The sequence below is a fragment of the Hyalella azteca genome, unplaced genomic scaffold (assembly GCF_000764305.2).
Source record: "Hyalella azteca isolate HAZT.00-mixed unplaced genomic scaffold, Hazt_2.0.2 contig853, whole genome shotgun sequence".
In the NCBI taxonomy this organism is placed as follows: Eukaryota; Metazoa; Arthropoda; class Malacostraca; order Amphipoda; family Hyalellidae; genus Hyalella; species Hyalella azteca.
Window position 1 is genome coordinate 2,794 of NW_025931188.1, and position 72,089 is coordinate 74,882.

Genomic DNA, 72,089 nt, shown 5'->3' on the forward strand with positions numbered 1-72,089 from the left:
GACAGACAGAAACGAACCTCCATGGAAAGATCACGGGATAAAATGATGAGTAAAGCGCCCTTCTACTGGAGGTCACAGCTAAATTAAGTGAAAATTTCAAACAAAAATCCTAGAACTTTATATTTAGCAACTTGGTAATTATACATATTAAACCTATTTTCTTTACATTACGAATAAAAGTCAATATGACATTCCATCATGCATGTTACATTTTTTATTAATTAAATCTTCAGCTCACAGATAATAATGGGAAAATGTTTGTGTTTCTGCTGATGGAAAAAAGACGATCAAAAACCTTTTTCCAGCTGCACAAATATAAGATAATTTTAAACAAGCGATAGCTTCGACTTCTCTTTCATTGCCTGCATTCGGCAACAAAAATGGTAGTTAAAAATATTATTGAAGACAATATCTTCAATGTAGATTCCGAAGTGCTTTTAAGTGAAATGTCATTATGCTGAGATCTATTACCAATAATTTAATCTGTATACCAAGCTTTTCAAAACTTTTCAGAAGCTCTCTTGTTTTAATTTTCACTCCATTGCATGCACGAGTTTCAAACCTCAGTCATTTAAAGCCTTAGCAATAAAAAAAACAAGCAAAAATTGACAAGTATCCTTTATTGTTTTTTAAAAATATAGATGAATCCTTCAACGATAACTAATTAAAAAAAGAATACAATCTTGATAACAAATTTCGAAAGTTTCTTACGTCAACCACGACGCCTTTAGGTGCTGTCATTCTTTTATGGGCAATGACCACGCGATCGCATCGAGCCTGGAGCTACAGTGCGTTCATACAATGACAGCTGTGCTCGTATCAAGGCTATTTACAATGCGGATCAAATAGCCCAGGCATAACGGGCAACATAGATATGATTATGGGTATATTATCATTACCATTCTGAAAAGGCTATTTTTGAGAACAATTCATCCAGCATGTAAATTCACAATTGTTTTGAGGAGACAAGAATAAACGTGATTAAATGAATGCCATGTTTGGAAAAAAACACGTTCATTAATAGCTAATCTGAACTTTACTACACTTTTTAAAAATACATTCTATTCTGAGCTATACTCTGTCCTTAGGTCAGCGTTGGCGCTGTTTGAATTTCGGTACATTCAGAGAACAACAATCGCTTTTCGTCACGCTATTTGCGCAGGATCAAAGGTATGATACGATGACCAAGGTCATCTCAGATGCAGCTATTGATATGTCTTCATTCACATCAATGTTGACAGCCCTGGCCCTTGTATACCTTGAACATACTCCGGCTCATACGGACCATGAATTTACGATAGTGATAAGTGAGGCTGTATTTACAGTGTGTATCGCCCATCACTCGTTGTACGTGGAGTCATTGCGGAGCTGAACATTGACATCAAATCTTGTATCTGGTTCAGATGTAGATGTCATTTCGAATGAAGCTTCGTCATGTTGTAGCATGATATGGTTAAATTTTTAAAATAATTTATTCAATAGAGAGTTTTTTTGCATGAAATTTGAATAGGTAACTAACATCACAATTAATCGAACTGACTGGTAAAAGAGTAACTTTTTCACGGTAATCATTGAAATGCGTATGAAATAAATTCAAGGTCCTTAATGCGAATGTAATCTTTTGGACCATTATACAAAGTATATGGTCCATATCGAAAATTTATCTCAGAATAAAATTCGCACATCCGCGTCGGTGAAATTCCCCATTGCTCACGGAATTGATGAAATTGGCCAAACTGCGACGTATTTGGGACAAAAAAAAAATATTTGTGCATAACTGAGATTCTTATTAATTTATACGAATGGATTCTCTATTCAATTTATTTGAATTCAATTTTTCAGCAAGGAATAAATAAATTATTACTAATACTCATTGATTTTTCTACATTTTTGTAATAAGCGTCCCGTACGTGAATGCCTTGTAGCACGTGTGGGTAGATAAGTGGAACGCATTGCACGCCAAACTTCCCCGTTTTAAAAGTCCCATTTATCTGCACACTTGCTACGTAGATGATATCATGGCTCCTCATCAACACGCATACATTGAAGGAGGAAATGACTCTATCTGTTCGAGTACCAAATTAAGTGTGCTGGGGCTCTTGATTCTCCAAGTTGAGACCGTTACTTGGTACCCTGTTAAAATTTTGTGCCAACATACCTCGCGACTTAATGAAGGTTTGTAGTCCCTTAGAGAACATGTTTGCTGGAGCTGCAACTCGAGGAGGCGGTGTTTCCAACGTTCTGGCTTTATTCTGAAATTCAACGGGTGGTTTGTTGATAGTTTGGTTATTTGTGACATATTTATGCTATAAGCCGGCAAAAACGCGCAACTCACTAGGTTAATCATAAGTTTGATTTTATCGGTTCGATAAACTCCTATTGGCGAGTGGCGTTGTGCGCATATACCTCCCGCGTTTGTAGATAGTCGATACTCATAAAACTGACTGCGCTGTTAAACTATTGTGAATTAATAGCAAAGCGTTTGCATACAAGGAATTATTAGATAACTTAAATGATAAACTAAATTTTCATTTGGCATATCCGTTGTATTTACTCCGAAGATAGCGACCGCAACACGCATGATCTGCGTTTGCCACAGACTGCCTCAAACAATGGATCGTAGCCGCATTGACTTTCAAATAATGGATGCGAATGAAGTAATCAGAAGGCTTGCTATTGTAAGTCCAAGTCAACAAGGCACTAAGCTAATCAGTCACGAGCACGGCAGTCCGACATTTTGATCGCGTGCATTAAAGTTGGAAAATGTTCGATACCTTCACCAACTGTTCAAATTATTTATCATAAATTATGCATGCAGTGGGAATTGCTCAGCACTTTGCAAGGGACAATTTTCAGAATATTTATTTATTTTTCCAAAAATTTTGACATTCCCATAAATTGGAAATGTATTGTTTAAGCCATCCAGTAGAAACGAATGTCTGGCACAGAAAATATAACATCGAGCGTTCGAGCGTTTAAAAATCGGTTTAGTAGCGCTTTGTTATAAATTTACCAAAATTACTTATAAAGGCATTTATCATATTACGGAAATCCTGAAGCTCGAGAATATTATATTATTCATTAGAAATATCATTATTAATTTATTACCATTAATGTTAATGATACCATTAATAATCAATATCAGTATTAATCTCATTATTACACCAATATAAATGTCACAAAATTATGAATTACGGTCAGTCCTATAAATGCTGAGCTCTTGGATTATATTTCGGAAAATCCTGTAACTTGAGAAAATTTAATTTCATTTTTAGTGAGGATTCTTAGAATAACTTAGCATATATCCTTTCAGCCTTATGCACAGGATATTATTTTTAATATCCTATTTCAACAACTCAATCCTTATATCCTGCTTGGTTCATGTTGATTGAAAGGATATAGGGATCCTACTTGGTTATTTTGGCTCATGTTGAGTTGTAATTAGGGACTGGCTCTTAATTTACGACCTCATTAATAAGTCTTTACTGCTTTTTGGGGTCTTTTAATGCAGCAAAACTCTTGCCTGACTTGGAGCTGCGAGTGATTAATTGAGATCATCACGTCTTGCGCATCTTTAATTTTTGAATAAATTTAGCACTTTTTAGCTAAATTTCTTTTAGAAAGTGGAATTATGTATCCATGGAAAAACTGAAAGTGATGAATTGGCATTCACTTTCATTTGTTATACGACATCAATTAAGAATAGATTAAAAATACTTGGGGAAGTATCCCCAGGTACTGTACAAATCCTGATTTAATCACCTGCAACCTATTATACTAATAAGACTACACTTTTAACCGAGCTCAAGATCTCACCTTGAGCGATAATACAAAATATAATATAATAATAATAATACAATATAAAATTATATATTTTATATTATGAAATAACAATGTATAAGTTACTATTATATAATGTATTATATATATAATTTGATACATAGCAGTATGCTATTAATATACGACAATATTATTTTATCCAGGGACATTGGTGGCTGTGAGTGCTGTGCGAGGAGCTACAGCGCGTCTGCCGTGTGATGTGACCGCACCCAATGCCGACGACCCAGTGCTGCTGGTGCTGTGGTACAAGAACGCGTCTGTGACGCCCGTCTACAGGTATGTACAATTTGTATATGCATTAGAGTGCTTGTATTTCTGGTCCTTACGTGCTGTACGTAGCCCGCGTATGCGACACGTGGTGTGCTGTGGTACAAGAACGCGTCTGTGACGCCTGTGTACAGGTATGCACAATTTGTACATGCATTAGTGTTCCTTTATTTCTGGTCCTTACGAGCTGTACGTAGCCAATGCCTACGACACGTGGTGTTCTATAGTACAAGAACGCGTCTGTTACGCTAGTGTGCAGAGAAGTGCAATTTTTACATGGGTTAATGTGCTTGAATTTTTGGTTGCAGCCCACTGCACGCAATCATGGCTGCGAGACATTATCGACATGGCACAGGGGCGTTTCTTTTTCTTAAAATTAGTTATTGATGACTTAAGAGTTACAATTGGAAGTATTTAAAGTTGTGCACCGCAAATCAGGCTCGTTGCAGCTACGAAGAATGATGGAAATTAGCGTATTTTTTCGTTCAGATCGTGGCGGAAGTAGTTTCATTATTTACTATCTGTACTTCGTTTATATTTTATTCAAATGATGACAGCGCAACAGCTGTTCGTTTTAACTTTTAGATTTATGTATTATTTTACGTTTTTGATGCGTATTTATTTTAACGTATCCTCGCACTCTGTTGACTAAACTAAACTAAAGTTGAAGCTCATATTATCAATATATTTTTTTGTCGCTCCCGAGTGAAAAATTCATGATAAGTTTGGGAAGTGCTGCTGTATCACAAAGCAGATTTTTAATATAGTTGAAATTTAGATAAATTTCTAGGCGCATTCTTTAGAACTGGCAGTCTCGACCATAAATGTTGTTTGATCTTTGGTGACAGAAAACCAATATTCAAAAACTAAAATTTTGGCCATGCCATGTCTATGCCATTCCTAACCTTGCAGTGTCTCATTCAATGCGACAAAAGCTAAATTATTCGGTCTGAGGGGCAAAATGAAAAACATTTTTGCATTTAATATTATTTATTTAGACATTTTCTCGTTGCGAGCAAGAAGATTTTCCATTTCGATGAGCAAAATTAGATAACATGCGAGACTCACAGCAACTTTTGAAAAGAAAAAGAAGAAAGTGCAATAATTTGAGAAAATGGGACAAAATTCCACGAAGAATATATAAATCGAAGGAGACATGTGTTTTTTCCTCAGGTTCCTAGCGATTACCGTCGGCATTTGTGTTAACAAACATTTAATTACGACAAGACCCCGCCAGATGCATGATAATACATTTAAAAATACTTTAACATAGATAATAATAATACGTTTAATATAGATACAACTCTTCAATTTCAAGGAGAGGAAGCTTTTGGCGTCTTCAAATGCTTATGGATGCGATTTTACGAAGACAAATACCGGGTAACAAGTTAGTCGGTAGAGTCACCCATTTTCTGAACGTCAGCAAACAGAACAATTTTCTCGTAATTTTTTCAAACAGGAATAAAAATAGCATGAACTGCTCGGCATTGCGCGCAACTATGCAACCTCAAAGAAATTTTCGTCTGAAATTTTCATTATTCATATAATTTTTAATCCGAAAAACCAAGAAGCCTAAATTTCGAAAATAAAAGAAATATAAAAAAGTATGCAAAAAATTGTTGTATGAGCCATAAATATAAAAAGTGAATTTTGGGCAGCTTGATTATTGGCTGAAGATAATTATGTAGCAGACAATGATTAAATATTTTGATCGATCAACTCGTGACGTGCCGTCAATCTCGTGAACTATGTAAAGATCAATCAATGCGAGGCCTCTACAATCATTACTATATTTAGAATTCATGGAGCCTACATCAACAGGCTCTTCTCTGTTTTACTAATCGAGTCGACCGTAAATTTGGGCCGGTAATTCATCAATGGCCAGGGATGATTTAACTAATTTGTGTCTGACCCTCGCGTCGATTTGCGAATATTTATAGACACAAATTTTCATTTACATTCGATTATTTGATATTTATAGACTTGGCATTCCCGTAATGGCCTTAATTATGTGAACGTCGTAAAATAATAAATGTGATATGACCAAGCAGAGGAATTGAGATATTTCGAATTTGTTATTTGTGAAGTGGGAAGTCGGACTTCATGATCTAACTTTAATTTATCGATTATGCTAATGACGTGGCTATACTTCTTTCTTAGCGCATTTTCTCATTTATGGAAAAAATGCACTATTGTGCTCGCCATGTCCGTCTGTCTGTCTGTCTGTCCGTCCGTCCGTGACCTCAAGTTTTCGTCGACGAGTAAATACGATCTGTCACTCACTGCAGTGAGAACTGAGTTATATCTTCTCTTATTTTCGTTTTGAAAGTCTTGATTGATGTTGATTGTTAACTTTTGTGAAAATAATTCGTGTGGTAAAATTGTATGTATAAGCTTAATCTAACTTTTCTTCATTAAAATAACTTATAGTTACCGTATTATATATTAAATATTTTCAAGTTTGTCCCAGGAATTATATTGCAAAACACAGTTAAATCATTTTTTTTTATCTAAATCATATCGTTTGTGACCTTCTTTCAAGAGTGTAAGGAAACATATAATCGTTATAAATGCGTTATTTATTTTATTTATTTACTCATTAATATTAAAATTTATAGGTTTCTGTTGTATACAGAAACACTTCAATAGCCACCTTGTTTCTTTGTTCTAACCGTTTGGACCGAAATATTTCGAACGTTAATCCAAGAAGCTGATCAGGCCTCAGAGCAAATCAAATGTTTGGTTTAATAAAATATTTGATTTATTGCACCTCCCAACTTTTGTAATTTAGCTCATGATCCTGTTTCCTCAATAGATAATATAAATGTCTTCCAAACTGCAGAACTTTGATTTGTTTGTGGGAGAATAACATGAGATGAATCTATAAGTTGGATATATTCTTTCTTTAATTAACAGAACCTGTGTATTTTTAATAATATAAAGTTTTGACTTTTATCTATTAACAGTGAAATTTTTTATTAATAAAATTTGAGGTGCTTAAGTAGTATGTAGCTAATTGAGAACCATATTTTCATTCTTAAAACCGCTAATTTCGTATTCATGAGTTCGATTTTCAATGAATTTGGAGCACGAGAAAAATAAATAAATAGCACAAAAAAAAAGTTATTTTCATTACTAATGGTAACTTCTGATAGACTAATGCCCTGGAGTTGCGGGCAGACGTTAAACAACTTATTATATAAGTGTGGGAATTCTGCCTTTATTTTTTTTATTTGATTTGAGAAACTTTGATTTTTCAAAAGCTTTAAGAAATATCCGGTCCGTTCTTTATAGTGTAAATTTACGCAATCCTGTGTATCCATTTTTAATTATTTTTGGTTGCCTTCAATTTATTAAATGGATGTCACACGGTTGTAAACAATTTTATTAGTAACAGTTTGTTATTATTTTCCCGAGCCCACTTTCCTAAACAGTGGAATGCATTCGAGGGAAATTCACTACATTATTTCGCATCAGTAAAATTCAGTCCACAACAGTAGCTATCACAATCTTATTTTTAAAACGCCGCTACATTTGTTTGTCGCAATCCACAACAGTAGCTATCAAAATCTTCTTTTTAAAACACCGCTACAATACTTTGTTGCAATCCACAACAGTAGCTATCACAATCTTATTTTTAAAACACCGCAAGCAAAGTTTGTGTGTTGTGCAGGAGTTCAGCCAACCAACACGCGCAACACACAGAGTTCAACTATTGGCTTTTCTGAGCCCGAAAAATATATGAAAATGGCGCAAAATATTGGAGAAAGCAAAACAAGCAAAGGAAGGTTAACTTTATCCGATAAGATGAGGATAAAAATGAGCATGTGACGACAAATGAATTGCATGTCACGCAAAAATAAGATGCAAAGCAATAGTGTTTACGTACATAATCAAAAATGTTTGCACTCGTTCCACTTGAGTCCTCGAGTCTAACTAGCATTGAGGTATCTGTAGAGACTTAAATATGCAGAATGATGAATGTGCTCCCCACTCATAAGCTGAGCTAATTAAGTTCAACCGAACTCCGGCCGAGTGGTTCACCAAGCTCTAGTTCGGCTAGCTCCACCGAAGTCCGTTGCTCCAGCCGCGCTGAACACCAGACTCCGTTGCTCCAGCTACGCTGAACACCAAACTCCGTTGCTCCAGCCGCGCTGAACACCAAACTCCGTTGCTCCAGCTGCGCTGAACACCAAACTCCGTTGCTCCAGCTGCGCTGAACACCAAACTCCGTTGCTCCAGCCGCGCTGAACACCAAACTCCGTTGCTCCAGCTACGCTGAATTCCAATTACTTTTACTCCAGCGGCGCCGAACACCAACTCCTTTGCTCCAAGAGCGCTGAACACGAAACTTTGTTGTTCCAACCGTGCTGAACGCTTAACTCAAGCTTCACTTTGTTCCAGCCGCGCTGAACACTGCATGTCATGCCATGGCTCCAGGTCGCTTGTTGTCCTCCAGAGTTTCTAATTGAGGGCCGCAATAGAGAATAAAGCGACCCTAACCTAACCTCCACACCTCCACAGAATATTGTGGGACGCTAATAAATGCCTCAACCAGCCCATTATGGCGTCAATATTCGTGTTAAAAATTTTTCATCAACTATCTCATAAATGAACATGATTATAGACAGGAACGAATGTCGATAATTGCCTCATTCTTATAGTTTACGATGGAGAGCTTGAAGCATGACTATATCCTCTATGAAAATATTTTATGGTAACAAATTTACAAATTTTTTAGGGTGCAGACCCAAAACTTTGTGCAGTTAAAAATTTTTCCCGACTCAGTGTATATTATCAAGGCGTTTTAAGTTTACATTTCTCCTGTTCTCCTTCCGTATGACTAATCACTGAAAGGAAAATTGATTTGATCGCTCCAAAGCGTCTTTTGACGCTTTTATATTTGCCTCTCTGCGTCGTGATAATTAACGTAATATTTTTCTCATGATCGGGTATGAAAGCCACTTGCCCCTAATTCCGATTTATATGAAGAACATTAGGCAGAAAAAAGTGCAGTGAGTTAATATTTTCTATAAAAGATGCTTGGAATTTCATCTTTAGTTATCAAATGTTACAGACAATTAACAAAAAACTTTCTTCGATTTTGTTTGTAGTTTTAATGTTGGTTTTATTTCCTAATGATGGAGAGCAGCAAAACACAATTTTTAGATGTAATAAATCATTTAGTACTCGAGCTTCCTAGAGCCAGTTCCTTTTTCTTTAGGTCTACAGCTGAATCTTTTTTCTTCTTCAGTTATGACTCGAGAGGGAAAGTGCAGTCAGCCTCGGCGAAGGAGGGCATCTCAGTATCACTAACCACAAGGCAGAACCGACGAAGAAACTATGTTTCTTCTTTCAAACGCACTCAACAATTACAACAATGGGGAGACGAAGAAATCTGGGGAATTATGGACTCGGAAAACGAGAGTAAACAAAAGTCCTTAAACGATGGCAAAGAAACAGGAGATCAAAACGCCTTTTCAGTGACCGGAAAAAGCCCCACAACTCGAGCTTGGTTTGATACCTCCACTTCTCCAGCTCATCTTCTCATAAGAAACGTTTCAGGGAGAGATGAAGGGAGTTATCGATGCAAGGTCCACTTCAGACATTCTCCATCTTGGTCTCAGAGAATTACACTCTCTGTTAAAGGTAAGCATGCGGGATATGAATACTTGAAAGAATAAATTTGACGGAACGGTGCAAAATAATTAACAAATTTTCCCAATCTGAAAAATGCAAGTTCTATTAACATTAAATGCGTGTACTATTATTTGATGACCCAGATGTGAAGTGACTTAATCTTAATTAAGATTACAGACACTTTAATGCAACAATATATTTCGCCGGCGTCCAGTACAGCTTAGCGCGATTGTTATTAATTTTTTTTAAGAATTCGAGCCAAGATTATTGCTTCAAGTTTATTTTATTATTATTTATCATGCAGTAATAAAACTATATATTACTTAAACAGTTTTTTACTGCATCAAGATTATTTTTATTTTCTATCATAACCTCGGAAATGCACAGAAATACTATGATATTTTCATAAAAATTGTTTCGCGTCATCAGTTGTTCTTCAAAGAAATTTCAAACAATATTATACTCAACATCGTATAAATTCAAAAGCTCATATTGCCTAGAAAGCAAAAATTTTCATCAACTAAAAGACGTGGTAGACCTAGAAGAATATTTTCTATCTGATCATGGATTTTAAATTGTATTTGGGCGTATCAACATCGCAGGATCTATTACTTATTGTCTATTTCTTATGATCAAACTTCCGTGGAACATCTCAGGAGGATTTAAATCAAGAATTTAGTTGTCTTGAAATTGTTACATTTTGAGATCTGAATCCACACTGAAAGACATATTAGTTACCTTCTACTATTTTACGATCAAAGTTTCGTAAGACATCTTTGTTTTGAATCAAGGATTCATAGTGTCTTGAAGCTGTCACATTTAGGGATCTGCATCTACACTAAAAGACATATTAGTTACCTTATATTATTTTACGATCAGAGTTTCGTAAAACTTCTTTGTTTTGAATCAAGGATTTCATAGTGTCTTGAAGCTGTCACATTTCGGGATCCGAATCCACACTCAAAGACATATTAGTTACCTTCCATTATTTTACGATCAAAGTTTCGTAAGACATCTCAATTTTGAATCGAGGATTTCATAGTGTCTTGAAGTTGTCACATTTAGGGATCTGAATCTACACTCAAAGACATATTAGTTACCTTCTATTATTTTACGATCAGAGTTTCGTAAAACTTCTTTGTTTTGAATCAAGGATTTCATAGTGTCTTAAAGCTGTCACATTTCGGGATCCGAATCTACACTCAAAGACATATTAGTTACCTTCCATTATTTTACGATCAAAGTTTCGTAAGACATCTCAATTTTGAATCGAGGATTTCATAGTGTCTTGAAGCTGTCNTTGTTATTTTGTAGTTTTCCTTCTACCTTCTATCGCAAATCTATCTTCGTCTATCGTAATCTAACTCCGATCATTTAGTTTTTATTTTACCTGCAGTGACGCCACGCTCTGTTCCACGCTCTCTGTTCTATACACTATACTAAAAACCATAAATTTTTAATTTTTAGTAAATACTAATACTAAAGATTGAAATTGAAATGCGTGGTGACCTCCGGTCACGACCTTTATATCGGTCATACACGCTGCCTAAAAATTTTTACTAGCATAAAAAAATTAAAAAGTTCACACTCGTATCGTAACAAAAAAGTTCAATTAAACCGTATTGATAGCAGTCCTAAGAAAAAAGCTTAATAATTTCCTTTCGTTTCGTTTTGCAACAACCTAAAAAAACTAACTCTGCTAAATTTATTCTTATTTCCCCGGCAGTGGCGCCCCTGTCCGTTACACTGCACGCGCCTCTAAATTTATTTCTATTCCCCGGCAATGGCGCCCCTGTCCGTGACACTGCACGCGCCTCTAAATTTATTTCCATTTCCCCGGCAGTGGCGCCCCTGTCCGTTACACTGCACGCGATTTATGTCACCTCCACGCGTTGTTAATTTCATAAAAAAAACTTTATGATCGTTAGCACTGAGAGCACTGAATGCTTAAGTCAAAGGCAATATTCAGATCAGCAGCACCAAGGCTTCAAGTCTGCGGATGTTGCGTCGAAAATTTCACTTTAAATCTTCTCATTTCACTTCGCGCTTGACTTATACATCGCAAATTAGCAAAGAAAAGAAGGTTATCAGTGAATAAAACCAAACGCCGTCTATAAAACCCACGCTGAGGAAGGTACGTAAACATGTAAAAATATGCCGTCATACTCGCTAGGCTCTATAGCAGTATATATTTAAATGCGACATCTCGCTTACAAATACAACTTGAGACTGTACTGCTCCATTATGAATTAATGTATTGTTCATAACCGTCATTTTATTGACAATAAGAGATGCCTGGTACACCTCCGACTCTATAGTCACTAAAGGACGTATTGTAATCAACACAGATACCGACCAAACCTCTTGGCTATAGACTGCTCAATTATACGCAACCTGGGCTTCGATTAAGTTCCTTTGATAGCTTTGGATCCCACACAAACCTTGGATTGGAAGTGATACCGTGTGGATATTGACGATACACGGGCAGTCTCACCAACTACAGTATGTGCTTGAGGGCCTCAGAGGCCATTTTGAAATGAAATGCATCGAAACCCGTAAATTCTTTTCCCAACACCTCACACACGAGCATCACACGTAGAGAAATTTGTGGGACTTTGTTGAATTAGCGATGCACTATTTTGTTCCTGTTTGTGTTATTCTAAGCTAGTATGACCCAGAAAAAAAGGGAGTGTTAGTGATACTCCAGAATGAGTGTCACTATTTCGAAAGTATGACCTCACGACTTTATATTTTTTATAAATTACGGCCTATTCATTTTTATAAGGTGGACTAAGTTTCTTATGACCGTTGATAATGAGTGTTGTACTCTCCTCCGATATCATAATGTGTGAATTCTTACTTTTAAAATACCTAACATTTTAAAGAGGCAGATATCTTGTTGATAATATTTCACCCTCATGTAACCCAAGCTGTGAATAGCCTTTGGTCAGAAATATCCAAATATCAATATAAATGCATGTGGGAAAAAGCCAATAGATTGAATATGACTAAACCATGTTATTATGTGTGTATAAACCAGGTTATTTGGCCAACCTGACAACCAGTTCCTGCACTTCAAAAACAAAATTAATCCTAGTTACGTGACCCGCCAACAAATGTAAACTTTCAGAAATATTCAACTCTCATTCGGCGGAATTCTATCCCAATTCTCTTAGCTTTTGTCATGCGAGTTTCAAGAAGCCTAAATAATTAAATTCAGCTGAAAACACAGTGGATAAAAATTATTCTTCCAAATTAAATAAATTTATCATTACTTGAAATCGAGTGCGATTCGAAGTTTAAAATCTTAGCGAAAATTCCTACGAGTAATTTTCTGCAGCCGGCGAGTCTTGTCCCGAATTTCCAGTCTATAAATCTTGAGCTTCCGTAAACCTCTTGACTCGACAGTAGGTAATTGTTTTGTATTGTTAGTCTGACTTACTAAGAGCGAATCTTAGCACTACAGGTCTGCAGATCTCTGCAACAATAGACCAGAATTGAGGCTACAAATCTGCAAGACAAAACATCTCTGACAGGAAACAGTGCGACTATCTCCTATAGTCAAAACAATACCGTTCTGTATTAGAGACGATCTTGAAAGCGATAAATTTCTTAGAATGTTGGAGTATTTTTGCGTCATCAACAATGCCGCTCACTAAATACGACGAGCATGCATAAAAACATATACATGAAAATAAAATTGCTTCAGTTTTTGAATGGAGACAATCGACACATGACATGAGTTTTTAAGACAAAACTACAATGCGAATTGCAATTTTTTGGCAGAAAGATTCATTTTTTATACAGTCAGTCAATGGAACAAACTTTGATGTAGAGATTCTGAGAGAAATATGACAAAGTTTTGTTTTAAAATTTGAGCGTCACCGGCCTCGAAATCTGGTGATTTTATTTGTCGTACATGTAATAAAATATCAAGTTATTCAAAAGATAAAGTTCCAACAGTATATTAGTACCAAGTTCTAGTTTACGCTATCCGCTCATTTTAACAAATACGAAGCCCTTCGATATTTGCAGAAATCCATCCACTATGCGTCTTTTCTGCAACAAAAATTACCACTTCTAAGGGGAGCGTCTCGCCTAAAATTTATCTCAGTAATTTACAGAGGGATCAATCTGAAATTTGGTACACATGTGTAAACCCTAAAATAAATAAAATAAAACAGGTTTTATTCGTGTCAATTTTTCGAAAAAATTGAAAGAAAACGTGAAATTCTTAGAAAACGACCAAAAAGGGGTACTTTAGAAAAAGGTACCGTTGGATAGGGCAGAATGTCAGCTTTAAAATGAGTATAAAAACCGAAAAAGTGAACATTTTCAATTTTAGGCGAGACGCTCCCCTTAAATCTCAGATTAAAAAATTACAATGTGATGGGCTTTGCATGCAGATTAAACTGATATTTTATTATAAGTCTTTCTGGTAATCAACGGAATTGAATAATGTTTCGAATGAAGAATGGCCTCTCTTTGGTCTCCCACATATTTCTCTCCATTCCTATAATACTTAGGAAGACATTTAAATCAATGTAAAAAAGGATTTGCAAGACATAAAAATAATATTTCGATGTTTTTCATTGAAATATCAATTCCGAAATTATCTAAGGACTTGTTATTTGTATGGTTTCAATTCCTTCTTGTAAACTTAATGGATTTTTTAATTAGATATGAATATACCCATGCAAACGAGTATGTCGGAAATTAACCAAAATGAACTCGCCTATTCCTATATATCGAATATAAAGGAATAGGCGAGTTCATTTTGGTTAATTGATGAGCTGAATAATCCATGGTGTCGGAAAGTTTTATTTCCATTTACGCATGAACTACAGCATGAAAATTCGTCTATTGTATTTTCCCGTGAGGCTGAATGATTTATCGAATTAAAAATGAATACACTGGACGCCTGTATGCCATTGGTGCTCGCTCATTTCTTTGAATCTCTAAAGGCAACAGAGCCGCCTAAACTTATTTCAAAATTTATAAATAAAGAATCAAAAACATAATTTATAATTTCTATTGAATTTATCACCATTAATGTCGAGAAAATGTTGGAGCAACGCAATTACGGAATATAGGAGATAATCGAATCCAACTTCTTTGTTAATTCGGGTTACTTCATCTTCAAACATATTTTTCGTAAACTGTGTTTTTGAAGGCTTTCTGTGTACAATGAACGATGCGCCGCGTAACGTTAACAAGATTTCCTGAATAAATGAAGAGTTTCACAATTAATGATTTAAATTATTCCTCAACCACTCTAAGCAACGCAGGATTAGAATTTTGCAGAGAACACTTCATATAAAAATTTATTTAGAGATCAAAGTTTGGGTAAGTTGCCACTGCGCTAAAACTTGACTCTGAATTCCAATGAGAATATACAGATTTTGAAATTCATCACAGTTGCTCTTCAGCACAAGGATCGTGCAAGTACAGCCTTGATTGAGCTTCAAATCGTTACGAACTTAATTCTAATTACTCTCTCTAAATAATAATAAAAAGACTTATGTCATGTCTTTTCATAATCATGAGCAAGACGCCTGTAAGAAATCAAACTTAAATTCCTATCAGAGCATATACTCATAATGAGCCTACGTGTGAAAAATGCCTTTATATCTGCTAGAGCAACTCGTACCAGCCTGACTAAGGAATAACCATTAGTTTATCTGTGAATGTGATCACGAGACTACATGTGAAGCAATACTTATATCTGCTTGAGCAAAAAAATCTTTATGAGTTTATACGTGAAACAATAGTTATATCTGCTTGGGCTAATAAACCTTCTGAGTTTACATGTGGAACAATACTTATATCTGCTTGAGTAAACGATCCTTATGAGTTTACATGTCAAACAATACTTATATCTGCTTGATCAAATAATCCTTATGAGTTTATACGTGAAACAATACTTATATCTGCTTGAGCAAATAACCCTCATGAGTTTACATGTGAATCAATACTTGTATCTGCTTGGGCAAATAATCCTTTTGAGTTTACATGTGAAGCAATACTTATATCTGCTTGAACAAATAATCCTTATCCGTATACATGTAAATTAATACGTATATCATCTTAAACAAAGAACAATCATGCATGAGTTTACATGTGAACCATTACTCATATCTTCCCTCAGACGCCCGTGAGCCAGAACGTGAGCGAGAGCACCGTGAGCCTCGTGGCAGGGCCAGGCGACGATGGAGCACAGCTTGTCTGCAAGGCGTTCTCTACCAACCTGCCTGGCACTGTGTTGCACGACCAAACCATCCTCGCTGTAAACTGTGAGATCAGACTACATTCAAATGTTTAGATAATAAATCTTAGTGGAAAATATCAATATCTTCATGCTCAAAGTGAACACTGTAATAGACACTGATCTCAACCTGCCTGGCACTGTCTTGCACGACCAAACCATCCTCGCTGTGAACTGTGAGATTAAACTACATTCAAATGTTGAGATATTGAATCTGAGTGGAAAATGTCAATATGTTAATTCTCAAAGTGAACACTGTTTTAGGCACTGATCTTAACCTGCCTGGCACTGTATTGCACGACCAAATCGTCCTCGCTGTAAACTGTGAGATTAAACTACATTCAAATGTTGAGATATTAAATTTTAGTGGAAATATCAATATCTTTATTCTCAAACCTACTGCACTGATCATAACCTGCCAGTACCATATTGCACATCCAAACTACGCTAGCTGTCAATTTCGAGATCAAACTATTCTGAGATTCAATAATAAAAATGGCTGTCTCTTATACACATCTAGATGTGTATAAGAGACAGGATAAGGTGTAGTGTGAACAGAAAATTGTATCGCTCATGATTCGCAGAATTAACTTAAAAATCTTTACCTATCAAGTCACTAGATGATATACATAGACTGTCTCTTATACACATCTAGATGTGTATAAGAGACAGACTTAGAAGAAAGCANAATTACAACAATGGGGGGACGAAGAAATTTGGGGAATTATGGACTCGGGAAACGAGAGTAAACAAAAGTCCTTAAACGATGGCAAAGAAGCAGGAGATCAAAACGCCTTTTCGGTGAGCGGAAAAAGCCCCACAACTCGAGCGTGGTTTGATACCTCCACTTCTCCAGCTCATCTTCTCATAAGAAACGTTTCAGGGAGAGATGAAGGGAGCTATCGATGCAAAGTCCACTTCAGACATTCTCCATCTTGGTCTCAGAGAATTACACTCTCTGTTAAAGGTAAGCATGCGGGATATGAATACTTGAAAGAATAAATTTGACGGAACGGTGCAAAATAATTAACAAATTTTCCCAATCTGAAAAATGCAAGTTCTATTAACATTAAATGCGTGTACTATTATTTGATGACCCAGATGTGAAGTGACTTAATCTTAATTAAGATTACAGACACTTTAATGCAACAATATATTTCGCCGGCGTCCAGTACAGCTTAGCGCGATTGTTATTAATTTTTTTTAAGAATTCGAGCCAAGATTATTGCTTCAAGTTTATTTTATTATTATTTATCATGCAGTAATAAAACTATATATTACTTAAACAGTTTTTTACTGCATCAAGATTATTTTTATTTTCTATCATAACCTCGGAAATGCACAGAAATACTATGATATTTTCATAAAAATTGTTTCGCGTCATCAGTTGTTCTTCAAAGAAATTTCAAACAATATTATACTCAACATCGTATAAATTCAAAAGCTCATATTACCTAGAAAGCAAAAATTTTCAGCAAATGAAAGGCGTAGTAGTCCTAGAAGGATATTTTCTATTGATACTTGATTTTAAATCATATTTGGACTCATCAACACCGCAGGATGTATTATTCATCTACTATTTTTATGATTAAACTTTCGTAGAACATCTCAGGAGGATTTGAATCAAGGATTTAGCTGTCTTGAAACAGTTACACTTTGTGATTTGAATCGACATTCAAAGACATATTAGTTACCTTCCATTATTTTACGATCAAAGTTTCGTAAGAGATCTCAATTCTGAATCAAGGATTTCATAGTGTCTTGAGGCTGTCACATTTTGGGATCTGAAGCGAGTTTGCTGCGCAGATCCTCCAGGCTTCCCGAGGATTCAGACAGAATCCGGTGCTCGGCTCGAGGGTCCCATTGGTCCCTTCGAGGATGGCACCGAAATACGCTTGGTTTGCGTCACGTCTGGAGGTGAGACTCGGGTATTCTTAGAGTAAAATGCAAGGTACTCAAGGCAGTAATTTTGTAATGAGAATAAATGGGCAGTAATAAAGGAGGTAGTAATAAATTAAGTAAGTTGTAATATTATAGCCATGGAAAACTCTGAGAATTATTCGGATAGATAAAATGATTATTAGAATCTTGGAGCAAAATGCAGGGTGTTCAAAACGGGCATCTTAAATAATTCTGTTAAATTTTAGCCATGGGAAACTTAAAGAATTGTTCGGATAGATAAAATATCTATTGGTATCTTAGCGCCAAATACACGGTACACTAACACGTAATTTCGTTAAATTATTACCACGGAAAAATCTAGGAATTCTTCAGCTAAATAAAAATATTCTGTTAAACGCGATTAAAGTTCATGATTCTTAACAACAAAGTTTAGGACAGTTTGGCCCGATATTTGCAGAGCGGCAAGACGCGGACGTTCACAATGAAAGTTTTTTTATTGTAAGGCTTTATAAACTTATACAAACTCTTGCTAGATAAGAGTTTGCTAAAAGAAGTTCAAGCGTCACTTGTAGAAGGGATTTAAAATTTATATTTCTTTGAATGTTTCAAATGTCTCCATGATGATATTAGTGTTGAACAGGCCTTGGGGTACCTAGAGAATTTTTCTGTTGTCACGCCTCCGATTTCGGTTAAATTAAATAAAATAGAATAGTTTTGTGATATCCGTGTTGTCTCGTAGGATATGCTTTGCAGAGCAAAGTCTAAAGGAAACTAAGTGAATATCAAAATTTTGATTGAACTCAATACTGATGCAGCATTTACTGACTTGCATTCCATAATATATCTTGCCCAACCAAATTCTAACCTTCATTGCACAAGATTTCCTGCTTAAATATATTCACATTTGTCTCGCCTGATCCCGGATCAGACGGTTCTGCTCGCCTGGCTTGGGGTGGTGACATCACACAGGCGGGATCTGTCGCCCGTGAGTCGTCTGATCCCGCAAATCTCGCCCGCCTGACGTTGATGGCATCACGCGCTACCGCAGACTCCAGAGTGACGTGTTCAACGCTCAATTCAACGGCACACACGCCCACCTTCACTGTTGAAGTTATCATCAGAGTCAACTGTGAGTCTGCCAAGTCAACTCTGCATGTGTATACTTCTGTGTCAATTCTGTCGGTGTTTTTTTATGTCACTTGTGTGTGTGTTAGAGATAGTTAAGTTAATTCAATAAAAATTGCTTACCTTTATTACCAGGAATTGTTATTTTGTAGTTTTCCTTCTACCTTCTATCGCAAATCTATCTTCGTCTATCGTAATCTAACTTCGATCATTTAGTTTTTATTTTACCTGCAGTGACGCCACTCTCTGTGATGTTGCTATAAACTATACTAAAAACCATAAATTTTATAGNTTCTACACAAAACTACAATGCGAATTACAATTCCTTTTGTGGAAAGATTCATTATTTATACAGTCAGTCAATGGAACAAACTTTGATGTAGAGATTCTGAAAGAAATGTGCCAACGTTTTGTTTGAAAATTAGAGTGTCACCGGCCTCGAATCTGGTGATTTTATTTGTCGTATATGTAATAAAATGTCAAGTTATTCAAGAGATAAAGTACCAACAGTATATTAGGACCAAGTTCTAGTTTACGGGATCCGCACGTTTAACGCATATGTACTGTATATACGATGCCCTGCAGTATCAGCAGAAATCCATCCTCTATGGGTCTTTTATGCTACAAAAATTACCACTTTTAAATCTCAGATTAAGAAATTACAATGTGATGGGCTTTGCATGCAGATTCATCTGATACTTTATTATAAATCTTTCTGGTAAGGTAATAAACGGAATTTAATAATGTTTTTAATGAAGAGTGGCCTCTGTGGTATTCCACACATTTCTCTAAATTCCTATAATACCTAGGAAGACATTGAAATCAATGTAAAAAAGACTTTTAAAGACATAGAAATAATATTTCGATGTTTTTCAATGGCATATTAATTCTGAAATTATCTAAGGATTAGTTATTCATTTCTACCTATTCTGCATGCTTTTAATCCACTCGTGACACCTTGATGATTTTTTATTAGATATGAATAGATCCATGCAATCGAGTATATCGGAAATGAACCAAAATGAACCTATATGAACCAAAATGAACCTATTCCTCTATATCGAGTATAAAGGAATAAGCGAGTTCATTTTGGTTAATTGATGAGCTGAATAATCAACTCATATCTTCCCTCAGACGCCCGTGAGCCAGAACGTGAGCGAGAGCACCGTGAGCCTCGTGGCAGGGCCAGGCGACGATGGAGCACAGCTTGTCTGCAAGGCGTTCTCTACCAACCTGCCTGGCACTGTGTTGCACGACCAAACCATCCTCGCTGTAAACTGTGAGATCAGACTACATTCAAATGTTTAGATAATAAATCTTAGTGGAAAATATCAATATCTTCATGCTCAAAGTGAACACTGTAATAGACACTGATCTCAACCTGCCTGGCACTGTCTTGCACGACCAAACCATCCTCGCTGTGAACTGTGAGATTAAACTACATTCAAATGTTGAGATATTGAATCTGAGTGGAAAATGTCAATATGTTAATTCTCAAAGTGAACACTGTTTTAGGCACTGATCTTAACCTGCCTGGCACTGTACTGCACGACCAAACCATCCTCGCTGTAAACTGTGAGAGCAAACTACATTCAAATGTTAAAATATTGAATCTTAGTGGAAAATATCGATATTTTTATTCTCAAACCTACTGCACTGATCTTAATCTGCCAACACCATATTGCACGAATAAACTACGTTATCTGTCAATTTCGAGATCAGACTATGCTGAGATTCAATGATATAAATGGTAACAAATGGCTGACAATTTGGTGTTGAAGATATCTCCACAAATATTAACGAGTCAGGATTGAAATTTATTTAAACCCCGCGCGCACCAGCAATCTGAAGATCGAAATCAAATGATTTGAATTTCTAATACAAAAGCCAATAATAAAATTATCCACGTGTTCGAGGTTAAATAGCATAAAAAATGCAACATTCCATATATGCTGCAATTTTGGTAAAAATCTTTTTCTTGCTAGATAACTAGTTGCTTAATATGTTTTAGATGCTTTTTCGAGCTAAAGTAAATCCATCAAAAAATGGATAACTTTTCAACTAGAATATGTGCGTTGATACGAAAATTTAAGTGCACTAAACGTAGAATTTCGTATTTTTAAAGACATTTAACTGACGTCAGTGGGAACACTTATCACAAATTACGTTTATACTCATCTTGTTGTTTCCACTAAGAATAAAATAATTCATTAATGAAGATATCATTATTATATTTGTTTTGGATGACGTCGCCACTTCTGCAGTCAGCTTCAAGCTGCAAATCCACTGCACTCTAATCTACACAATGAATACATTATACGTACGATTATATTAAGATCAATACAGGCAACAGCCAATTATAAATTGCTATGAGAAGTGTAACGTATGTCGCATGCTTATTCCACTAACTTTAACTATCCCTATACAAACAGTCTTGTGAGATTCTTAAATAAACGTCCTGAAATTTTTATAACATTCTCTGGCATAAATACTCATGCATTAATAAAATGTTCATGAATATCGTTAAGTAGGTTTCATTGAAGACCAGAGAATTCGTTTTATTGGCAATTTTCTTATTAGTTTAAAAAAATAATAAAATGAAAAAATTGTCAATAAAACGAGTTCTCTGGTCTTCAATGAAACCTGCTTAAAGGAACAAATTTTGCCAAAATATACGATTATCGTTAATTATACCGTGACTGCTCCGAAGTGTACGTAATTTCAAAATGCACGCATTTCTTCACTAGGATTACTTTGAATCCTAAACTTCATCAAAAATATTATTCATGTTACCACAGATATTCCAGTGGCAACTTTGAACGTCGCTACGGGCGTGACGGGCTCGGGTGGCACGTCAGACAACAACGTCGTCGAGGACCTGGAGCAGGTGACGAGCAGTCGGGCCCGTCCTGGCGAGAAAACCAGCATCACCGTCAGGGAAGGAACGACCGTGGCCATGACGTGTCACGTCATCGCTAATCCTTCTGTTTATAATGTTACTTGGTTCCATAATGTGAGTAACATCAGGAATAATCCTTCTGTTTATAACGTTACTTGGTTCCATAATGTGAGTAACATCAGGAATAATCCTTCTGTTTATAACGTTACTTGGTTCCATAATGTGAGTAACATCAGGAATAATCCTTCTGTTCATAACGTTACTTGATTCCATAATGTGAGTAATATCAGGAATAATCCTTCTGTTTATAACGTTACTTGGTTCCATAATGCGAGTAACATCAGGAAAGCGTTATATCAATTTCAAGTGGGAATAAATAACTGAGTTGTAATGTCACTGTGCATTTTTTTATGTCTATTGCCTATTGGCATGCTCTATGTATATCATCTAGTGACTTGATAGGTAAAGATTTTTAAGTTAATTCTGCGAATCATGAGCGATACAATTTTCTGTTCACACTACACCTTATCTACTAATTATAATTGACGGTCTATGATATAGTAACTTTATTATAATTTCACGCCCGATTCACCATTTTCATTGTAACTTTCACTGTTATTGACATTGCACCCATCCCCTTCCCACACGCAGGGCAAACCTGTGTCGGGACCACGTTTTGGTTTGGGTGTTCGGGGCGACTCTCGCCTGCTGCGACTGCGGGCAATAACGCGTGACAAACGCGGCCTCTACACGTGCGTTGCCAGCAACGATGAGGGCGACGGACAGAGCAACGCCGTCAACATCAACGTAGAGTGTGAGTATAACTTAATAACGCGTGATAAACGCGTGCGTTATCAGCATTGCGTTGCCAGCATCGCGTTCCTGGCAACGCGTGTGTTGCCAGCAACGACGAAGGCGACGGCCAGAGCAACGCCGAAATTACGCCGTCAACATCAACGTAGAGTGTGAGTGCAAACCACCCACTACTCAGTACCATTGGTGAGCAGTCCGCTAACCCAATAACCGTTAATTAGCGAAACTGACATTTTCCTTAGCCGGTGTGCCACACTGATGGCTGACTGCGTCAATATATGTACGTCAACCAATCACGTCTTGGGTAACCCATGACGTCTTTTGTTACACAAGACGAGATTGGTTAACGTACATATGTTGACGCAGTCAGCCATGAATGTGGCACACCGGCTATAGAAAAGTCATCTTCGCTAATTAGCGGTTATCGGATTAGCGAACTGTGCCTACCACGGCTCTGTTCTGATACCTCGTCCAGTTGCTGGCACCCGCTTTCGTGCTGCTTCCGTTACAAAACTTCATTAATCACAAACTATTATATCTTAACTAAGAATTTAAAAGAAAAGAAAAGTCCACAAAAATTCATATCTTTATAGAAAACGTTTCGCAGACCAGCTCCATCGTCAGTTCGTAGAATCTATTCTAGAATCACAAATCAGAAGTCACAAATTAATACATTGAAAGCACAGAACGAAATTAAAAACCTAAATTTACGAGTAAAAGACGGAGCAAAAAAACTATCTATTTGATTCTAGATTTGATATTTATCTATTTTGTGGTTCTAGATTCTACGAACTGACGATGAAGCTGGTCTCCGAAACGTTTTCTATAAAGATATGAATTTTTGTGACTTTTCTTTGCTTTTAAATTCTTATGTGAGTGCAAACCACCCACTACTCAGTACCATTGGTGAGCAGTCCGATAAACCGCTAACCGCTAATTAGTGAAGATGACGGTTTCCTAAGCCGGTGTGCCACACTGATGGCTGACTACGTCAACATATCTACGTCAACCAATCACGTCTTGTGTAACCTATCACGTCTTTTTTTTTACACAAGACGTGATTGGTTGAGGAAAACGTCATCTAAACGGCTAAGGAAAACGTCATCTTCGCTAATTAGCGGTTAGCGGATTAGCGTAATATGCCTACCACTGCTCAGATCTGATACCTCGTCCAGTTACTGGCGCCCGCTTTCATGCTGCTTCCGTTAGAAAACTTCATTAATCACAAACTATTTTAGCTTAAATTCTTTTAAAATTCCTACCTTTTACGTTATAGTTTATGTTAGCCTCAGTTTCTTTAATTTTTTCCTGCAGTTTTGGAGAACGTTTGCAATACACGAATATTATAAGAATAACATGGGAACAAAATTGTATCAATGTATTTCCCCGAAAAACCTAAGATTAGTTTGCAGGAATGTTTCACTGCGGAAGTGACTAACGTTGAAACGAATTCATTTCGGTAAGCTGCAAATGTAAGATGACTCCCCTTTAAGTAAGACTCGCAGTCATCAAAGATAAGTAAAGCATCAAAGTGAATTCCCTGGTGCAGAACGTACATCAGTAAAGCCACACGTCGCAGCTAATCTCATAGAGCTCCTCGCCTTTCATCATCTTGGCTTCTAAGGCAGTTGTCACTTTGGTCACCTCTTAGCTTTCTGATTTGACTTCTACTTTTAATTGGTTCCAGGCATATTATACTTCAGTGTGACTTCACGTTTGTTAGTAAAAGCATATGAAATTTAAATAAGGATTTAAATCGAATTTAAATTGTAAAATTGTAGAACGACATAAATGTTAGAAGTATATTTAAATAAGATTTCCAAAATTTCAAATGTAAGTTTCATACTGAACGAGAACAAGTGCATTTCTGAAGTAGTCCCGTGATCTCACCTTAAAAGGCTTTCAGTCCAAAGATCGTTGCTCTCAACGGATCCCCGAACACCAAATACCAAGCTAAGTAAGTCGGCCTGCGCCGCGTGCTGTTCGCAAAGTGCTGCACGTCTCTGTTCCCCGTACGTGGGTCGATAGCTTGGAGAAATGAAGAGAGGCGCTAAAAAGCGAGTATTAGCGCGTGCATAAGAGTGCCCCTAGGTTAAAACTGCTGCGCTGAAGTGCTGCAAGCTGAAGGCAAGCGTAGACCGAGTGGTCAGGTCTGCATAGTGAGGACTGCATAGTGAGGACTGCATAGTGAGGACTGCATAGTGAGGTCTGCATAGTGAGGACTGCATATAGTGAGGTCTACATAGTGCGGCGTCTGAAGATCTACTGATCGGAAAGCCGGTACAGGCTAATGCAGAGAGTAACTACAACATTGTGGAAAATGCTATAGTCGTGGTACTGAAGTGTGCATTGAATTTTGAAGTCTAATTTTGATGTCTTGATTTAAGTTGTATCAAGTTCATAAATAGCATAGCAATTTTGTACAGTAAGATATATGATACTATTTTCAAAGAAATATCAGTTGAAAAGATGCTTGTAACGCATTCTGTTCAATGTATTTCTCGGCAATCGAGTAAAATTTACATTCAGAGAATCATAGAATAAACTGGATCCAAGACAATGCTCTTCCTAAATTCAGCGCCATATTAGCAGGTTAATAATATATCATAAACGACTCGCATACCCAATATAGTCACTGTTGATAAGATTGATGTTTCACCCGACTGCCAAATTCAGGCATGACTTTGGAAGTGATAACATTAGTGTATCTCATGTTGGTATATTCGATGATGGTGCGTGAGTAGAGAACATTTATTCGGCACAGTCCGGTCTTTAGTGCAGTCACTTCTGTGAAGTAGGCTGATCAAATAGCCCGTCAATTCCGACTAAAATGATAGCCTCTTGAATATAACATGTCACTGCGGAGCAACTTCTTATTCATTTTTGTTTGTTCCTTTTTTTGTACAACTTGGAAAGAATTTAAAATGCTAATTTGAGCAAGGCAATAACATAATGATCAGCCCGAATATATTATTTGAAGTATTTAAGCATTTTTTAATGTAACTCAATATCATTCATCTACTGTTTCGGCAGATATAATTTGCCTTATATATTCTATATCGACTGAGGATCATTTGTGTGTTATTGAAGCCTGGCAGCGTAAATACTTAAATGTTTTTCCAGAGAGGATATCATCTTACCTGATTAAACTTGAAGATAAAATTTTAAATTATAGGGCAATACAATCAGAACTAGAGATAAAATAAAAATGTTAAAAATACTTTTGTTTTGCTGAGTGCGCATATTATTTATAAATAACAAACTCAAGTATCAAACTTTGAGTAAAATGAGAGCTTCAAAGCTTCATCGTTCTTTCTACTTAACGTGATTGGTAGAGGCCTTAATTCAATAAACGTTCCTTAGTTTCAAAATAAATTAATTAGTGAGTGTTAATTAGTCTAATAACATTGTACAAATTGCACTATCATTAGACACCCAACTATTCCTGTAGCATTTCAAGGCTAACGCTTAATTTATGGAGACTAGGATAATTAATGAGTGTTGATTAATCTAATAATATTGTACGTAGTACAATATTATTAGACACCCAACTATTCCTGTAGCATGTCAAGGCTAACGCTTAATTTCTGGAGATCAGGATAACTAATGAGTATTGATTAATCTAATAATATTGTACGTAGTACAATATCATTAGACACCGAACTAATCCTGTAGCATGTCAAGCCTAACGCTTAATTTATGAGCTCAAGATAATTAATGAGTGTTGATTAATCTGATAATATTGTACGTAGTACAATCAATATCATTAGACACCGAACTAATCCTGTAGCATTTCAAGACTAACGCCTAATTCATTAGCTCAGGAGAACTAATGAGTGTTGATTAACCTAATTATATTGTACGTAGTACAATATAATTAGCATCCAACTGTTCCTGTTGCATTTCAAGGCTAGCGCTTAATTTCTGGAGATCAGGATAATTAATGAGTAGTGATTAATCTAACAATATTTTACCTAGTACAATATCATTAGACACCGAAATATTCTTGTAGCATTTCAAGGCTAACGCTTAATTTATTAGCTCAGGAAAATAACATTCCTAATTCGGTGCACAGACGCACCAGTGTGCGCGTCAGGGCAGCAGCAGGAATACATCGTCCCCCGGGGTGCTTCTGTCACCGTATCTTGTACGGTGGAGGCCTTCCCGCCCAGCGTGACCTTCACTTGGGCCAAGAAAAACCTGGCAGGTGAGGGATATTTTCTGGCATTTTCTGGCACTAGTGGCCGCACTGGGGCACTAAAGCCGTGGTCGTGGCCAATCGCTTTCTCTGCAGCCTTCTTACTGCTTGTTTACACACGCGTATGTGGCACTTATACTCAAAGAAAAGAGTGAGAATTTGATCAAATAGCGATGTACAGGGTAATAATGACCCAGTTTGGCCAGGCAAAGATGCGTATCAATTAATGCTCTGCTCGGCTTTGGTAAGCAAGTCTGTCAATTTTTGGACAATTTGACCCGTTACTCTTCTAAGTGTACTCAGAACACAAGTCATTATTGAAATCCTCATCTTGGCAAGAGTGAATAAGTTCTTTATGCCCAGCGAGTTATATCTCTAATGAAAACTCATTAGGCAGAGCATCAAAACTAATTAAGATTTCTGTACGACTCCGTGTAACAGCTAATTAAGGTTCATGCACATGGCGCCGCTAGTGGCAGCCACTGAAACTACTTAAATTGAACTACTCAAATTGAACTACTTAAACTAAACAAGTTGAACTAAATTATTGGCTACTAACAGCCCATAAGAAACGTCAGCTGACCGCGTGCATTGGCGCCACTAGCTGGCCCAGCATAGAAAGGTCTCCGGGAAGGCATTGATTTTACAGCCGTCAAAATTTAGCTTTTCTTTCCTTTCTTGAAAGTATATTTACAAAAAGGAACTGTCTTTCACCAGCAAATTGAGAGCTTTCTTGGGAGCGAGGAACGTTATTTATTCGATAACTTTGATAACTTTTTATGCGTCAGCTATATTAATTTATATTTTTGTTCTCCAGATCATCGAAGTATGAAGATCAAAAAAGTTGTCGCTGAAATAAGTCTTTCCCCAAAATAATCATTAGATCATATTTTGTCAGTCTTTGGATATGCAGTGGCCACGAATTAATTTTTCTTAAATGGAATTGCATACGGTTGAATCTGAATAATATTTAATGACATTTCGCGAACGAGTAGGCACGTTTATTCTACGGATTTATATATCGGTTTATAGATGTATTGAATTATTAAAAAAATTCAACTCCAATTAAAATTACAATTTTACAATGCTCATAAGAGAAATTTCATTTTAATTTTAGTTTCGGTGATGGTCGCAATAATGATAAAGAAATGAAGAGCGGAATTCAATTAGACATTTTTTTCTTAACCTCGATAGTTGTAGCAAGTCTCCGTCTGCTAGGAAAGGGACAAAAAAAAGAAGTTTGTCGGTCAGCAACAGAACTTTTCGGCGATATCGTCCGACAATTAGCTACTTCAACTTAAGAAGTTCTGTTCGCGAACTTAACTGTCGACGTCTTAGTTCTTACCAGCTTGTTTTAGTAAGGACTTGAGATCCCAAATAATGCAGGAAAACCAAATTGCGATATTATAATTGTGAAGCTTTGACCTTTAATACGAAATGTTGTGCGAATACGAAGATGTCCAGTATCGATGAAGACATGATTGAAATTGCGATGTTTTTCCACTTTCAAACGGTATCTCCGGTTAATATCTGTAGGAAAAATATAACAATAATTCATTTCCCAAGCTGAAGGAATATTTCTTGCTGGTAATATCTAATTCTAAAGAAAGCAATAAGTTCATCAAATAATTAGGAGTCCCAAAAAATTCAAACACAGATTTAAGAAAAAATTCATTTTTACCGTATTATAGAAACTTCCTTAAATATTCAATTAATTGCTTCCTAAAAATTACCAAAATGTCTTTTAACATTAAAATTTAATTCAATAATTTAATTAAAGTTCTGTATAAGCTTTCTTGAACATCAATCTGTTAAAAAATCAAGGAAACTCATTTCAAGTATTAACAAATTTTAACGAAGTTATACAGTATATACTAAAAATTTAAACGTACTTCTAATTAAAAAATTACCATAAATTATGCTCGTTAAAAAATAAATTAAAATTACCATAAAAAAAGTTTCTTCAAGAATCATGTAGTTTTACCGAAAAGTACCAAATTTCTGATGGCTTCCACTCCGCCTGCCCCGACCTCAGCTCCAGCAACTCGTCTGCCAAACGTCGGGCGCCCCGAAGGGTCAGTGGGACGCTACACGGTGCCTGCCGTGTACGAAGACCAGCTCGAGATTCTCTGTTGGGCAAAGAACGTTGTCGGCTCCCAGAAAGTTCCTTGTTCATACTACATTTATGCTCAGGGTCAGTAATTCGTTAATTTAAGTAAAAAGCACAAAATAATATGAATCTTAAATACTTTGAGCGTTACAGCTGAAAGTTTATGGTGGTATGCTGAATAAGTGGGTGACATTCAAACAATCCTTTAGGTCATCTTTGAATGATAAACTTTTGGAATAAAAAATTAATGAGGTTTTTATGAGAGATGATAGTGCAAGTTCGCGAACTCAGAATTTTCCAATAATAATGCTTGATATCGTCGAAATCATTTTAGTTTTACTCTACAAATCCCATTAGGAATTTTTGAACCCTTATTTTGAATGAAACTTTTTATTAGCCACATTTTTGTCACTAGACGCTAATCTGCTGCCATTTTTTTAAATACGTTAGGATTTCAATTGCCAATGTATTAAACCCATACAGAACGATTACTTAAAAATGCCAGGCATTAAAATTAATTAATTTAGAGTTATTTCTTTCTTCGTTATAACTAACTGGTCCGTTTAAAATCAAGGCAGGATTCACACAGAATAGAGTACAAAATACTATACAATATACCCCGCAGTATGTTATACTCCCAAACACACTATTCTACGATATAAAATTTAAACACCATATAAAATGCGATATAAAATGTACCCCCATGCACAAACTGTAGATAAAAGTTATATGCCCCGTTTAGGGCGGCCGGGACCAGTAAACAACTGCAGCGTCAGCAACCACACGGCCACGGGCTTTGTCGTGTCCTGCCACGGTTGGCCACGACGGGGCAGCCCACTGGACTCTAACTACACCCTGCTTCTGTATAATCAGGTTAATAATTACCTTATATTATACACTGGATTCTAACTACACCCTGCTTCTGTATAATCAGGTTAATAATTACCTTATATTACACACTGCATTCCAACTACACCCTGCTTCTGTATAATCAAGTTAATAATTACCTCATATTATACTCTGGACTCTAACTATACCCTGCTTCTGTATAATCAGGTTAATAATTACCTTATATTATACCCTGGACTCCGACTCTGACTACACTTCTCAGCTTCTGTATAATTAAGTTTATAATGACCCTATCCGATTAACTTATCTCAGCCGTGTATTGATTTGTGATTAAACTTTATGCAAGTCTATTTCGATTCCCTCTGACGAAGTTAAAAGCTATAAAGGCATTTGTAATTTCAAGTCAATTTTTCTCTAATATATTTATTTTGTAAAGACGAATGAATTTCAACTGAAAATATGTTGTTTCACATAATATGGAGCAAAAAGTATTAGAATTTTTGTTAAAATTCTGCCAGTTTATGAATGTACTACGCGCGAAATTAATGCCTTGTTTTATATGATTTTATGAGGCAATAACCTATGATTTGGGTTCGATAACCTTCATGGAGGTATAAGTAGCTTTTTTATGACTTATAATACCGCGTTATGGGTCCACCGGGCAAACGAGTAAGGCAGACTTTCATTGCCATGGCAACAAGTCCTGGCTTTTTACTTCTTTGCTGCTTTGCTCGATGGCTTCAGAAAAAGCAAGGCAATTCTTCCAGCTTGAACGCAGTACGGTCCGAATTTTTGTTGTGAAGTGTTTTAGTGTTTGGAGTGACTGCGTACGCTGGCTTAGTGTCAACTGTGGGCCCTTTACGTATACGAAATTGAATTTACATTCACGTAAACGTTTAAAACGTTTACGAAATTGAGTTTACGAAATGATATTTTATACACAAATTTTCCATTATGTTATCATTTGTTAACATTATTTATACGTTAAACCACAATTTTAATGAGGGTTTCCATCTTTCTGGTATGTACTTTATCCACTATTATATTTTATTGCAATAAACAATTCCTACTATAGAAAAAAATTAGTGAATGCCGCGACTCGATTTGCAGCTTCAAACACTGAGACTAATCTTTACCCGAACTACTCCATTGGAAATATTAGAATAGAATTAGTTTTCTCTTTGATTTCCAACGAAATTAACTCTACTCCCTTGTTTCCAAACGCAGGTGGGTCGAGTCAATCCCGAGTTGATGGGAGAAGATCTCACTGGAAACTTGGTGCCGTCGGTGACCAATTTCAAAGAGAGCCCGCAAGTCAAAGGGCAACATCACCCTGGAATGACCGTAGCCGAAATTGGCCTGCAGAGAAACACGGTCTCTAAACCAGCAACCGAAGCCACGGCAGCAAAAGAAGATGCAATACCGCGGTCCAGCGTCCTCACATCGCTCGGAGATTTGGTTCGAAACATCACCAGCACAGAACCTTTATTTGTGTAAGTCCCGCATCTGGGGGAGAATACAGAACCATCATATAGATAGAATTATTCGATCATTTTATTAATAATTAATTAAAATGTATGAGATTACTTTTACCTGCAAATCATCTTTGTCTGATATTCGAGCAACTCGGTTGTCAAGGCCTTCTTATAACTTCATATAATCGTGAAATCCAACGAGGAAATGTTTTTAGTATGAGTACTCCCGACTCGCAAAAAAGAATAACACGAAGTATAATTAATTTGATCTGAAATTTATAATTCCCACTATAATAAGTGAGTAGAAATTTGAGATGTCTTTATGGGAGAGCGTTGCAGAACTGTGTGACTTGATACATATGACTGCCAATGTTTTGCACCATATTAGCTTCTCAGTGGACCGCATCTGCCCAAAACTTTTCTCCCTTAAATTGCCCTGTGCAATATGTCTGCCCATGTTGTGTAGCTGTGCTCCTTCTTGCCCCACTCTTACTTAACCCCCAGCACCAAGCACTTGCCTACATACTGTGTTCCTCACCAATCCCCTAGGTCCCCGAGCTTACCCATGTTGTGCCCCCTCTTACCTTTCCTCCGTACCCCACGATTGCCCCATGCTGTGCCCCCACCTCTTAACTGTCCCCCGTACCCACGCTTGCCCATAAGTGAGTCATGGAGGTGTTATAAGTGTGTCATGGAGGTGTTATAAGAGAGTCATGGAGGTGTTATAAGTGAGTCATGGAGGTGATATAGGCGAGTCATGTAGCTGTTATAAGTGAGTCATGGAGGTGTTATAAGTGAGTCATGGAGCTGTTATAAGTGTGTCGTGGAGCTGTATAGGTGTGTCATGTTGCCGTTATAGTTGAGTTATGGTGCTGTTATAGATAAGTTATCGAGCTGTTGTAGGTGTGTCATAGAACTTTTTAGAGTGAGTAACATCTCCATGATGCACATGTCACAGGCCAATTTTTTTTTACTTTCTAGCTTAGAAAATTGCAAAAATTTGTCAGCGTTTTCAAGCCTCAGTGAAGTACTGATCTGGATTGGTTCCAGCGTTGGATAAAATTCCCTTTTTTAGCCTAGTTTCGTGAAGTTTAACTGAGAAAGTTATGCCTGGAATTTATTGAATTATTTAAAAAAAATTCATGTAATCTAACATTCTTTTAATGACGCTCAAATAAATTTTATTCTATTTTATTACATATACCATTTTCTGTCAAAAAATATTGCAAATGAAATTAATCTTTTGTCTTTTAGGAATTGAGTGTCACTAGCTTGAATTTCCTGATGAACGATGTTATTATTAATGCTGCTTCGAAGATATTTGGATGCTACGTACAATACTTGCCCCGTCACTGACGAAATAATTCTATTCCAGTTGTGGGTCAATAATATAAATCGCAATGAATATAATAAATAAAATGACTAATGAAATTGATGTATATGATGACTAATGAATATGATAGCTATAATGAATGATAAATATGATGAATAAAATGACAAATGAATACGATGACTATTATGAGTGATAAATATGATTAATATGATGACTATAATGAATGATATTTGATGAATAAAATGACAAATGAATATGATCACTATAATGAGTGATAAATATGATGAATATGATGACTATAATGAATGATATTTGATGAATATAATGAGTAATTAAAATGATGAATATAATGAATATACTGGCCCTCTTATATCCATACAGGATTACCAGGAAGCATAGCCAGGTCTCCCCTGAACATCCCAATCGCTCGCTCCGAGTCCGGCAGCGCCTCCATCGACAAGAACGGCCACGGTACCCTGACGAGTATCTATGATACCGTTGGACGACAAATGCCCCCCCAGGGGCAAGACGGGGGCACCCCATCGTCAGGTAGCAGCGGTCAGTCTGAAGCAGGGGGTACTGTGATAATCCCACCCATGTTCCTGCTGCTAGCAGGGTCCTTGGTAGCGATTATCATGGTGGCAACTATCGTCATATTCACCATCAGAAGAAGGGGCCAAATCAGGAAGAGGAGGGAAGCTGAACAGGTTTGTTATGCTAGGATATTTCGTTTGATGCTCAAATTAGGATTTTGTTGTTCAATCTTCATTTGATACCTTACTGTTCAAAATAGGATGGTGATTTTGTTGTAAAATCTTCAGGTGACAAAACTTGGCGATGAGAGAGTTGCGTCTTCATATGAAAATGCATGAACTATTTGTGGTGAAAAGATACTCGTAATAATTATAACTCAGAGCAATCAAAATTTTTATTTCTATAATACAGGTCAAAATCTCCGAAAGTCAAGAATATTATCAGGCACAAGAATCAGTCACGGCAGAAACGGTTATACCAAACTCAGGTGTTGAAAGGAAAACTTCAGGTAACTGACACCTTGTCTGATGAAAAAATATATTTTCGCTGAGAATGACTGAGGGGGAATGAAATTTAAACTCTTTTCTAACGTCATCCACCTCTGTCACGAGTGATTCCTTCAAATGTTATAAATTTTTTTTTAATTCTTTGAAAATTTCATATCTATGAGAATTAAACTAACTAAATAAGTCTCATATTTAAGTCTTATTTATCCTTGCAGGGGCAACAGATGATCAAAATTCGTCCTGCGACTCTGACTCGACGCACTTGAAGACCCACAAGGTAACAGTGGACGTGCTTGGTCCAGACTCCGGTGGACCAATGGACGGGAGAGGGAACCAAGACGGTGTATCCAGCGATAGCAACGAAATGCTGATAACACCTACGCTGGGGCGGGAGAAAGGGATTAATATCATTGCTCTGGGCGAGAAGCCCGCAACTAATTTTGACGCGTCAGCAGTTTTGACCTCTGCAGGAAATTCAGGTTTTCGTGTCAGGTCTGGCGTCGACCATCAATCTACAAACTTTGGAGTGCAAACTTCTGGCATTTTGAGAAGATCTTGTTTAAATTCCACTCCCAATTTAGCAACTATCAGTGGTCTCGCTGGGGATTTAGAGTACAATATTGCAGCTCACGGTGAGACGAATTTGTTGGGAAGCGGTGCATTGCAGAACTCTACGGGACACGCAACCCTTGGTCGGACACCGTCTGTGAGTACAGAATATACAATGTATATACACTGTATATTATAAAATTTAATAATTATATTTATATGGTACATATTGTTAAAATTTGTATATTGTATTCATATTTTTTGGTACAAGTATTTATAAACATAATAATGAAATACAAACATAAATGGCTTAATGTGACAGAAGCAATGTTTCCTTGAAATAATGAATGCTTAATTGGCAATCTTTCGTATTTCACGGAGATTAGTTAGTTGCTCATTGTGATTAGTTGTGAGTTTTACTAATTTAATCACAGTGAGATTAGTTTCTACATGCAATTATTGCAATTGTGTGATTCAAACACGTCCCGAATACGTTAATTAAATATGATCGTAATGAACAATGCGTGTCAAAAAAAATTTCTAAAAACTTAACTCGATTTTCGAAAAACTTTCACTCCCGCAGTTCAGCGCAGTTCGTAACGGGACAAGTTACCCGGCGACCCTGGGAAGAAATTTGTCGGGCTTTGCAGTTCTCGAGGTCAGGGCTGTCATGCTACCGCAAAATTTGTGCAAAACATCGACAAACAAAAGTGTTACTGTTTTCACTCACGGAAAATTATGAAAGGTTGCATGATAACAAAAATGTAGTGATATATATAGCAATGAAGCCGTTACTTTGCCATGAAAATTAAGAGGAGGAAGAATGATGCCAAAATAATGATAAAATGTGGTTCAATGAAGCGGTTTCTTTATTATGGAAATTCATGGGAGGTAGAATGATGCTTTTAATGACAGTAATGCATTGAATGAACAGATGTAAAAAGAGAAGGTAGAGCGGAAATAATTTGTTTTTATGTAGCTTTTTCACATCTGTGATATTTTGCTTTACAGGTGGATCGCCTTCGCCACACTTCACCGTCTCAGCCACTAGGTAAGGAGCCCGAAATTTCTAATTGGAATGTTTTTAAAACTTTGCATTAATTTGTATCTTAATCGTATTTTTCCTGTTTGCATTTTATGATTTATTCAAAAATTTGTATATACCTAAGTATGGTATATGATATGCAATAAGCTACTTTTCTACAGAAGCGATATCTTGTGACGGGGCAGTTTATTATTCCAGCTGACATCTCTTATGGAATTCTGCTCATTTACGTAATGAAATTCTGTTTTATTTTAATACTAGCAGCTAGAAATGGTAGTGTCGACATTTTATTACTGAAATTTAGGTGTAGACTTTTTCCCGGAGTATACGCTCGTATATATATCAAAATCATTTAAATTTTAAATAAATGCCCTTTTTTCTAACCAAAAAGAATAAGATAAGATAAGCTTATTTCTAAAATTTTTGGTACCAATTTCACTGCTCCTGCTGTATAAGTCGTAGCGGCATCACATTCGAGGTATATATCTGCTTAGCGTTAATGCATGTAATTTAGTTTTTGTTATCAAAGTAAATAAGGAAAAATAGAAAAATGCTTTTAGGAAAGCATCTGTGAATTATTACGGTTCAACAGTTTCTAATAATGCATCAGGTCAATAGTGCACAATAAAATTTCAATGCTATGAATATGAGTAACTAGGGCACTCACGTAGGTCCGAAATAATGCAGCAAATTAGGAGCAAAAATGTAAAATAATTCATAGGCTGTGATTAAATTGAATTTCCGGTCTTAAATAAATGCAAAATTAACGAATATTTCTGTAATCACATTTCCAGGTAGGACGATAACGAGCACATCATTCCCATCACCACCAACAGTGCCCAGCAGATCAGGGGTAGTTTTTTCTTCCACTATTCCTACATCCATCTCCACGAGGCCTCCATCGCAAAGCCAAATCTCACACGATGGATCTATAGCACAATCAAGCTTCAACATGGCCAAAATCCCATCTTCCGTAAGCCAAATTACATTTAGCGGGGATTTCTCCCAACAGCAGTTCACAGGTTTCACGCCGCCTCCCCCGCAACTCACTATGCCTTGCTCAACTATTGCTAGGACTACTAATGCTTCTTACCCTCATGCCCATATCCTCCCGCCCTCCCTATGCTCAGGCGCCGAAGCACGAAATGTTATTTCTTACTTCGACGTACGAAGCGGAATACCAGGAGTACCGACTACTAATTATGGAATACCGTTATCTCCTGGTATCAATGTTACGATGGGAGGAAATTCAACGGGGGTTCTGAAATTGGACAGCGTTAATCAAGTTTGTGGTGTCCCGGTAAGCGGAAGTAGAGCCCCGACTTCGGTAGTTGACAAGGGCGGATCACAAAATTTTCAGTATGACAAGAGCGATGAAGTTCCTGGGTTTACCAATTTAACGCCGACTGTAAAACCATTTAGTGAAACTTCTTTGGCTCGCCCAAGTGAAGCATGTGAAAGAAGTGACAATACAGAGGCCTTGAACACAAGCGGCAACGTGAGAATTGGCTCTCCATCTCGCAGCGCAATGAGACACGGAGCACCGAGCATCGGTCCGAAGCCGACGGTGTCTTTTGATATCGACGAAAACGTGCCTCAAACTTCCAAGAAAAAATCAGATATCCAGGAAAGTTTAAGCTCTTTGTGAGCGTATTTTGAACATGTTCATCAATATATAAGTAATAAAACTTATGGTTTGTTGTGTTGAGGACACAAAAATTTATGAACGAGCGTTTGAACAATATTGAAAGTTACAAATCTATTGAGATTCTATATAGAAAAATATTTACTCCATTTTAAATGAGGATGAATTACCTTTTATACGCTGTTTTCTATGGCTTTCGTGGATGAACTTCAGCTGAAGATGTAAATAATTTAGGTTTTTCAATATATCTTATATATATGTATGCATTTTTCAATTATATGTCATTATTGACGATAATTAAATGATTTTGCCGCAATTTTTAGAGAGTTGATCTCTGAGGTGAAGTGCAAATGACTCGATCGAAAAATTTATTCAATCATGTAATAAAATAAATTGAGACCGCACTTTTCGTGCATTAATTTATGCATCGTGCGTAAGTTATATTTATTTAACATGAATGAAATGAAAAGTTTTCCTTCTTTTAAGTATGCAAGAAACTACCCTAGGACTTCAATTTTACGCGGGATTCGGAGTATCCTTAGATTATTTTTTTAGTACAATATTTGTAAAATCATGTTGTTCATATACATTTTATTATCCCTTTGATAATAATATTAATAATTATGGTATAATTATGCAGCAATTTGTCAGGTAAATAGGGACAGGTATTATTTTTATATCTACAATGATTAATATCGAATTTCGTTGGCATCGCACGAAAAAAGGATCGAGGTTATAAATGCTACATTTGAGGTTGCAGGATGAAGCTTTTTAGGATGAAATAAAAGTACGATATTTGATAAATGTTTGATGTACGAATGAATGTTTACTAGAATGTTGAATAATTGTTCACTCTGCTGTCCAAATTTGATGTCATTTTCAATTATCACTAAAGCTCTCAATTCTAGGTTTTCAAATTGCAGCGATTACTCTACGGATATTACGCCTAATATTTAAGTACTGAGCAAATTTTATGAAACTCCATAAAGAAATTTGTGCTATTTTAAAAATGGTTTTAGGTGCAACAGAGGACCAAATCTCAGAATTTTTTCAATTTACTGATAATTTGGTGTATCAATTACATATTTTAAAATCTTTTCTTACTCACAAGAGGCATTACAAAAACGTAACTTAGCAAGACAGCAATAGAACAGCAGTTTCGTAAACAGCAAAATTACTAATATTTTGGCAAGAAAAAACTTTATACGAGTACCACGAAGATAAATTTTGCTGATATATATCGTAAAATTTTTTAAATTAATTTTTACCCTACCAATTCGTTGTTATCAGCTCAAAAAACTCTCCGTGCGCTGAACGGTAATATAACAACAGTAGGAAACATTCTTGCGTGTCAGGTATGCAGATAAAAAAACATTAACAACGATAAAATCTATCGAAAATTATCGTATAAAGAGTAAGAATGTAACCTGTATGCGCATAAACTTTTCTTCTTTGGAAACTGGCTTAGGTATATATACTATAACTATTCGGAACACGGAATATATGTCAAAATTATTAATAAATGTTAATGTTAGATTTTGGAAAACAAAAAACCTGAAGCAATAACACTACTGATCCGAGTTTCATGGATCCCTGCGAATTCATTTGCAAAATTTCATTTTCAGACTGAACAATGCCTTGGCTAATAATATTTAAAACATTATAGGAATTTGTGCTCAAGATTCGATGAACTTTTATTATTGTAGAAATCGAGTATCTACCGATACCCAATTTCTATTTCTAGATCATCCAATACTCGAATGATCCGGGTATCGTAGGTTGTACTGATCAGTTATACGAGAAACTCGTATAACCGATCGAGAGTTTTGATTATACCGAAACTCTTATCGTAGGTTATACTGATATAGATTCTATTGTTAGATTATATTGTTATCATTTATACTTATAGACTGAGTCACACGTGCAGTATTATCATTGGAAGCCTTTATCTCTATTTTATAGGGTAATATGCCTTCATTACGTGAAAATAAAATATCTACGAAAAATGATTTCATTTACCTGGTGCTTCATATCAGATTTTAATTCACCTCATAAACTCTCTATTTAACAATAATTATAAAGCGGACCCTATCAGGACCCAAGTAAGCCGAAAACACGAGTCTGTTGCAACAATCACCACAGGATTCATTCAGCGCTATTACCCCATTTAGGGTAATAATATACAAAAGTAAATCTTCCACTGATCGTTTTCGGGAAACATTAAAGATTAAACGAATAAATATGAACGCTGAGCCTTTGATACTGCGGAAAACCAACGTCTTGGTAAGTTAATAGCTAAATTAAATTTAAAATAAAAAATTTAATATTAAAATGCACTTAAAATACAAGGACTTAAACTGAGAATTTCTTATGTAAAATATTACGATTATAAAAGTTTTACGTTTGACTTCCTAAAAAGCCAGAACTGCTTAGCTTCATAAACTGCCATTTAATTTCTTAGATTCGGAGCCTTGCTCTGACTGTAGAATCAAATGAAACGATAGAAAAATACAAGGCATGACTAACGAGGTCACGTTTGTGGCGAATTGAAGATTTGATCAGAAGTGACAACTATCCTATAGTGAAATTAACTTGTATATTGCACAGCGTTTAATGGCATGACAATCGAAACCCCGAGCTATCAAAGGAAATGAAACCCCGAGAAAATGTTCTACGACTCAAATTGCACCGCAAAATCGACCATGTAATGAATTTCTGTTCAATGAATAGCAAATATTCTACGACACAGATCCTTGTACTGTCTCTTCCATGGAATTAATTTCTGTTCGACGAATAGCAAATTTTCGTCAAACTTAGGATGAATAAGAGGTGAATGTATGACGGAAAATGAGGGAACGCAAAAAATAAGCTCCTATGATTTTGAACTTGGAAGCGGCGTAGACCAGGTAAATGGTATTGAATATTTTAGTAGAAGATTTACTAGATAATCAAGATCGTAATGCCCGGAACTCCTACAGATAGAATATTGAATGAGTCATGTTGAGCTCTTTATCGTGTGTAGTTTTTCATCGTAGAAAAACTAACACTTACAATAAGATAACGATAATTACGATAATGATCAACATAACGCAAATGATCATTACGGTAATGATCATAACGATACTGATCAACATTAGTTTGCACTACATTCAGCGGATTCAATGAATCACTTCACTGGATTAAAATAGATATTGAATGAAAATACATTGAATAAAAAACCTTTGCGCGTGAACACAACAAAGCCAAAGTCGTTCAAATAGACCTTAACGTCTTATTCAATACGACTGTTAAAAAAAATTTTCGTCCAAAGAATGCCGCAATGCTTCTTCTTTGATCGTAAGAAGTACTCCTGTCGTCTGAGATGCCCCGAAATTTCATTAGATCGAGTCTCGAATAGCAAGACAGAAAGTATTGCATGCAATTGTTTAGCAGTAGGGGGATGCACCAAGCAATCGATTTTCTGAAGTTAAACGTGAAAACACCTTTTTATGTTGAAACTTAGAGGCTTTTTGGCCTTCATTGAGCAGATACAATGATTATATAATCTATAAGTAGAGCTGACAACTATTTTAATCAATATAAGTTGTGTAATAGAGACAAATTTCTGAGTTGAACTAAACTGGAGATGAAATGATAAAAATTATCAAACTTGCGTTGAAGAAAGCTCTACGCCATATATGTGAATGAGAAGCGTTTTAATTTTTGGTGAAGCGCTTAGCTTTACAACAATTGTCTGCTTATCTCAGACCTATGTACATCCTATTCCTTGTATTTCAGTTCCAGTGTTTGTATTTGCCTGCATACAAATTAAATTCAAATAATCAAGGAAATATACCAAATGACATATTTTTACACCCATTCCTATGAAGAATGTAAATTCGATCTGAGAAAATTATTTTTTTTTCACGGCACAAAACAACAAGAAAAAGTATAATTATGAGCAAACTGTTTTCCGCAATAACAACTGTTTTCTGCAAAAATTGTCTGCAATAATAACGATGACTGTTTTCTGCAATAATAAGTTACGGAGGTATTTCAAAATTTACATTCTATTAGCTTAGCTGTCATGCCCGTGTGCTGGTTCTGCAATACTTAAACTCTCTGACGATCATGTTGAAAAGTATTTTAATCGTCTGATTAAAATTCTGATTAATTCGAACATACTTGCGAGACGACTGACGGGAGAATTTCTGTTCCACAATTGAAGCAAAAAGAGAAATAAGAGTTATTAAAATTTTTATTTCCTGAGAACAATGATGCTATTACGTGATAATCGCAAGTGACCAGATTAATGAGTACAAGCTTTGGATGGAAGGGAGTTTTCTTAAATTAATAATAAATAATTATATACGAAAACCCGAGCGCCTAGGTTTATGTGAATAAAATTACCATGTTTTTAACGAGGTACAAAGTAGAATGTTTGAATTAAGCTTGAAGAAGCATCGGTATACAGAGAAAACATGTGGCTAAGTTATTTCCGGTAGAATCGTATCTTTGAGAACCTTCGGCGAAAACATAGCACTTAATATTGAAAGGTTCCGACCAGCCAAATGTTTTTGAGTTGATGCCTGACCAGCATTAGAATTCAAATGGGTGTATGGGAAGGAAAAATTATGGTTTTCGATTCAGCCAAATCCCTAACAATGGTTGAACGAGAATTAATTTTCATTAAAATACAAATGTTTGACAACCGCACATTAAACGGACTACTAACGACGCTTCTGCCATATGGGCCATAAAGGAAAGTTAGAAACAAAATTAATAACCGTTGATAACGAAATTAAATGAGATCCGTTCTTAACAAAATGACGGTCAAGTTCTGAGTATTTCTTTTCAAACGTTCTAAATTTTTCACCCACTTGCGACAAAGAAATCGTGCAAACACCTGGAATGAAAAAGAAATTCGAAGAAACCTAAATCATAAGCAGGATTAAATGAGTCCTAGACACAGCAATTCATTATCGCAGTCATCTATTTCAACCGTTTTAGTATCTAAACTAGCAAAACCCATTGATATACATGAAACTTATTTAGCTTTGAAGTATCAACAAACTTCACAAATATGCATCGTTGTTATCATATTCATTTACCTAGAATACGTTTCCGACATCTGCTATATGAATTGTTTCAAAATCTTCAGATTTACCTCAGACACCGATTAATTCTAATATCCCAAAAATCATAACTTTCGTCTCCCAAAACGTTATAAAAATGAAAATTGATTTTCCAATAATGGTGCAAAGTTCTATACTAGAAATATATAGAAGAATCAACTAATGAGGTACCAGGATATATGATCTCCCATAGAAATAGTGATGATACATCCATAATTTAACTGGAGTGCATCCGCTCCTGTAACGAACAGTAAAGCTGTCAATAATTATGACCTATGAATGATTATGTGGTTATAAATAAAGAGAGTGCGATAACTGTAAAATTTCAAATAACTGCAGAAAAAAGGCTGCAGTTTTTTTCATTTCTACTTTATTTTTCCTATTAATATAACTCGTATTTTATTTTTATTTTGGCAAAAGGCTGCAGTTATTCAAATGTTAAAGCCAGGAATAGAGCAAGTTAGGTGAGCACCGTTAACTAGTTTGACAGGAAGATAAAAAAATAAGGTATCCTAGTGCATATAAAATAGAATAAATTTAACAAATTTATTACGTGATGACAAATTCAAAAACAACAATTTGATGAGAAATCTAACAGGATTCAGCAGGACGCAGCTCCAAATGATACCGATTCATTCAATAATGAATCCAATGAAAATCACTCGCCGGCGAGTACCGACCCAATTTCCAAAACAAAGGCGAAAGAAATAATTCAAAACCCTTTTTGCAAATTGCAACAAAATAATTTGTTTCGAGATCAAATGCAGTCATAAAGTTTCGTTTGTGTTTGCTTTACTCTGAAATTTTGTTTGACCTATCATTAGGTTACAAAAGTGAAAACGTAGACTCATGTCGAAATTTTATATATTTCAGAATTGTGAGAACCCGATTTTAAATGGAATTTAGGACCATACAAAAATTTTTAGCGAACTTAAGCAGCTTTCGGTTATAAAACTTTTGTCGCATTAAGAGGATTAATAAACTCTAGATATCTGAACTCGAAGAATCGCACGTTTCCAGGATTATTTGCAAACAACTTCTTAAGTAAATCGTGGCAGCAAGACGCCACAATCTAAGAATTGACAAACTGAGTTGAAAGAACTGTTGTTTATGACTTTTTTTTAGGAAAATCTTATATAAACAATATCTGTTCAGCTTTTGCATCGCATTAAACTGTTATTTTTTTATCAAACAGAAATGAGAGGTAATTCGCATGAAATTTTTAAATTTGTTGCCATACAGATGTGAGAGGTAATTTATGTTCAAAATGAAAATTAGATATGATAGATGATAGAATTTTCGTTCACCAACGAAATGGTTTGCTTATTTATTAGCTATAAGTGACGATTTTACAATTTACGTATCAGATTTGCACTGAATTCCGTGAAAGCAATTACTATTTCCTCAACAATTTATTAAAATTTCAATAACAAAAACAATTGAAGTCACTTACCAGCCCACAGACTCCATGATCTTTTGGCTTCAGATTAATAAAAAAAATCCCAAAGTGAGCACAAATTTTGTATTATATAAGACCTCGTTCTCAGGAAGGAGAGCTCGCTCAGTGAATGTGACCTCGGTTATCGATTATTCGTAGGTTCGACTGGCCGATCAGTCAAACTGAATTTCCTATAACTACGAATCGAAGTTATAAGAAATTCGTAGAGATTTCACACAGGGAAACACACAAAGATTTCCCATTATTTCAAAGCAGTGAAAAAGATTGAATTATTCAGGAGAGAAAATTTAGATCAGCCTATCAAAAACATTTAAAATTTGATAAAAAAATTTAGGTCAATCTCCTGAAACGAACTAAAACTGAAGCAAAAATGTTTCCACGATGAAGTTACAGTGTGAAAAATCGTACCTCAAGATCAAAGTAAAAGTGTATACATTAATGTGTGATCCTGTTATTTCGGTATTTCTTTGAATAGATTACAGCGAATGGAAGTACACACAAACTCATAAATTTTATATTGAATTTAAGCTAAGTATACTCATATACTATGTAAATTTAAACGTTATAGACCTCCTAGATAGGATCTACAGCACGGATCAATTGTATAAATATCTTCGGTTATGCTACCAGTAATGTGGTCAATGGAATTTAATTTCGAAATTCAAGTTCACCGAACGCTTAAGCTCAAATGATTTCAACACAACACGCCTGCTATGTCTGTAACGTCAGGCGGTCAATACAATATAAAGCACCAAACAACGAAGCAATCTAAGCAGAACTCAGTGAAGCCGAAGACAACGACGTTCTAAGCAATCATCGCAACGGGCATTCAAGTGAGCCCTTGAGCTCGATATGGACACCATGAACGTAAGTCTTGCATTGCAACACGCATTGCCGGTCAAGCTGCGATACTCTATGCGTACCGTTATACCACAACGCTGCGTACAGCAGGCAGAATGCGTCAGTTGTACCACCACTCCGCGTACAGCAGGCAGAATGCGTCAGTTATACCACCACTCCNCGTATGCGGTAAAAGGGCTGGAACTTTGCCTCTCCCAAGCTCTGAGCGATAAAGAAAGAACTCCCTCTAAAAGGTTCAGACTGACGCTAAAGATTATTTTAATAGGCAGTTTTTGTCTTCGGGGTGCTCTGTCCCTCGGGATCATCTGTGACTATAAAAGAGAATCTCCCTGAAAATCCGTCGGTCTTTCCTAAAACAGTTGAGAAAGATTGAGTCGTTAGCGCGTGTGGCTTGCATCAGCTCCTCAGGCACTGTGCACAATCAAAATTCACTTCCACACACGTGAAGGTTCGAAATAAAACATTTAAAATGTAACTGACAAAATGAATTTCTACTGATTCGAAAAAAAAATTGTTCCTATTCTTTAGAAGGAAAACAAAAGACGGCAAAAATGCAATACGTTTTGAACAAAATGGCAACTGCTGCATTTGTGAATGGAATTTTTGAACATGTTATTGAAAGTTCAATACCTCGTGCAGACAATTTTAAATGAATCTCTCATAAATGATCTAGTTGAAAACTAGATGATCATAAATGATCAAGTTAAACAACGCTTTTCTCTTCATTACGTATCCATTTCTCTACTTTAAATGAAATTTCGTAAAATACATCAGATTAGGCACAATCTAAAGCTAAACAAATTCTATAAGACCCCATTTATATATGAAATAAAAATTGCAGAAAAAATTTATTTTGCTATTGTCATTAATGAATTAAAAATTTCCCCCAAGTCCAAATTCAAAACAATTTTCAAATACATAAATTCGCAGATACTTTTCAGTAAAAAATAAATCATCTGAAATTTGGTTAATAATCAAAATTGAAAACCATTTCCCACCTTTCTGATCAAGATTTCAAATAAAAAATTTTGAATGATGACTGCTCAAGATCCCTCCTCAGGATGCGCAAAGCGTTTCTGTTCTCCTGAAAGCCTAATACGGCTTTTCCTCTCGCACCATTTCCAAGCGATAGATAAAAATTTTCAATAATGTTTTCGACTTTTCGATGGTCTTGTTTTGGTCAGCCGAGGTTGCCGAAAACAGCGTCAGGCATCACTTCGCAACTTTCAGCCGTATCGAGACTCAAACTTTGCTTGTTAAGAAAGAAGGCAGTTGTTCTTTCTAACTTTCTGACCAACGCTGCTGGTCTTTCTGACCAACGCTGCTGGGTAGTCTTTCGCTAACAAACGTCGCAGATCGGGGTATATTCTCCAATATTTCGATCGAGATTCATTGAAAGACTTGTGAGAAACGCTGCTGGATGCGATAATTTTCTTCGAATCATCAAGCACTCCTCAACTCATCTGTAATCGAGGACTCCTAAAACGGCTGATTTAATTGAAAAAAGAAAGCTAACTTGTATCCTAAAAGCCGTTTAAACCGGCAGTGACCATGATAGGTAACCAGATATTGGTAATTGCACGTTACCCGGAAGCCCGTTTTATCAAAGGAGCGTAGCAATGCAGATCCAAAATCATGTTTTGAATTTTCGACTGAAAGTATAAAAGAGAAGCGAATATAGGAAGTATAAGAGATAATAGAAATCATCCTCTTATAAAGAGAATGATTTCTATTTAACCCCGTTTTTTGACTTTAGGAGAATAATTTTTTCACCATATTTGAATAGATTAAATCAAAACAAGAGTCATATATTTATATTCGAGCCACTTCTAAATATTTTTTAGCATCTCATGAATCCAGCATGAACGTCTATAGAAATTTCCGATCAAGGTAGTATACCAATACGATATGCATTGTAAATGTGATCTCGAATAGCCCAATATATTAGCTGTATCTGGTTCCAAGCACAAAAAACAATAAACAAAGAGATAAAAATATTTAATGGATTTTTCGGCTGCATCGGCGTAGATAGCATAGTCTATTAGAGTTGAGAGCCCCTTCTGCACATGTAATCCTAAAAAATCCTAAACTAACTGCAAGAGAATTAACGAAAGAGTCATTTAAACAATATAAAAATAAGACCAAGAAGAACATTTAAAAACTGTATGTAGACTAAAATTTCATTTTTTATTAGAATACGAAATTTAACTTCATTTCATCTCCTGTTTGGCAATGGCAAATGATTCCATCGATGAATATGTAGTCCTAGATTCAGACAAAATCTAAATAGAGAAAATAGTTATGAAGAAACAAATAGAAAAACTCCCTAAATGATTTAAAAGTTTAAAACATATCTGGCTTACAGAAAAAAAATTCAAGTATTATTGAATAGGGTAAAATTCTGTGACTAAGTGACGCCGTATTTCTGTTTCAGTGTCTGTTTCTTTAACTTGTTCGTTTAATACATCGAAATCACGTGAAATGAAATGTTTATTACGACCACAAATCTTTTTTATCTGGCTGAGCGGGACTACAGCCATCGAGTTTTGAACTGGAAGGAAGTTTTCTTTATATTAGATAAAATAATAGCAGCTAGATATGTTATCCAAGAGAATATGGAAGGGTTATGCGATGAATTAACGACTCTTTTGTGGCAATGAGGCCGGTTATATGAGATCGAAACAGGCACACAAAAAAGAAGGTGAACGCCAAACTTTTAGTGAGCATTAAAATGATTGCGGTGACACATATTCTGATTGTGTTTAAACTTATATTGATAAGAAATTGTCTGGGAAATGAATAGCAGCAATCTCTTCGTGATTGCTGTTCACGTCCCGGGACATCGAACAGGATTTGCTATTCAAGAAATGTAGTCAGGCTGTTACGTGGTAAATGAAAATGTATAGGTTAATTTTTTGCTCGTGAATGACACCCAATCAGCTTTGGTTGTGAACATAACATACATACAAGAATTAATTGAAATATTCTACTGCCAAGTTCACAAAAAGGTTGGAAAAGCTGTTAATAAATAAGAAAAAAGCTTTTTCGTTCACTTCATAAACACACTTCAATCTAGAAACACACGTGTTGGTTCGACACGTGTGCTAAAACAGAGAAACTACATTTTCAACGCCTGCATGAACTCAAAAGGATTCAAATTGGTTCTATTAAATGTATCTCACGGGAGAGAATTACGTACAAATTACAAAATTACATGTGCATGCGGTTTTAGTATACACACCTGTAGCTGTAATTTTAATTAGAGGGAAATATTGATGTAATTAATCAAATGAAATCATTCATGAGTTAAGGCACTTAATTTGAAGTGACCTGTTTGCAATTGATTTAAGATTAACGATTTATTGCCTGATAAAATTGTATAATCCCACCGAAAAATTATTTGGATTCTATAATTAATTTAAAAAATTTTCAAATGGAAATCAAGTTCGAACTTTGTTATTCTAGCCACATGCAAAACGTTCCTAGTAAATGGAAAGTTTTGTTATTTCTCTCTTTATTTGGATTGCTGAAACTATATTATGCAGATTTTTCAATTGCCGTTCAATGCAGAAGCCGTTCGAGGAGCCATTGGTTTGGCAGAGAAGGCACATAATTTCTGCTTTATGGCAGTTATATCGAGTTAGGGTCGGACAAGCCGAGCTTTCCTTCTTTATATGCGAATAAAAAACTCAGAAGCTGCCCCGAAATTACCAAGTTCTTCATGAGAATTTCAAAGCGAATAACCAAAGAAAATATTGATGATTTTTAAAACAGCAAACTAAAAAATAGTTTTACTAAAACTTTCAGCTGAAGAATTGATGCATCGTTAATATAATATTTTAGTTATATGTATGCCGAAGTTAAATTAAAATCTTATATACTGTAGTTAAATAAATATTATTTTATTAGAAAAAAATTATTTTAGATGAAAGACGATCATGTATCAGTTATCACTGATTTAATGAATTATCAAAATTGTGCCATAGCATTATTATAAATAGACTAGAAAGAAAACATGAATAAGAATTTACAGCAATAAAAAGTCTAATAGAAATAACCAGAAATTTATGCAAAAATATGGACAATTATTATAATAGCATTACGTTATAAAACCGAAATAAATTACGAAAATGAATTGAATTTAACATAATTCTATCTAACAGAAACGAACAGAAATTCTAGTGGAAATTTGGACAACATCATCGGTGGATTTTGCTCGGCCGCTCAACGGCCGTGCAAAATGAAGTAAGTCTCAGCCTAGAAGCGTCGTCACGCGTGTTCCCTATTAGCCTGGAATTCTATTGAGCAAGTCGCAGGAAAAGAATTTAATTATATAATTTTCCGAGATCTCATTAGGTTTATGATCCTAATTATGAGATTATGGGAGCACCACGGCCGGAGTGACATCGCAGGATTATTCTGGCGATGGTGTAAGGATTAATATTAATGCCATGGCTTTGCGGCCACTTTTGTCCTCGTATTCTTTTGTCGTTGTGCAAGAAGTGGATAATTTATTGGAATAAATGTAATAAATTAATTGTCATCGTATTTTCTTAAATGACTTTGCGCAGCATTGTAGGGATGATAAAAAATGTTGTATGTTCGTTAAATTGTTGAGAGCATTATACGAGAAATGTAAATTTCAACCCTTGAACAAAAATATTCAGCAACGATGATTTATTTGAAACTAAGCAGAGCTATAAATCACTTCCGTTGTGCAAGTCATAGAAAAAGAATCATTTAGGTGCACCAAAAAAATTACTGACTAACAGTTAATTATGTATTTTTAAAGGCCAATTGTCATCTGCGAATGGGTCTAGTTTATCTATTCAGCGTAAAGGCAAAATGTGTGCCGTCGTTCTGCCTTCTTTCATTTGCTAGTTTGATGACTTTGGTGGAATAAATTTGCATGACCTGGAGAAGACATTAGTGAACAAATTATAACCTTCATAGACAATTCTAGAACAAATCAATGATATCAAAACGGGTTTTGTATCAGCTATTTTTCACTCAAACTACATACAAATTTGTCTTCAGCGATTCTATCACACTTGAGTTAAATTCAATGATGAATTTATATATTTGCGATTGTTGGTGAATATTACCGTATTACTATTCTCAGAGGGTCTTCTGCGTCCGAACCAAAGCAGTCCCCCCTACAAAGCGATCGAAGTGGTCAGTCCTACCCTGGGAGGAAGCTCAACTGTGATCCGCAGAAGCCTTCCCAGATCTGAATAAACGATGCAACTTCCTTCGCTTCAACTTTAGTGATATGGGTGTCTTGTGCCCATCAATTTCCTACTCTCACCAATCCATAAACTTTGAAAGATCATCTATTTGACCAGCAGGAAAAATGTCTTATGCATTACCATGTTTTTACTTATAAAGAGAGACAAGATTGAACACACTATAGATATGGTGTTTTCTATTGGCTTTCATTTCAATGCCGCCATTAAATTGAATGCAAGAAAAACGTAATATTTTGTAACAGAAGCCTGATTCCTATACAAAAATACCTGAAATTCCTCTCCCACTGCAATTCGACGCTCATCACCTCTTGAAGTGTAGACTTCTTTTCGAGGGAGGTGGTGTTGGAGTATTTGCACTATGTCGCACGGATCTAAGAACCAAAGACCCTTTGTCCTGACATGGCTCTTTGTCGCGGTGAATTGTTCACCGGTCTCTGTAAGGTAAAGGACAAAAGCGAAACGCTCTTAACAGAGACCCGCAGGAGCCCAACAAGGACACAACTTTAGGCGACGCACCCATAACTTTCTCCAACTTAGTCGCTGATCAGAGCCATCTCAGTCAATGAGTGCAGGTAGAATAGCGGACATATAGGCAATCAAGCGTTGAATTAGCATAGCTCCGAATACGAGACCGAAGGTGCTTAAAGTGATCATTGCTAATGATTGACTAAAAAACATTTAATACAGGAAGAAAACAATAGTTTAACTAAATTCTGTCTAAACAGATTCTTAGCCCATTAGGTTTATGATTAATATTGCTAGAAAATAATATTAATTATGAGGTTATAAAATCTAGCAATCAAGCAAGTTGTCGTTCGTAATTGGCCTGCGTTCCATTCGATACGACACTGGACATAATTACTTCGTAATTTGCTTTGGCTTCCATGAAAACATTTCTGAGAAGATTTGTGTCGTCAATAACACTATTAACCGTAGCTTATAACATATCTTTGGCCTCCAGCCAAAGTCAAGAGTAAATTAGCTGGAAATAAATTGTAGCCATCGGCTCAGAAGTATTTCATTCCGCGTCGCCGTTCCGCACAATGGCATTATTTATAAAGCTGGAAACATTAAGCGAACGGTTGTTATTATTGTTAAATGAAGCAGCATTAGAGTAAAGACAAAGAAAAAGCTTAATTTCATCATGCAATTAGGCTTAAATTAACAGAAGAACGAGAACACGTTCTAAACGTGGAATATAAAACTAATAAATAATTTTTCTACTATATGTATAAATCATAAACAAGGGCTTCCAGAAAGATTTTAAGTTTGCTCCAATTTATTTTCGCTTTTAGCGTGAAATATTGTTTGGCGGAACTGCAATGCTGGATCTTTAGTACGCAGTACATCCATCATCCAAGCAGGCTGGGCCCATACTTTCAAAAAAGTTAAGATATCGTAAGTTCAGCAGCCAATCATTGACGACCTTTCAGTCAAAATCCACCAATCATAGACAAGAAAATAGAGCGTTAGTACTTACGTTCACTTAGCGAATTTGGAGAGTATGGCCCCAGGTCTGCAGGACACCTTCTGCGGGCGCCACGAAACTCAACGAGTGACAATGTATAAACCTTAAGCGACTAGCAACAGTTTCATAATATATATCTAAGCATACATGACCATAGAAATTCAAAATAAATAATGCTTCAATTTAAATATTCTATCTAATTCCTCTGATCTCAATATTATTTTAAGATTCACACACCTGTACTGCATGCAAAATGTTACAATAAAATATGTGTTTAAAAATTAATTTTTAAAGACAACACTTCTAAAGATTCAGTTTCTGAGATGTTACAAATGTAGAATGAATTTCTAATTTTATTATCAAATATTAAAATATGAATTTTTAAATTTTAGTTTTTTAATTAAAAAAATTAAATTTATCAAAATTAATTATTGAGTCAATTGAATCATGCATTGTCTCCAATTTTACGCAAGTGTGCAAAATTTCAGATCGATTTTACAGGTAAGAGTGTGTTAAATAGCGATTATAAGACAGGTAGCAGATAAATTTATTTTTCAAATTATTTTATTAATATAAATAATTTTTCCTTAATTTTCAAAATTATTTATTCTGTCAATTGATTCATGCATTGTCTCCAACTTTACACAAGTGTGTCAAATTTCAGATCAATTGGACAGGCAGAAGTGTGTTTAATAATGATTATTAGATTTTTAGCAGACAAAATTATATTTTCCATTTTTTCAAATTAAAATTTTGTTTAATTTATAAGATTATATATTCTGTCAATTGATTCAAGCATTGTCTCCGACTTTACACAAGTGTGCAAAATTTCAGATCTACTGGCGAGGTAGAAGTGTGTTAAGTATCGATTATAAGATTTGTAGCAAACAGACAAACAAACAAACAACAAGAAGCGAAGTTAATGAGAAGTGTTGTAAAATATGTATTAAAACTACAGCTCACTAACGCATAAATGAAATATATGAAATATATTTCATATACCTAGTAATAGTCATCTGGAATAGGTATCTTTCAGATACCTAGTAATAGTCATACCTAGTAATATTCATTTTATTAGCAACCGTTACGTTTGGCTAAAATGATGAAGCGCAATGGTTAATAGTTTAGATCTAAGCCTTAGGTGTTCAACGCTTCCTAGCATTGTCTCCAACTTTACGCAAGTGTGCAAAATTTCAGATCGAGTTTACAGGTAGGAGTGTGTTAAATAGCGATTATAAGACATGTAACAGACAAATTTATTTGTTCAAATTATTTTATTAATTAAAATATTTTTTTTTCAATTTTTAAAATTATTTATTCTGTCAATTGATTCATGCATTGTGTCCGACTTTACACAAGTGTGCAAAATTTCAGATCTACTGGCGAGGTAGAAGTGTGTTTAATAATGATTATTAGATTTTTAGAGGACAAAATTATTTTTTCAATTTTTTTAAATTAAAATTTTATTTCATTTATAAAATTATATATTCTGTCAATTGATTCATGCATTGTCTCCGACTTTACACAAGTGTGCAAAATTTCATATCTACTGCAGGCGAGGTAAAAGTGTGTTAAATATCGATTATAAGAATTGTTGCTGATAGACAAACAAACAAATAAACAACAAGTAGTGAAGTTAATGAGAAGTGTTGTAAAATATGTATTAAAACTACAGCTCACTAACGCATGAATGAAATGTATGACATTTATATTTCAGATACCTAGTAATAGTCATCTGGAATAGGTATCTTTCAGATACCTAGTAATAGTCATGCCTAGTAATAGTCATTTTATTAGCGACCGTTACGGTAGGCTAAAATGATGAAGCGCAACGGTTAATAGTTTAGATCTAAGCCTTAGGTGTTCAACGCTTCCTAAACCAAGAGGCGGTCATGTCTTTAAGAAACTCTTATCCGTCGAATTGATTAAGTTACTCCTGGGTAGACGCGTGAAGCTTTAAACGGAAAAAAATGCTTAGCGCATTCGAAAAATTGGGGAACGCGGCTTTCAGCAGTGCAATACTACATGAGCAGGTCCGATATTCTGTTTTCTAGAATTTAAATTTTAAGTGAGACGAAACAGGAAGGAGTGCTTTCGACCTGGAAAAAAGTATGATCCAAAACAATTCCAAACGAATTATTCATTTATAGAATTAGGAAGTGTTCAGCCACGTAGTACCTACTGCCAAAACAACCTAGACGCAAAATAAGTAGAAAAAATATAACTCAGTACTCACTGCAGTGAGTGACAGAGGGCGCATTTTCTCGTAGACGAAAACGTGGTCACAGACGGACATGGCAAGCACAGTAGTGCTTTTTTTCCATAAATGAGAAAATGCGCTAAAAAGAGACTTTAAAATTTGGTAATTTTCATGATTTACTTCAAGCGTGTCCTTTCTTACAACGGTCGCACTAACCTGCTTCTCGAAAAAAACTCTAAAACACATCGGTCGCCTAACACTGTCTATTTAAATATGTATAAAGCAATGAATTAATTCGTTCACATTACGCTATGGGAAACTTTGTTCCACTTATGCCTGTAAATTGGCCGTCTTGCTTAAATTTGGCATATGTTTCAGACAATGTAACTACTGCAGCTGTCAAAGTTTGAAATTAATATAACAAAATACTGTGCGTTTCAAGCCGGTGACACCTATGTTAAGTTTGAAGTCAATTGAATGGAATTTATCAGAAATAAAATCAAGAAAATAATTGAATTAAGAATAAAATTAAAAATAAAATGCAAACTCACATGTTCATTACATCATATATCATCATATTATCATTAACTTATAATATTGCAGGCTAAAATGGATACACAATTTGAATATTTTGCCTTTTAATATTGTCTACGCCAATTTGCCACGCCGGCCCCAAATTTTTCTTCAGTTGATGTTATTGGCTAAGTCATTTGCTTCTCTCTCTCATAAGAAAGCTGAAGAGCTTTATCCGAAGTTGATAAATTTTCAGCCACAAGAAATATTCTATCGCAAGCGAGCCTAACTCCTGCAACGCTACCGCAAGTTTGATAAGTTCTTTTTTTTGCTCCTTTCCATTGATGTTTAGAGAAATAATTGAAAAAGGATCGTCTTTGACGAGTGTATTTATTTGAACTCTTGAGAAAACATGAATGACTAAAGAGTTATTTAATCGTAGAATTTCTTAAGTAGATTTCATTTCTCACTAGAGGGTTAGCCCGGCTCTGCCCGGGGACATAATCCTTGTAATTTAGAATCCCGTTATTACAAGTCTCCTCGTCTGAAGCCCAGTTAATAATTTCGAAAAGCAATCTAATTTTAAACGAGGCACCTTTAAACAAACATTCAGTGAAGGATTCACGTATAAGCCCAGTTTTAAAATATTAAGGGAAATTTTCCGATTACGGCTTTCACTAAGCAAAGTAAATATTACTCCCTCCACTGTTCAACATCACCGAATTCCACCTTTAAAAATTGAATTTATTGAGCAGTATCGTTGACACATGCTCAGACTTCAAACACACAAGCTCAAAAACAAACTTTGACATTAATACTTAACATAGGATCTGGAATTCGGAACATACACGTTTGGCGCAACAATGATTACTCGTTAGTTTAATTATAAGTTCCTATAGGTGGTATGATAGGTTTTTGTCAATTATTAAACGGCTTACATATGATAATCAGAGTTGACCAACTATATTGAAATGATACCAGCTGCTCTCAGGCGTTCACAAAATCACAGACAGTCGGTCATATGTTAATGTCTGTCAAGGTTGCAATAGGAAGATAACGGGACATCAATTGTCAAGACTATTATCAACAAACTTTTGATAAATTATTGCAGAGTTTGGAAATAACTTTCCTGGCGGTATCAGGCTTCAATGGAGAATATTTCGTGCAAATCAATCAGATTTGATTGTTCTCTTTTCTGGTTCATTTTAATTTATTTGATTTTTGGAATACTGTAGCAGGTTATTTGGTGTTGTCAGGATTATTAGTCCTGACTAGATTATATTATTATTAGATTATTTAAAAATCTTGAATCCTGTTATCCTACAACCTGTTATCCTGAATTATTCCACTGCAAAAAAATTATCCTCAGTTCCGTACTCGCTTATTCCTTCGAGAGTAACAAATTGTATTCATGTATCAATCAACCTATATCAATCCATGTATCAATTCATGTATCAATTAACCTATAGCTTAGAGCACCCATTTAATTAAATCCCAGTATTCGGACCATTAAAAATGGTTCCCAAACCATGAAAATTCATCCAAAATCGGGAAATAATAAGTTGTATAGAAAATAGATTTAAGTTATTGCTTTATATATAATATTTAAGTAGCAATGCATTAGGTTAAGTATTTTGGTTTATTATTTTTATTTTCCGATCATCCGAACACCTTAGCCGTGACCTCTAGCAGTAGGACATTATATTTATCATTGTATCTCGTGATCTAACGGTGGAGGTGCGTTAATCGACAGCTCTCTGATTATATTTGTGATTGTTCAATTTTAGAGTAAATCTTTTCGTGTTATATTAATTATTTGCGTGTATTCATTTGTTAATTATGTATTCAAATTCTCTAGTTAGGTATTTCAAGTGTTAATTTTGTTCTATTTCAGGAAGGCCTTGGTATTTTAATTTGAATCTTGGGGAGTAAATTGGAAGTGATTGAAACGCGCGGTTAGGGTTATGGCTAGGATCAAATAACGTGAAACGCTCGTCATAGATCAAATCAAATATTACTGCCAATTATTCGTCTTTCGCTTGTAATAAAATTTGTCCCATATATTTTGAGAGCGAAGTTCCGAGATGACAACACATACATTTACGAAAATGCAGTTCTTTGCAGAAAAAAAGTTTCTTTATATCGCGTAAATATTTTCATATCGTGCAGAGCGGCGTTACACATGAGCAGCTATTGTGCGACAGATTTTATTTGGGAGTGAGTGTCAGGTTTTCATTAGAGGCTCAAAAGGAGAAGCAACCTAATATCTGGAATCTGCTTTCATAGTCCAATATTTTGACGTCGATTTCGTGGACGCAACAAACGTCGACGTTTACTCAGAAGTAGCATAAATTCTGACGTCATGTCAGAGGAATGAGACAATAAATGCAGTAATAATATTAATAATAATTATAATAATAATGATAAGTATAAATAAGTATAATAAAAAGTAATAATAGTAGAGAGTAATTTCACAACCGCAATATGATATTCTTCAATCGAAGGAACTTTTCAGGGTAGACGTACAAACATTCATCCATTCATCGATTAATTTAACAGTATTGTCTAGGTTCTTTAATGATATGGATTACACTAATGAACTATTGAGCAATGAACGTGAACAGAAATGAGGGGAAAATATAGAAATTAGTCTCATTTTTATCACCACTCATCTAACTAAGTAAGAGCAGCATTGAAAACATCAATCAGTTTCATATTTTCCGCATAGACTAATTGTCATTGCAGAATAAACTCGTCACTTAGCTAATTAGCACAGAATTTGATACGTGTCGAAATTCTACACGGGACGGCTAACTTCATTCTGGCTGAATTTATTGTAGAGTGTTATTCTACATCAGTGCAGGAGCCAAACTTAGAAACGGATTCTGCATAGGGAAATCTTACCGTGCATTATATTTAGTTAATTATACTTAACATTAAATTCTTTCACTACAAGTAGCTCATGATTATTACGGAATAGTGTCACAATCCCTGAATTCTTGCTTAATTTATAACAATATTCATAATTCAGAAATATCAAGATCATTACCATTTTGAATGAATATTAAGCGGAACTCGATATTTTCATCGCCACCGCATTTGAAACCAATATATCAATGGTGACCAAAACCCATTAGCTTAGCGTTTGTTCAGAAGTGACCTTGTATTCAGAGCTTGTCAAATGAGACGCTCAAGAGAGCACTCACTCGTTCACCCTCAATGACACATTATAGCTGCCACTCAGCAGCTCTTGCACTTAACTCGCCGCTCGTCAATAAAAAACATTTGGTGCTTGTTAGAATTGCGATTTGCTAGGGTCGATTGCCACATAATCACTAAAATGCTTTGTCGATTGCGCTTGAAAGTTGTGGGCCCATTTCAACTCTACGGGAACTTCACGCACAGTTTGCTCTCTCACCCAACCAGTGTCTTCGAGGATCGCTTGATAAAACAAAATAAATAAAAGTACTGCTGCGAATTATTTGTATCGCTACTGATTGGAAATATAAAATACAACCGTGTTATGTCGATACGTTTTAAAAAAGTTTAGGCTAAGAATTTCTAGCTACATTTGTGCTCACGTGCAGAGTTATGGGGATTTTTTTTCTTTTTTGAATCTATTATTCCATTTATCGACAAATGTTCAGACATGTCACGTGTAAATTGTAATGAATTCTGTTGGACTATTGGAATAAATCAAGCCTAATATTCAAATTTAGTTAGTTTTATTGAAAACCAATTGGCCTATTTTATTCACCGGCGAATACAAATTGAGAGAACGTCTCATGGGTCTTTACGGTCTTTGAATTTAGTCCTTAAATTAAATTAAATTTAGTCATTTCAAAGAATTCTTCCACGCCCATAAGTGCTCCACATATTTTGAAAGTTCAGATATATGTTCCAGCTAATTTTGACAGGATTTAATTATTTTGTAATTCGGATAATTAAACCTGGCAATGAAGGACGAAAAAAATATGTTCGGTTTAAAATATATTGTAAAGTAAAGTTCCAATTTCACTTTACAAAAATATGAAGTTTAGTGTTAGATTCACACACGTGTAAATTCTGGAGTTGTTTTGGTAAAAATCTAGTTATTAGTTCAAATTTGGAAAAATTTTCCCAAGAACTCCTTCCTGAATCGAATCAACAGAATTTTAATAGTGTAATCAGGCATGACTGGTCCTACATATTATTGAAATTATTACCATCACAGCCGAGAGTTCAAATTAAAATATTTCTCGAGTTTAGGTGACATTTATGTTGATTTGAGACAGTTATCGAGTAATCGAATTTTTTCAGAAATGCCTGAACCCCCACGCTTGAAATAATCATCTTCACTGCCAAGAGCTTTTACTGACATATTTCTCAATTTGGGGTATCATCATTGGGATTTTCAATCTTGGGGATATTACATCCAGTGAATAAGGATAGCAATATAATTATTTACAAGAAAAAGCTTCGGTAAACTTCAATCGATTTAAATCAAAGTTTACAAAAGCCATCATCGTTAATGAGGGCCGGGCGAATTTCGATTGTTCAAATTTTGGGCATTTTTCCCATTCACTGCTCGTTGATCCAAAGTCATTTAGGTAAACATATTAATATGTGAATATCTTCATTTGTTTGTTGTGACTTTCGTGAAATAATTTTGTACAACAATTTAAAATGTTAACACGACCGATCGAACGACAATCTACTTCCAATAATTTAATCATGGATCTGTTAATTTTCTAAGGTAAATGTCTACAACAGAACTTTTGGACGAGGTTGATCGATCGTGATGAATTCATTAACCAAATGAAATTGATGTTGCGACGGCGATGAATCATTGTTGCAGAGCTTGATCGAACACCACTCGAAAGCATGTAGGACTTGTCTAAACCTTAACAGTGTTCAGACAAGTACGTAAGAAAAAAATATTCCCATATTTACATAATCCTATAGCTGCCATATATTTTTGTATGAGAATGTTGCCATCAGTTGATGAGAAACCACATTCATTCAATGGTTTTACAGGGCAGTAAAGGAAGAAAAAGTCAGTAAAAACTTCACTGTAGCTGCAAAAAATCATGGAAGTCCGTCAGTCTGCATGCTCAACTCTAGCACAATTCGTAGTCTGTAATAGAGCCTCCGACACTGCACGTCTTCAAGAGAAGGCCTTTGCGGGCTCTAGAGACTGAAAAAATTTGCCAACATATTGAGTGGAGCTCTGCGTCTTTGGCAAGCCTTCATATGCTGCAGGAACATTTCTGCTGAGTACAAGTTCAATAGCCAAGCTCAAGACGGCAGTCACGGAGGCGTTGCTTTGCTGTTTGAATCTAAATGCATCTCTGGTCCCTTTGTTGTTATGAGTAATGAGATGTTTCGTTAATGAGATCACAGCCATCTCATGTCACATTAATTGCAAGTTTGAGAAATGAAATTATTTTTTAGTTGACTAAAACCATATTTCAGCTGAAAAAATATATATAAAATATATATTAATCACGACCTAAAGCTTTTAACAACAAAATACTTCCCTGACAACTGCAAAAATTCATTTTGTTTGAGAAATGGAATATGCAATTCAGAATGTCAGAACATACAAAATAAGTAAAATAAATGCATGCCTGAGACAGTGAAAATAAGCAAAATAAATACATTCCTAAGACCATGAATGCATGAAAATTTTTCGTGTAACGTCTGTCAAGCCATAATGTAGAGACTTTTTAATGAACCGCTATGGTTTCTGTTATAATAACGGCATAAGCATATAAATTTTGCAACTTAAGATAATTTTTCTTTAATTATACACAAGAAAACGAATGTGTCCCTGTTTACAGTTTAAAGATAAAACAACGACATAAATTCATATTTAAATAGAGTTATTTTTACTACGCTGAATATAACGCTTTGCTCTTCATAACATGCCATTTTGCGACTATATATATTTCATGACCGCGTAATAGTTCATTAGATCCTCGTATCCAAGTTGTCGGGGGCTGAACAGAGTCTTCGCTGTAGGGACCCAAGTAAACTTTAATCCTGCCCAAGTATTCTGGAAGGAACTTCCTGCCACAATCGAATCCTCGGAAGCTGATTCGATAAATGACTCAGTCGGAGCCTGCCAATGAAATTCTCCCCATCGCATTTTGTTTACTCGACCGGACATGGGCGATCGATGGGTGATTTTGAAGAATTAAGAGAAGGTTTACACTTCCTTCCCGGAAAAGTATCTTATTTTTTTCTTTCAAATTTGAAGCCAAAGCATTTGCAGCGTAAGCCAATCCATGCATCGAATAATATTTTAACGAACATTATTCGTCTATCTTCAAGAAGCCTCTATATGTAATGGTTTTTATTAGACTTTTTAATTATTTTCAAAGAGAGGGATAAATCCACTGTAAGCGAGCCGCAAATTATATATTTTTACGTTGAATTAGACGTCAAAATAAAATTAGCATGATGTATGAAAAGCTTGTACTGCAAGGAAAGGCTCGCCGCAACATTTGCAGCAGCGTCAATACAGTTTGTGTTTATTGACTTTGAAGAGAATGTCAGAAGCGATTTTGTTGCAAGCTCTTCGATCAGTTAAATGCTTAACTTGGGTTGTGAAACATGACAAAAGCATTTGCAGCGTAAGCCAATCCATGCTTCGAATAATATTTTAATTAACATAATTCGTCTATCTTCAAGAAGCCTCTATATGTAATGGTTTTTATTAGACTTTTTAATTATTTTCAAAGAGAGGGATAAATCCACTGTAAGCGAGCCGCAAATTATATATTTTTACGTTGAATTAGACGTCAAAATAAAATTAGCATGATGTATGAAAAGCTTGTACTGCAAGGAAAGGCTCGCCGCAACATTTGCAGCAGCGTCAATACAGTTCGTGTTTATTGACTTTGAAGAGAATGTCAGAAGCGATTTTGTTGCAAGCTCTTCGATCAGTTAAATGCTTAACTTGGGTTGTGAAACATGACATGCTTCATATATATATGATGTTATTTATTTGAACAAGATACACTATAATTTAAATTTTTATTTGAAAATTTGTTGGTATATGAAACGAAAAAGGGAAAAATTCCGTAACCGTATAAATCATCTTTATGTCTCATTATGTCCGAGAGCGTCAGTTCGAGGTATCCAAGCGAATAACCCACATGTATCCATGGTCAAAATCCATGTCAACAATTATGTCCCTCTTTTAATTATTTTTTAATCGTTAACTTCGACCTATTCTTCTCTCCATCAATCTCGAGGAATTGAAAAATTAACAGCCTTGAAAATCGCGTCATTCGACACATGTATAAATTTAGTTTGGATGCTTTTTTGCGCTCTCAAAAGATTACAACTTATCATGATGAATATGTTTTAAATCTCCATTATTACGAATTTTGTATCCCCAACAACCTCTTCCCTGAATTTTAACATGGAATTAAGTTACACAAGATCAATATTCTGTATTCTCCATTACGAGGTTTTAGATTTTTAATGGAATTTTGTGAGCCTATCCTCGAAGTTCAAATGAAAATTTCAATATAAGAAATTGCCCGAACGTCCATAGTGAAAGGTAATCGAAAACCAAAATTTCTTGTATAAAAACTAGACTGCCAAAGACATTCAAGCATATCACCCTCCCGTTGCTATGTACAAATCGACCGTTATAACATCAGGAAATTGTCCTATAATAATATCCACCATGAATCCGTGGTATCCTATTGATTATTTATTTGAATAGAGCGCTGCAAATATTTCTAGAAACGCACTGATTTTTAAAAAAAACTCTTCCACGTTGCGTCAGAAACATTCAAGTCATCTTCCTGTTTTCTTCTTGATAAGAGGACTGAATTGACCATATTGTTCATGATAATATACAACTAACCGTAAAAACTGCTCATCAAATAAACATTATGACTTATAAAAATATTCTTATGCCTCTGGAATATCATAGCTAAAACACGAGGCCTTTTTTCATCATTCCTCATGATTCCTAAAAATGTCGCACTTTTTCAAACGAATTTCAAATTCCAGGAAGCAGTCGCGGCCAAAAGCGTCGGCAAGTTACGACAAAAGCCCCGGCAAGTTACGATCTTTGGATGTGGGCTAATTAAACCCTATCTCTTTACGACTCTAATTTGCCCGGACAACCTTCGACGCCTTCGCTGCTGGATAAGCCAAGATTACAGCATTCCTCACTGAATTCGAGACGGAAGCCTAAATGGCAAATTTCCTACCAGAAACCACCCAAGGCTTGTTAATCTCAGAGGGTTTTTCCCTGAGATCAAGCCGGTGTCCAACATGCGTAACCGCTTATTTGACACTCTGATCTCCTGGCCCAGCATGTTTTGCAGCTTCTCTAACTACAAAAATCGTTTAAAATAAAAGTATCAGCTTCCATGCTTGTACTGAGTTTTTCAAAATAGTTGACAAGCTTTTAAAATTAGGTATTTTCGCGTGAATTACAACACGTCCCTGATAACACGAATGTAGCTTGTCCTGTGTTGTTTGTATCTCAGCAATGAGCAACCTTCTCAAGGTAACTGAAACACGTTATTTCATCATTTCAAGGTATCATCCACCCACGGTATCTAAAACACGTTAATCAAACTGAAGCACACTAACTGAAGCACAGAAAGCAACATGAAGAGAATTAATCTCATAGATCCTGCTCACTGAGTTCATCAAGTTTGCATAAGTTAAAGGTAATCTAGCGCACAGATCCCCTGGCTTGAGATTAAAGCCGCCAACTCGTCAAACTTCAGCGAGTCATCGACCATATTACCTTGAGCGTCTTTTCTTCCTAGCCCAGAATCAAAGAGACTTAGACCGGATGAAATAAAGGTATCAATCTTGTATTACAATCCGCATTTGAGCTTCCATGAATACAATCAGGTAAATAATGCCGGCAGAATGACCGAGCGCACAGTAAAAGCGTTGCGAATGAATTGTTGCATCTGCAAGTCTTGGTATTCATCTGATTGGTGTGCAATGATAACCTGACAACAAATAAAGAATATTATGTAATGATAATACTGATTTCAATCATTTTAACATAGCTGATAAACTAACGAGACTACACCGAGCTCTACTCATGGCAAGTCTAAAACATTGGAGCAAGTCTAAAGCATTGGTCCATTCAAAAACAATGTTTTTGAATGGAAGTCTAACGAGAGTCGTAATGCAGCATGTCCCTGTCTATTACTGAAATACACCTCCCGATGTCACTGCTGTTTCTCATTCCGTTTCCTGCATCAGGTATTCATTGATTCTGTCAACAGTGTTCGGTCTCACGAGTCGATAAATTGATTGCTTATCAAAGTTTGGGAAACTTGTTAGAAGGCTAACTAATTTTTCATCTAAGTTTGTTCTGTGAGATGTGAGTGGAATATCAAGTTTGAGTCATGCACAAGGCAGCCTTACTGGAAAGAAAAAAATTACTTTTTAGCTCCAACTTAGCGGTCCTAATGAACAAGCTCAATATGAAATCCCGTAACTCCATGCGACTGTTATTTGTGAGGTAAATTTTTTTAAATAAATCTTGTTAAAATTCCACAATGGCCAAATACTTTTTTTGCAACAAAATGCTGGTTTACTATGGTTGTGATTAATTTTTTGATTGCGTTTTAAATTTAACTTTTGTTTTGTAAGTGGAGTCAGAAAATTATATTTTTGAATTATTTCAATTTTCAATAACAGATATTATCCTTGTTATTTCAAACTTTGATGCTGATTTCATTCTTGATCATGAAGTTTCGGTGAAGGCTAAAAATAAACCTAAACGCAATATCACTTAAGAATTTAATATTGTATTGTATGTATATTCGAACATTTATTCTAATTGTTAGCCAGTTTTGAACTCAGTAATGAACACGATTATTGCAATTACAAAAACTTTATTTTTTTGGACAAGAACAATAATTATCCCATTAAAATATGTTCATATTTTAAATTGCATTGTACAAGACCAAATACCCTACGGCCCACTAAAAAACTAAAAAAAATATTTCTGCTCGCTTTCTACGGGAAAGTTTTCTTTAAATTTAATTCGTTTTTAAAACCCGCTTCAAAGCCACCGCTGGGGTCCAGTTTATCAAGCCGTAGCAAATTTTGCCAGTTTGTTTACTTCTAATTATGCGTAAGAGAAAAACACGCTCTCGTTAGCTCCATTGCTTACGCAGACCGTCCTGAAAGAACCGAAAGCCGCCTGCAAAACTGTGAAGACCTCTTGAAAATTTTGCTTCGGTTAGTTTTGCGTCTTGGAATTTCACACGAGTGGAATAATATTGGAAATAGAAATTAGATTTCTTGTTTATACTTATTAATTTCATATGCATCAATAAATCGCTTTAAAAAATAAAAATAAAAAGTCAGGCATCCTGAACGATCGAAAGCTCGAAGTACTCTTTAACCCGAGGAGAAAAATTTTTCGTTGGAATGAGTTTTTTAATCATGACGCGAACTCGCGCCATGAGCAGATTTTTTTCAAATGAATTTATATTATCAAATACAACAAATATTTATAGTTGCAAACCACTGCGGCAGCTCGTTTACTGTGCCAGGTCAATTTGATGATAATTTAAAAAAAAATAAATCAGTACTCACTGCACTGAGTGACAGAGAGCGCATTTTCTCGTCCGTCAGTGACGTGAAGTCACGGACGGACAGTCACGGACAGACGGACATGACGCGCACAATAGCGTCTTTTTTCCATAAATGAGAAAATACGCTAAAAATTAAAATGTCTAAGCTCTCGTTTGATTGCGTGACAGGTCCGAAATATTAAGAACAAGGTAATGGAGAGGCAGTTATACATTCATCATTCATTTTAAACAGAACGAATACCAAAAATGAAACTAAATTCAAAACCCCGCAAAGAAACGACAGCAAGATACAAGTATATCGGAAACAAAATAGACGGTAGAAAACAAACAAATTCAACCGAAATGTCGACCGAAAAAATTCTTTGTACAATTCGACCGACCGCTTTGAGAAATTCTTTACGCAATTCGCTGACCGCTGTTGCCGAGCCACAACACGCACAGGAGTGCTCAGCATGGCCAGGGACTGCTACGTCCGGAACACACACTGAGGATACTAAGGGTAGTAAGAGATACTAAGGGTAGGAAGGATACTAAGCATACTAAGGGTAGGAAGGATACTAAGGGTAGGAAGGATACTAAGGATACTAAGGGTAGGAAGGATACTAAGGGTAGGAAGGATACTAAGGATACTAAGGATACTAAGGGTAGGAAGGATACTAAGGATACTAAGAATACTAATGTTACTAAGAATACTAAGGATACTAAGGATACTAAGGGGACTAAGGAATAGCATGTAGCAGGAACCATGTGCAGTTACAGGGTCTGCGGTCACAGGGTCTTCTGATCCTTCACTTGCATGTTTATGGTCGTTGGTCTATCGGTTATCGCTCTCCACGCTCGTTAGGGCCGTGGCTGTAATATTTTCCTGGATATTTGCTCTTCGTTTTTATTTCCACCGTGGATTACGATTCCAGACGATCTTTGAAACACGTACTATTCGTACGTACATTGAGATATAATATATTGAGATATATTAAATCTCAATCAACCTTCTAACCGATTAATGAAATTTGCGTATATTAGTATATATCTGATTATACGTTTAAACTTCCCGAGAGCCAATTTGGCCCAGAATAGGTTTTTGACCTTTTTAGCGAACTTTCTCATTTATGGAAAAAAGCAACAATGGGCCCCCCAAGACCCCCCCCTCTCTCAGCCCCTCACTCGACCTCCCCGACCGCAACTTCACGTCGACGACAAAAAGAAAATGCGCTCACTCACACCAACGCAAGGAAGCACGAAGTAAAATTTTTTCATTTTGAACTATGAAGGGGTTCAGTATCTGAAATCCTAACACATATTCGCAATGTGATCTCGTATGAACTCGAATGGTATTTAGATTCCGGTATCGTACCTGATTTTAATTCCTACAATCATCTTGCGCACTTTTGCAACTAAAAATGTTTCAGTGGCCCCCATTTCTTATTCCCGCCCTCTCGCCACTTTGACGCAATTAATTTCAAATTCTCGAGTTCCCAGATTCAATTTGTGCCCTACGGCCAGGTGCACATGAAAACTTCAATTCTTTGGCAAAAAGTTCTCGCTACTTCCCTGGAGCTGCAATTGCATTTGTGAAGAACTCTGGTAGTGCACTTTACAAGAAACAAACCTACCGTATGCATTTCACCGACAGGAATCTAAGTAGAAGTCCTGTTGGTTGCAAGAGGTTAAGGGTTAACCCTGCAATACTGTTGAACTGCATAAGGAAAGCAGGCTGCAGGCTATAGACATAGCTGCCGCTACTGCATAATCAACTACAGCCTCCGGAACCCAAGACTTCTGTTTCAATTTACTTTGCTATCTGCAGTTCTGCGTTCTCATTTAATTATTAGATTTTCGGCAGCTAAAGGTAAATATTTGAAGGCACAGAGAGAAACTTTTTCGCGATGGAAGAGCTAATTTGCTCTGAAAAGAGTTTTTAGTGCGTAAAAGAAACAACGCAGTTACGACCTTCATGAATTTCTGGCCTTTATGCTCAGCGTGGTTATCAAATGAACTTGGGTTGGATGGACTCAAGTCTAGGCCTACATGCAATTATTGATGTTTTAAATAACAAAATTTTTCAACACAGGGAGAAACTCCAAATTGGTTCCAATGAAAAATTTAAAATGTTACATTCATTGGCGTGAAAAAAATTATTAACCAAAAATGTTTTGGAGGGAAAATTTAATCACTTTTGAAAACTTGAATTCATTTTGAACCAATGCAAGTGAAAGATTTTCACTTTGAAAGTTACCTTCAGAGTTTCTAAAAATAATGTTTACTCGTTAATGGAAATACTTTGCCAGTATTAAATTAAATGAAAGAAAAAGTACACTTCACTTCGTAGGCTATCGAAAGATTCAGCTTGTCTCCTTATTGAATTACGATTAATTACAACTTGTTAGATTAAATTCATGAAATTTAACTATTTTCATGCAAGAACAGCAATTTTACCTTCCTTATCTAAATTTTCATATATTTGTCAGCTCAAAACAAATCTAAATAAGACTCCTTATAATTCAAAACACTGATTTACTTCATATTCTCGACTTTTTGAGTGCTGCAGAATATTACCAGAGCTTAATTTCCGTAGTCATCTCCGTTTTACCTGCAGCACTGATGCCTGTGTGAGCAAAATAGCTGCGGGAAATGGAAAAAATTGCACACATTTTTCGAAGTAAAGCACGGCTAACTTTGCGACTGTGTTTATTGCTGGGCAATATAATGGTTGACTTGAATTATTGCTTAGTAAGCACAATAATTTGAAACACTTGACATTTCATATGGCAGAGATGTTGCGAGACGATATTTTCATTATCATCTCTATGCAAATAATTTATGAATTTTTCACATCGACAAATGAAGATTTGTTTTTGCGAATTAAATTTGAACGCTAAACAGCATGTATAGTTTATTTGATTGACAAAACCGAAGGAAGAAACAAATTAGTGAGAATCTATAATGAATTAAGTAGTATATTTTTTATTCATCAAAAGACATGCGTCAGGTTTCTTCAAACATGAAAAGTTCTCTAGTCTGACTAATATCCTTTCTATTACGACAGATTTTAAACGATAACCCTGGTCGAGTTAGAAAAATTATGAAGATAAGGTTCGAAAAAACCCGAGGCCTTGCTAATATGCCGGTACTTATTTGAAGATTTAACTGGGCAAACGGCAGCTAATTTCCGTGATAATTACAGAGCAACTTCCGAGCCAGCAACGAGCTTCACGATATAACGAGATGCTCTGGGGCCATACTTTCAAAACTCGCTAAGTGAACGTAAGTACTTACGCTCTATTTTCTTGTCTATGATTGGTGGATTTTGCTTGAAAGGCCGTCAATGATTGGCTGATGAACTTACGATCTCTTAACTTTTTTTGAAAATATGGGACCTGGATAAATGATCGCTCTGTTGGAAATTCGCCATTAGGGATGCCGAAGATTTTGTTGGTGACAGTAAATGGTGGGTTAGTTTTGTATCGGATAATTATAGTAGATAATGCGCAAAAAAAATTTTCATGCCACCATAACAATAGTTTATTTCTTACCTTCAATTCAGCTTCACCTTAATAACATATCTCCGTAGGGTTCATCTACACGACAGCTCCTGTTTACATTTACGAGTATAAATTACCCTCATTAAGCACACAACATTCAGTTCGTCCACTTGATAAGGATCAGAAGTATACAGGGAAGAAGGAAACCTCAGATAAGAACGGTAATGTAGCAACATCCCGCCTGACTTCTTGAATCAGACCACTTAAGAAACAGTTCATTTTTGTGTTAACTTTGTCATAGCCGTTTTGCTCCTTGTCAGTTCATCACCAGCCCTGTACAGGTAAACAATAAACTTGCCTCACAGCTTACTCCAGCCTCTCCCTATATAGCCTCTGAGTGTCTTGAAAACCTTTATTCCCGCATTATCAGCTCAATATTTACAGTAATTTTACGTAAATTACCTAAAGAAATTAAATAATTCGATCGTGTAAGCTCCGGTCCGCATTCGTATTCCCTGCCATAATCGTTGTCGGGATTCCCGCTATTTTGTCACTTAAGCAGAGATTACTTACGTATACAAGAGTGAAATTTTTCGGTAAGTTAGCTTCAGGCTCCTACCTATTATTTATTCCTAATTAACTAAATCAAAAATAGTCTTCAAACATCTTAATTGCATCAAAATGTTCCTGAAATTTATAGGATTCATTGCTAAAATTCTGTTTTGTAAACTCGCAGATCCTGTTTTATTCTGAATTTATTCTGAAGACTGTACATAAAACTCTTTATGTGCTAAGTCTTGAAATGTTGTCTAAGCCTCAGACATAACGATGGCCAACGGACAAAAATTATTTCCACAGGACTATACCTATGCACTTATCCCACTAAACTATTTACAAGACTACATACGCTGAAATAATAATCATGCAAGGATTTTTTCTACTAGACTATATACAACTAACCATCAAGTATGCTTTCAGACTATTTGTGCTGATTTTAAAAGCCATTTATCGAAAAATGATTTCTGCACGCCATGAACATTCATCCCACTAGACTATTCACAAGTCTAAATTCGCCCAATAACGCGGGAATCACCGAATCTAATCCCGGCCAATATCAGGAATTATGTGCGTGGGCGGTCTCATGAGGAAAAACTATAGCCGCCTCCACAATTACTGGATGACCGGGGATCTCAATAGCGCCGCAATCACGGGCCGTTTGTTCCTTAGGATAGAGAACTTCCTAGGAGATCTCAAAGGGAAGTTTGTTACCAACGTAGACGCAAAGAAATTAATAGCCGCCTCCACAATTACTGGATGACCGGGGATCTCAATAGCGCCGCAATCACCAGCCGTTTGTTCCTTAGGATAGAGAACTTCCAAGGAGATCCCAAAGGGAAGTTTGTTACCAACATAGACGCAAAGAAATTAGTGTTGGATTCATCAAAGTTCTCGCGAAATACAAAGTTTCAATCCTACTGTCTCGAGAATAAAGTTATATTTTATAACGTGGGGTAATTTACTTGGGAGAAGGAATTAAATTCAAATAGGAGACATCGTAATCACGATGCTAATTGTACACTAAATGACGAGTTGAATCTACAATAATTGCATCATGCAATTCGACATTTCTGAAACAATTAAATATTTCCGTTAATGTAGCAAAAAAATAGCTTTTCGAATGGGGCTTACTTTAATTTATATGATAAGAGAAAAATTTGCTTACAAAATTGCATCATGCAATGCGTCATTCCTGAAACAATTGAATATTTCCGGTAATGTAACAAAAAAATAGCTTTTGGAATGGGGCTTACTTTAATTTACATGATATGAGAAAAATTTGCTTGCTTATAGACCAACTACTTTTATACTTTCGTTTGTTCTTACAATTTTACTTGAACCTTGAATTGCCTCCCAGAGTTCGTGCTTGCAGCGCTATCACACGAGAAGTTTTCCAATTTGCCCTCTTAGCCTGGCAGTCCCACGAGAATATTCTGGCACACTGTCACTTGACAATTTATAAACTTGCAAAACTTTTGCAAACTTTTCTAATGTTCATTCATGAACTAAAAATTAGCTTGTAAATGAGGAAACATGCATGGGGATTGGGGGTCATTGCCCAAGAACGTGCTTGAACACAAGCTGTTTTCTTGAAAAAATATATTTCGAAACAATATCTGTTTAGACTGCTGATCTGTTTAAATCGCATTGAACAATATTAAAAATGCCATTTTATTGAGCAATATAGTATTATCTATATGATCATTATATTATATTGAATGTCTAGGCCAGAATTTGGTTGAAGCAAATTTTTCCAAACCAGTTTTTATCAGCTATTCATGATTGAACCGATTTATTTTTATGTATTTTGTTAGCAATTTCATCAGGGAATTTCTGGGTAACATTTTTTACTACAACGTTGGAGAAGCGGGCGCTATATTTCACGAGAGAATGGCGGTACGGAGACATCCTTCGCAGCCCAGGCGCGGTGAAAAATGAAACTTATTGTGGTCACAGGAAATGTCCTTCGCCTACACTCGAAAATAAAGACCAGCATTCCACCCTAAATTGCTCCGTTGATGCTGCTTTTCCTTCACTCAAAAAGAATCAGCTACACAAAATTTATCTGATAAACATAAATACAAATGTTTTTATTAGTCTTAACCCATAAAAATTCAATGAAAAATATAAAATTTATGCACAAAATTATCACGTTGAATCATAATTTTTAGTGAAAAAGGTTTTCATCAATGGAATGTTGACCTCAGAATGTTGTAGTTCATTACATAATGCATTTAAAATAAAACAGGAGCCCACTACCATTAATTATGTTCAATATTGCCAAAATGTTGCTCAAGCACAAGATGCTTCCCTAATTTAAACCATCAGTTTCGATGATTCTTTACAAAATTCTGTTACTAAATTAAGTTCGTAACTAATGTTACTTGAGAATTTATAATTATTCATTACGATGCATCCGTCAAGTAATGTACGCGTCTGAAATTTATTTAATATTCGTTATACCGAGAACCAAAGTAGGCCAGAATAATTGTTCTTCATTAGGCAGCACATAACGCATCCTCTTGTGTCTTGCATACCTCACTGAAGCTTCTTCCTCACTAGCAGCACTTTTGCTATCTCCTCTGGAGCAATTCACTCCCCCGTCTGGCATCATCAAATATTTAGAAGAACATGCCAGAAACACACCAGTGCAATTCAGCCTCTGAGAACAGATGCCTTGCCTTATGGCTGCAGGGGAAGGATTGCAGTTGGCGCCACGAAATTGTAAAGCGAGGAATTGGCACGTGTTTTTCAGCACAATCTTGATGGATAGAACTTTCCTATATTATTTATCCTTTATTATTTCTTTTTGGTGTCAAGCTGTACGAATATGTCGTCTTTCAGAATCTTTTTTTTATAAATCTCATTCGTCCAATGGGACATACAATGTCGATTTAAATTTCAAGCTGTGCATATGCCGGTACTTATTCAACACATGTAGGTAATTGTGTTTAATGTTTTATGTTTTTATGTTTTTTCGATGAATAAATTTCAGAGGTGCGGTATGTTGCAATGTGATATTTTGTGCTCCCAAGAATATTGGTCGCGGTGGGTTTAAATAAGCAATTCTCGGAAAGTTTCGTTTTCAGTGAATTTTGTCAGTGATAGGTCAGTGTCAAATAGGTGGGTGATCGTTGATTTATTAATTAATTACAGAAGGTTTACTAGTACTTTGGTGACTTTGTAAACCAAATTTCAAAAATAAATGTTCACGCTGAAATTACGCCTTCTGGCATCCTCGAAATTCATAGTCAAAACCAATTGTACATTTTCCACATTCTTGGCCTTACAGCCCCAATTTAAAAACAAGTATCCTTTTTTTCTGAACATATTTGTGATTGTTTATCCTTGAATTTGCTTCAAACCCTGTCAAGTAACTGCTAAGATAGTGAAGAGTACCGGCACATAATCACCGCCCAATCTTGTACTTTAAGTGACAAGCGATAATTTTTCAAATCTACTTTTAATGCCTTTATAGAAGACGTCATAAATTGCAACTATTATGTTGAAATACTTTCAACTGGAGCAATCAATATTTTATCCTTCGTTCCCTTGGGTTTCATGATAATAGAGTCCAGTTGTTGAAGGAAATTAAATTATTATTGCA

General features: G+C 35.7%; 1 protein-coding gene across 1 annotated transcript; it reads left to right on the forward strand.

Annotated features, from left to right (window-relative positions):
• The first annotated feature begins 16,727 nt into the window (after positions 1-16,727).
• Positions 16,728-37,243, forward strand: LOC108665296. Its single transcript, XM_047880903.1, has 18 exons — positions 16,728-16,979; positions 17,819-17,929; positions 18,843-19,036; positions 20,174-20,318; positions 20,555-20,614; positions 21,838-22,052; positions 22,590-22,752; positions 26,827-26,958; positions 28,985-29,143; positions 29,802-29,932; positions 31,136-31,401; positions 31,933-32,045; positions 33,098-33,423; positions 33,662-33,758; positions 33,972-34,462; positions 34,889-34,963; positions 35,317-35,356; positions 36,145-37,243. Exons 1-18 carry the CDS (start codon positions 16,739-16,741, stop codon positions 36,996-36,998), a joined length of 3,813 nt encoding a protein of 1,270 aa, XP_047736859.1. The 5' UTR covers positions 16,728-16,738; the 3' UTR covers positions 36,999-37,243.
• Positions 37,244-72,089: the final 34,846 nt, after the last annotated feature.

Bases quoted from the DNA above. Each gene is read 5' to 3' on its own strand.
- LOC108665296 (XM_047880903.1), top strand. From the start codon at position 16,739: ATGGACTCGGGAAACGAGAGTAAACAAAAGTCCTTAAACGATGGCAAA. The intron at 33,759-33,971 runs GTAACTGACACC...TTATCCTTGCAG, and splicing joins TGTTGAAAGGAAAACTTCAG to GGGCAACAGATGATCAAAAT. The intron at 34,463-34,888 runs GTGAGTACAGAA...TCACTCCCGCAG, and splicing joins CCCTTGGTCGGACACCGTCT to TTCAGCGCAGTTCGTAACGG.